This window comes from Mirounga leonina, unplaced genomic scaffold, assembly GCF_011800145.1.
Source record: "Mirounga leonina isolate KUSES-001 unplaced genomic scaffold, KU_Mleo_1.0 Mir_165, whole genome shotgun sequence".
Taxonomy (NCBI): Eukaryota; Metazoa; Chordata; class Mammalia; order Carnivora; family Phocidae; genus Mirounga; species Mirounga leonina.
The window spans coordinates 48,938,477-48,994,673 of NW_023270415.1; the positions used below are offsets into that span (position 1 = coordinate 48,938,477).

The following is a 56,197-nucleotide window of genomic DNA, read 5'->3' on the forward strand; positions in this document are numbered from 1 at the left end:
ACATCATCCCTCCTCTCAGAACAATAAGCTTGCTCTAACTCTGTATACAACAAAAGCAAACTCTGTTTGTCTAACATATGGAAATGAACAGACTTGAAGGTCATGGTGATCCTTCTGTGGTCTAACCAGTCTCCCCCAGCACAGTGTCTTACCCTAGAAGATCACAAATCTGAACACAACTAGACACAGTAAAATCACCTGAGCCCAGTGAAGACTTCTAGAGACCCAGGTCCTGCCATGCTAAGAGGAGTAAGTACAATCGAGAAGAAAGGAGTCCCCAAATTCTCAAACATCTCCCAGGAGATCAACTTCACAGCCATTCCTTTTGATTTTTTGTTTAAGCCTTAAAAAATTCATTCATTATGTAAGGTAGAAAGGAAAAAGAGATGGCAAACATACTCTCAACTACAAGGTCACTAATTTGCTTGCATCAAGCATGGTGGGGGACAAAGTAAATTATGAAATCTCAATGTAGGCAGTCCTTTTTTCCCCCAATTTTTTATTTAAAATTTAGTTAGTTAACATAAAGTGCAACATTGGTTTCAGGTGTAGAATTCAGTGGTTTATCACTTACTTACAACACCCAGTGGTCATCATGACAAGTGCTTAATACCCATCACCTATCTAGCCCATCCCCACCCACCTCCCTCAATCAACCCTCAGTTTGTTCTCTATCATTAAGAATCTCTTATGGTTTGTTTCTCTCTCTCTTTTCTCCCCTCCCATATGTTCATCTGTTTTGTTTCCTAAATTCCTCATATGAGTGAAATCATATGGTACTTGTCTTTTTCTGACTTATTTCACTTTTAGCATAATACACTCTAGCTCCATCCATGTCATTGGAAATGGCAAGATTTCATTCTTTTTGATGGCTGAGTAATATTCCATTATACCACGTCTTCTTTATTCATTCATTAGTTGATGAATATTTGGGCTGTTTCCATAGTTTGGCTATTATTGATAATGCTGCTTTAAACATCGGGGTACATGTACTCCTTTGAATCTGTATTTTTGTATCCTTTGGGTAAATAGTGTGATTGCTAGATCATAGGGCAGTTCTATTTTTAACTTTTTGAGGAGCCTCCATACTGTTCTCCAGAGTGGCTGCACCAGTTTGCATTCCCACCAGTAGTGTAAGAGGGTTCCCCTTTCTTTGCATCCTCGCCAACTCAATGTAGACCGTCCTTAATATTAACTCAAACATGCCAATTAAATCCTTGAAATTGGGTTATGCATATGTACAGACTCAGTACTAGATATTAAAGTTAATACTCCTCCTGATAGGGGCGCCTGGGTGGCTCAGATGGTTAAGCATCTGCCTTCGGCTCAGGTCATGATCCCAGGGTCCTGGGATCGAGTCCCACATCTGGCTCCCTGCTCAGCAGGAAGCCTGCTTCTCCCTCTCCTTCTCCTGCTCCCCCAGCTTGTGTTCCCGCTCTCGCTGTGTCTCTGTCAAATAAATAAATAAAATCTTTAAAAAAAAATACTCCTCCTGATAAAGCAGCACTTCTGCCAAGACCTGGAGAGTGGGTCTGCATGCACTGATAACCCATCACTGCACGTACCAATAGCATTGACAAACGCAGGGAAGTACCGTACATTTTTCTGTTTTATTTTCCAGCTTTATTGAGATATAATTAATACATAATGTTGTGTAAATTCAAGGTGTGCCGTATGGTGATTTGATACACGTGTGTATTGCAAAGTGATTACCTTAATAAGGTTTGTTAACACCTCCATCACCTCACATAATTACCATTTGTGTGTTTCTGTGTGTATAGTGAGAACATTTAAGATCTACTCTTTTAGCAAATTTCAGGTACGTAATACAATATTGGTAACTCCAGCCAGCATGCTCTGTATTAGAACCTGGAAGCAGTGCACATTGCATTAGCCCGATTCTCTTATGCCTTTGCAGACACCTTACACTGCCATCTTTGACTCAGTTTAAAAATCCTTTTCTGACTTGCAAAAGACACTTCGCAAGAGACGTTTTGTGTAAACTTTTGTCCCATTCTAACAAGACAAAAGAATCAACATAATCCTTTTTTTGCCCCTCTCAAAATTTGGCTTCCTATCCCAATAGAAACTCTTTACCCATTGGGTTATTTAAAAGGTATAAAATCATCATATGTTGCAGTTTTTACATTTTTACTTTTGTTTTTCTCTCCTGTTATGCTTGTAATGAACCTATTATAATTATTTCATCCATTTTTTGGAAGGCACTTTATATACAATTCTTCAAGTTACGGGGTAGAACAAAAGGGTAGAATCATTCTTTATCCCGCTTTTTTTTTTTTAATTATTTATTTGACAGAGAGAGACACAGCGAGAGAGGGAACACAAGCAGGGGGAGTGGGAGAGGGAGAAGCAGGCCTCCCGCCAAGCAGGGAGCCCGATGTGGGACTCGATCCCAGGACCCTGGGATCATGACCTGAGCCGAAGGCAGACGCTAACGACTGAGCCACCCAGCTGCCCCTATCCCACTTTTAATAATAGAACAACCAGGCAGAAAATCAGTAAGGAAATAGAATCGAACAATACGATACACCAACCAGACCTAACAGACATGAATGAACCTTGAGAATGCTGTGCTAAGAGAATGTTAACCACAAAATACATACATTGAATGATCCCATTTATAGAAACTGTTCAGAATAGGTGTATCCATAGAGCTAGAAAGTATAGTAGTGGTTTCTAGAAGCTGTGGGGAGGAAACATGACTCTGTCTGGTTGGGAAGGGAGAGGAAAGATAGACATTCCTGTCTGGGACCTTAGTATCAGATAACTCTGTGCCCTTAGAAATGAGTTTTAACCTAAGCATTTCCTTGCAATTTTCTAAGTGAAACCAATATTAACTGCCATTCATGTGTCACTGGAATTTTGCTAAGATTGATGACATATTAGGCCTGAAGTGAAGCTGGGAAGGGCAGCAATGGGGCCCAAGAGGAGGCATGAAGAATGGGAAAGGACAGGAGGAGAGATAGTCTCTTCACCCACTTTATAGGGCATCAAAGGATGCCGTGTCTACGCAAGTGCTTTGCATCCACAGCACACCATGTAAATGAAAGGAATCATTACTGTTTCATGAGCCAGAAGAATAGTTCACTAAATTATTAGTGTCTGAGTGACTGTTCAGTTCTCATGTGTAGGATCATGCCCAAATTTTCCATAGAAAATTTTGGTCTTTGAAAAATTGGTGCGTCATAAATATAAACAGTCATTAGGTGGCATAAATTATCCTGTTACTAGGACTACATGAGATGTCAACAAAAATCTAAAGTTCATAATAAGATTTTCTCAGCACATTGATAGAATCTGAGACAGAATTGAGACAAGGGTATAAAAACACTTTGTTAACTGGAAAATGCTAAATAAAGGCCAGTTATTATTATCATTTGAACTAAGTAAGTTGTGTCCATTTTGCTTTTATTTTTAAATACATGTCGAAAAATATCAACCAATTTCCAATTCAGTCCCATGACAATATTTGTTGGTGCCATCTGCTGGTGCTGGAAGTTCCTGAAAAATTGATGAGCTTAAAATGAACCAAACAGCATGGTACATGGTATTTCAAGTACATCTGTTCCTCACATATTAATGTTAACATAGGTAAAGTTTCTGGCATGCATTTCTCATATTAAAATATTCTATGTAAAATATTTTGATGCTGAATAAATGAATATGTTTCATAAGCTGTAATATTCATTCATTCCAACACTCTATTTTGAACTCTTCGGGTCTACCAAACCCTGGGATAAGAATTAGGGATGCAAGGAGGTGTAACTGTCTCTCCTTGCAAGTGGTCAGGGTCCTCCATTTAGTGGGGAAGAGGACAGATCCATAAACAACTAAATGTGAGCCCTGGGGTAAGCAAAGACCCCAATGGGGGAAACCGAGGAGGGAATCTCCCCAACCCACAAGATGGTGGTCTTTTCCACAGAATATTGAAATCTCCTACCTTTTCAGGGGTGGAGGAGAGAAGGAAGAATTACTGAAGAAAAATCAAACTTGAGGAAGTGACGCTATCAGGCCAATAGAGATAGGAATTAAAAAAAAAAAAGCTTCCTCCAATCACAGGAAACAGGTGTCAAGTGGTCTCCATGAACAATGAGCTCAATTTATTTTATTTTTTAAGATTTTATTTATTTATTTGAGAGAAAGAGAGGAGGGCAGGGGTAGAGGGATAGAGAGAGAGAGAGTCTTAAGCAGATTCTGCAATTAAGTGCGGAGCCCGAGGCGGGGCTCGATCTCAGGGCCCGGAGATCACCACCTGAGCCAAAACCAAGAGTTGGAGGCTTAACTGACTGGGCCACCGAGGCACACTGAGGAACTGAATTTTAAACTTTATTTCATTTTAAATTAATTTGGGGCACCACGTGCAGCTAGTGGTTTCGAACTGGACAGCACAGATTTAGCTCCCCGTGATGTGCAGCAGATCATGGAAGGGCTAGATTGCAGCTGAGAGCAACAAGCAAATGATGGCCAGAGGGTCAAAGCCAGAGAGATGTGGGTTCCCTCCCTGGCTCTCTCACTTCCTTGATGTGTAACCTTGGGCAAGAGACTCAGTCTCCAGAAGTCAGTTATAGAATAGTACCTACCTACTAGGAAGACAGTTTACTGGCAGAACCAGGCAAGATGATGCAACCATTCAGCACATGTCTGACACATGGTAAGTACCCAATAAATGTTCATTATAATTATCATCTAAAATATTTCCAAAACTTGATCTTGGGGAGGCAGGGCAAGATGCAGGATGTCTAACGGAGCGATAGTAGGCCGATTTGGCTCCCAACACTTCTTAGAGCTGTAAATTCCGTGGGTGTATTTGCTAAACAGTTTCTTTCTCCTCTGTGTTATTCTTTGTCTGTTTGATGATTTCATTCTTTCTATTCTTCTTATAGTATGGACTGTTTGTTTTACTCTGTTTTTTACTTGACTGACTTAATTATCATACTGTTAAAGCCATACTAATATGGAAAACTGACTAATGATTACACGCTATAGAAGTCTGCAATTATGTCAAAATAATGTTTGATGGACCTGCCACAGTGATATAAGTTTTCTTGCTAATTATTGTTTTGTTCCCAGGGGTGATTTTTCTGACACCACTATGACATGTCACGGGGCTTTATCCATAATACACTGCATGGTAAGTTTATGTCTGACTGACTTTTCCTTATTATATTCTTTTTTTTAAAGAAGATTTTATTTCTTTATTTATTTGAGAGAAAGAGAGAGAGTGCGCGGGGACGAAGGGGTGGTGGGGACAAGCAGACTCTGAGCTGAGCGTGGAGCCAGACGCAACCCTGAAATCATGACTGAGCTGAAATCAAGAGTTAGACACTTAATCCAGTGAGCCACCCAAGGGCCTCTCCTTATTATATTCTTAAAGATGAGATTTATAAATGTTCGCAAATGTTTTATAATAGCTCTGATACATTGTGGGGCTTGATTTATTACAAAATCTATTATTTTTGCCAAAACTAGCACTGTCTCCCACAATCTCTTCTCTTTCCATGGTTTAAGAGAGCAGACTAGCATCTGGATACTTATTTTTTACACAAATAACATAGATATGCCTATATATTGTCAGCGGCCTGGAGAACAATATTCTGGTTGAAATTGACAGGAATTTCACAAGACATGACTGCCCTTTGCAATGGTTGAAGGAGCATCTTGGTTCAAGTCAGAAACAGCACTAATGAGGTACCCTGGGAGTGGAACATTCTATCATAAGGTAAAAAAAAAAAAAAAAAAAAAAAATATATATATATATACACACACACACATACATTTTTATTGCTCAACTACATTGTTAAATATGGTACATTTCTTAGATAACTTACAAGGGAGCATTTTTGAGGGAAGGGTTAACATAAAAGGAATGTTGAGCCCTAAATGGAACCTAAGCCAACAATAACAAGATTAGCCTGCATGCAGCTATGAGCCTGGATAAGTTGCTCTCAGTATAATGTGATGACCCAAACACAGGCACATCAGACCTTTCACTTAAGCCGGCCAGAGTCGTGGATTGCTCTGAATATTTCCTGTGGATGTGCTTTTAACACTAGTGGGAGCTCTTGACATTAGGGAAAAAATATCACAAGACCCACCGTTGTTCTGCAAACTTCTCCCTCTCATGTTAGATCCAGTCCTTATGTCTAGGAGACTTTAACCTTAAGGACATCATCTGCCAAAACTTAGATAAATTTTTTTTTAAGTGCATGCTTAGCCTTAGCATAAGTCACTAGAACATGGAAGTAAATAATTTGCTACAGTCTTCCTTTCTAACCTCTGAACAAGAGCTAAGCCAGTGCCAGGAAGTTAGTCCCGGGTCCTTCGTTACTGCCATCTTTCACTTTTAGGTTATTTCCACACCTGTTATGTATTTGAGACTGTCACTCGAAGAAAATCACACACAAAAAGCACATGAGAAGATGCAGAGGAAGAGGCAAACAGTTGTTTTTCTATACTTTCGAGGACACGGAAAGGGAAATGTAAGAAAAACAGTAAAGCTTATCAAACATTTACCTGTGACATTTGACAGTGGTGTTTTTGCTTTCCAGAACAGCCTTTGTCCAGTGGCCTGTCCCCTCAGTTTCAGCTGCTGTGACACCTTGTATTCTATCTAGCACTTTCTTAAACTCCTGGCAAAAAGCCTGGACAGAAGAGGGCAATTTCTCCCTAACTTTGGCCTTCCAGACCATGGTACTTGATTGTCAATGAGAGGGTGGCCTGGCATATTCTTGGGAAGCAGAGAAGAAACTCTTACAGTGAGGGATTACTTAATCTTGGAAGGGTTGAATTTCCACTTTCTTGTGCTCTCTACTGTAACTCCGACACTCCTCCATAATTCTATTTCTGATCAAAAGAATGAGAGAACCTGGAAGAAGTGAATCATGAGCTATAAGCTGTCCTGGGGACCTCAGGATCCATCCCCTTCCTTACACATTGAGGTGAAGACTCCGAGAGCTGGAGTAACTTGATTCAAGTTTTCTTCTGATTCTTTCCAGGACACAATGCTACACATCATGAAAATGCATTGAATTAAATTCCTAACTTCCATTAGGTGGAGAGCGGGTAGTGGAGGGACTTATTAAATGTCAGACACCATGCTAAGGGTTTTATGTACATTCTCTCACATAATCCTCATATCAAATCTATGAATTATTATTATGCTAATTTTTCAGATTCATAAACTAAAGCTTGGAGAGTCTAAGTCACAGAATAGTGAATGGCTGAGCCAGGATTCAAACCCAAATATGCAAAGGCCATTTATTCAAACTGCTATGCTACACTATGTTGTCTATGTAAAATATAACTTATTGCTAAGACATGGGGAGTAATTAGAGACCCCAGGAGACAGTGAGATCCCAGGAAACATCCAGGGCGGGGATCATCCCTTAAGAGTAATAATAATGGTGATAGCTACCAATAACTGAGTGCCTGCTAAAGACCAGGCCTTTGTTTTCATTATTTAATTGAATTATTACAACCACTCTGTGAGGTAGGGATAATTACATACCCATTTTTCAGATGAGGACCTGAGAAATGAAGAAATTAAATAACTTCCCAAGTCACAGAGTTGGAAAGTGATAAAATGAGACTGATAGGTAAATCTAAGTGATTTGAAACGTCTGCTCTTACTCATTTTAAGATGAGTGCCTGGCCACAGAATCTATTTAATAGCTGCCAAATGTGTGAATAAATGAATGGAAAAAATGAATGAATGGGGACTGCAATGGAATATGTACCTGTTACGTAATGCCCAAGTAGGCCTGGATAAGAATCTCTTAAAAATAAATGAGTAACAAATATATAATGCTTTGTTTTGCTCCGAAAGGTAGAACTGGGACAAATCCATGGAAATTGCAGACTTCCTGTGGCTTCCTGCCCAGGAATCTGGCTTCAACGTGTTCATTGCCTGGATGACCTTCAATCCTGTGATTCAAAGATTCTATGAGAATCAGTGTCTTTATAGAGGCGTAATAATGAAGAACCTTCCAACATAGAGCTGCCCTGTAAAACAGTGATCTGCCCATCTTTCAAGGGGTCCCATGTGACCACCTGCTGGAAATGCTGTAGAAGAAATTATTCAATTGGGTAGCGTAGAAGACTGTTTACAAAAGTGGCTACACTTTCTTCTCTTTCCCCTTTCCCCTTTGCAAGATGATGTTGAAGCTCCTCCCACTGAGTGATGGCATTCCCCCACCCCTTGTGGCTCACTTTACCTAAGATAATGCATCGGAGGCAATATTTTGCCAGTTCTGAGTCTAGTTCTCAAAAAACCTTGCAGAGTTTTGCTCTCCTTCTAGAAACTCTGAGAACCCTATGAACAAACGCTAGCTAGACAAGCCTGCTGGAAAACACAAGGAGATATGGGGGAGAGAAGTGGCAGAGCCAATAGCCAGCCAATCTCTGGAAGCATAACCACCTTGCTGACCTGTAGCGGACCACAGATGCATGAAGAAGCTTAGCTGAGACCAGAAGACCCACCCAGTTAACCTATAAATTCACAGGCAATAGTAAATGGTTGCTGTGTGATTCTCAGAAACACCTCCTGAGATGGAAAGAGATAGGGAATGCCTGATGTCCTGATCAGAATAGGTCATGTCACCATCAAGTGCCTGTATCCCAGAAGGCCTGCAAGAACTTTCTTCAGTGGACTTAATAGCCAACATTAATTGGACATCTTACCACTTGCCAGATACTAGTTGTAATGCTTTATGTAAATTAATTCTTAAGTCTCACAACACCCAGTGAGAAATATATTATTATCATTGAACTGATTTGACAGGTATAGAAGCCATGAGAGAGAACTGAAGACACTTACCCAGGGTACGGAGTTAGTAAATGTCTAGCACAGGTTTCTAACCCAGGAAGTCTAAAGTTACAGCCCTTTCGACTAACCATCCTACATTGCCTCTTGCTATCCAGTGTAAAGGGGAAGATTGTCAGCAGGGACTATACTTACCTTCACAAAACCTGGTGGTTGTAAGTAGCCCCCAACACCTTTCACCAGGCTCTCTCCAGAGCACCAGATGTCACCAAGTACCTCATTCATTTTCCAGGCTTCTCCAACCTCAAAGTCATTTTTCTTACTTCCTGTTTCTAAGGAATTTCACTGTTACATTTGAAGCTTAGAACCGTGATCGGGAGAAATGTTTAAAAAGGCTCATTACCAAAAGTATGGGAGCAATTAGAAAAAAACACTCCTTTCCCAAAAGAGAATCAATTTTCCATTGTGAGAGTTTCCATCCTACCCAGAAATAGAAGTGTGCATAAATTAGGTTTAGAAAAATGTATGAGATGGGCTTATGCAAAAGGCTTCAGCAGGGAATCAAATGCTAAATCAAATGATAAAAGCAGATCTAATAGTCATGCCTAATGTCCAAGATGTGTCCAGTTTTTTTCTTCCATGATATATTTCTCTGCAGCTCATGATAGTTACAAAATGTCTCAAATGACTATTTTTTTGTTGTTGTCGTTGAGTACAATGGACTGCCAACACTTCAATCATAGTTAAATTAGTCCAGCAGGAAAAAAGCCAAGGAATGTTCCATTCCAACGTTTTCTGCAGTTTGGTAGTGTATAGCTCTCTGCTATAAGATTTCTTAAATGAGAATTCCAGTCGCCAGACTGGATGAAACATGACCAAGACATATACACTTTTCTAGAAATTTCCTCTACCTTATTTAATTTCTCCCTCAGAGCAGGCAGTATTACTCATTTCCCTACTAGTATTTTTTTTCTGACACCTCTTGGGGCCCTGGTACAACACCCCCTCCCCCCGCATTCCACAGATACACACAGTAGGACTTTGTCATTCTTGACTTGATGTGGGACAGTGGGAATCCTCTACTACCTCTCACCTCAATCCCACTGCTAGGGACTTGACTGCTGCCTCTAGGCGGAGTAGTATAAATACTTGTCTATCTGCTTATAGACCTTCTTTTTATTTCACCTATTTGTCTAACTAATTATTTTAGAGCATTCCTATAATCTCATCTCCTTCTTGCCTGTAGTTTTTAAAGACCCTGATAGGAACCCCTCATTTCTCCCACCTCTTGAAATTAACCATCGGGCTCTCAAACCCAAGGTGCCAGTATGCCAGTCTTGTTCAGGGAAGTTTTCATGGAACGCTTTCTTTTTCTTTTTTAATGAACTTTATATTTCAGAACGGTTTTAGGTTCACAGTAAAATTGAGTGGGAAGTACAGAGAGCTCCCACATACCCCTGGTATACCCCTGGTCCTCACAAGCACACAGTCTCCCCCACTATCAGCAACCCATACAGAGTGGTGCATTTGTTACAACTGTTGAACCTACATTGACACACCATTATCAACCAGAGTCTAACTTTTTTAAAAAATATTTTATTTCTTTATTTGAGAGAGAGAAAGAGAGAGCCAGCATGAGCAGGAGGGAGGGGCAGAGGGAGAGGGAGAAGCAGACTCCCCGCTGAGCAGGGAGCCCTACAGGGCTCAATCCCAGAACTCTGAGATCATGACCTGAGCCAAAGGCAGATGCTTAACTGACTGAGCCACCCAGGCGCCCCAGCCAGAGTCCATACTTTATGTTAGGGTTCACTCTTGGTGTTGTATATTCCATGGGTTTTGACGGATGTAAAATGGCTTGGGTCCACAGTTATAGAATCATACGGAATGGTTTCACTGCTCTAAAAAGCCTCTATGCTCTGCCTATTCATCCCACTTCCCCTTCAATCCCTGGCAACCACTGATCTTTTTTACTGTCTCCTTAGTTTTGCCTTTTCCTAAGTGTCATATAGTTGGACTCATCCTATAATTCTTAGCTTTTTTCAAATTGGCTTCTTTAGTTAGTAATATGTTTTTAAGGTTTCTTCATGTCTTTTTATGGCTTGATAGCTCATTTCTTTTTAGCGCTGAATAATAAATATTCCATTGTCTGAATGTACCATAGTTTACTTATTCATTCACCTACTGTCTCAGTCAGCTTATGGTACTACAACAAAATACTGTAGATTGGGTGACTTAAGCAACAAGTATTTATCCCTCACAGCTCTGGAGGCTGAGAAGTCTAAAATCAAGGTGCCAGCAGATCTGGTTCTTTGTACTTTGTGAGGGCTTGCTTCTTGGCTTGCAGGTGCCTACCTTCTGGCTATGTCCTCACATGATGGAAAAAGAAAGCTCTGGTGTCTCTTCTAAGGATACTAATCCCATACTAATCTACCCTCATAGCTCATCAAAACCCAGTTACCTCCCAAAGACCCCCCCTCCTTCCTGCAGTGTCATGTTACTACTGAAATTTTTATTTCCCAGTAATACTGGGGGTAGTAATTAGAAGGTGTATAATTTCTGGGCAACCATAGTGGATACAACTACAGCAAAAAGGTTAATGGCTAGGCTAGAGACGCTGCAGCAATTAGCTTTTGGAGCAGGGAGCGACAGGCCATGCACTTCAAGTGAAAGTTTTTCAATAAAGGCTGTCCTCTACTTGTGTTCATAGACTCCCCCAAATTAAGTCAATAAGCAATCACATTCGCACGTGTCACTTGGAGGGAATACTATATGTCTACACACTTAAAAGCCATAAATCAAGCTAACAGACTGTTAAATAAAATATGTTCTGCCTCCCTACCTTTATCATAAAATTTAAAAAAATTTAATGTATAAAGCTATATTTTAATGAGTATAGGCAAATTACCAAGTTCAAGAAATGTTATAATTATTGTGTGCATCTGCTTAGCCTGGTGACGGGCTGGAGATGTTTGGATAAGTAATAAAATAAAAACTTAGCACAATTTACAAGTGATATGTTTACTCCATAAACTTCATTTTCTTCTCTTCATTTTAGCAAGATCACTTAATTTTGTTATTATAATCATGATTTTCATATAATCAGTGTTCCGTTAACAACAACGTTAAATTACATAACTTTCCTGAGTTGTTATAGCTCTTGGAATGTTTGAACTTAATTTTAATTCAGAGAAACTTTGTTCTGCTAAGGCAGTAGCCACTGAAATATTGAGCCATTTCTTAAAGCAATACTTATTTTAGAAAATGAAGGATTGGAGTTTCTGGTCTGGCATGTAAATAACTGAGAAGTTATCACTCCATCTGAACAAGTGAAAAGCTGAATAAACTGAAGATCACTAACTTTTCTTAGATCTCTCAGAGAACTGAGATCATAAGGCCACTGCTGTTCCTCAAATTGGAGAGACAGACACAGAGAATCACAACCTATCAGAGCAGAAACCTTCCAGGGGAAAGAGTAGGGGATAGGAAAACTTGAATTCTAATTGATGATTTGCTGGAGACTCAGTGTAGACAAGTCTGAGCGTTAAAAACCCCACGGGGACCCAGTCTTCAGGGAACCCCCAAACTTGTGGGTTTGTGCATCTGCAACCCCCGAAGCTCTACCAGCTTCTGACAGTGACTACTGGAGAAAAATCCCCTCATGTTTCTGGCAGGGGAAGGAGCAAAGAAACCATATTAAAATATGCCTGAGCATTCTGTTCTTCTTAATAAGGCCTGACTTCCAGGGAAATTATTTTGTCAAAGCCTAATCTATTGGGATTTTATCAGAGCCTAACTGAGTTGCGGGAAGAAAAATACCGGACCCCACTCAGCCCACTCCAGCGATATTGTCCCACCTGAGAGGAGTATAAACTGATAAACACTTGTAAAGTTCACAAGCTCCCTAAAAAACTGAGACCTGATCATAGGTCTATAGAATGCTTCCCCACCCCACCCCCCACTTTATTTTTTCTTTTTACGATTTTATTTATTTATTTGATAGAGCAGGAGAGAGAGCGAGAGAGGGAACACAAGCAGGGGGAGCAGCAGAGGGAGAGGGAGAAACAGACTCCCCCTGAGCAAGGAGCCCAACGCAGGACTCCATCCCAGGAACCTGGGATCATGACCTGAGCCGAAGGCAGACACTTATTAACTGAACCACCCAGGCGCCCCCTGCCATCCCCACTTTAATACCACATCACTAAAGCCTCATTTACTACAGTTCTTTTTCCTAGTACCTCATGTCTGGCTTTCAACAAAAAGTTACAGGGCATACTTACAATGCAAAAAGACTCAATCTGAAGAAACAGAGCAAGCCCCAGAACTAGACTCAGATATACAGAAATGTTGGAATGATCAGACCAGGAATTTAAAAGAACTATGATTAATATGCTAAGGGATCTAAAGGAAAAAGTAGACACCATGCAAAAACAGATGGGTACTATAAGCAGATACATGCATACCTCAGAGATACTATGGTTTGGTTCCAGACCACTGCAATAAAGCAAATATTGCAATAAAGCAAGTCACATGAATGTTTTGGTTTCCTGGTGCATATAAAAGTTATGTTTACACTATGCTGTAGTATAGTAGGTGTGCAATAGCATTATGTCTAAAGAAACAATGTACGTACCTTAATTATTTTTAATAATTAACCTAAATAGCTAACCGTGGTCTGAACTTTCAGTGAGTCATAATCACTGATCACAGATCAGCATAACAGATATAATAGTAATGAAAAAGTTTGAAATAATTTGAGAGTTACCAAAATATGGCACAGAAACATGAAGTGAGCAAATGCCGTTGCAAAAATGGTACCAATAGACATGCTCAACACAGGGACAGGTGCTGGGGTGTGGGGCGAGTCACCCTGCTCAGTGCTGGAAGCCTGGGCAGGGCGTGTGTGTTGGAGGGTGCAGTTACTTGTGATTCAGGGCCCACAGTCTTCCTCCCCCAGACATTCTGTCACCCTCCTGGTCCAGCTTTGTTCATTAGGAACAGGATAGAGAGCCCAGAAATACACCCATATAAATATAGCAACTCATCCTTGACAAAGGAGGGAAGACAATACATGGAGCAAAGAGAATCTTTTCAACCAATAGGGCTGGAACAACTGGACATTCACATGAGAAACAATGAATCTGGTCACAAATCTTACACAAAATCTTCACAAAAATTAACTCAAAATGGATCATAGACCTAAATATAAAGCAGAGAACTATAAAACTCCTAGAAGATAACATAGGAGAAAGTCTGGAATTCCTTGGGTTTGTTGATGACTTTTTCTGTACAACACCAAAGGCATGATCCATGAAAGAAATAATTGATGAGCTGGACTTCATTAAAATTAAACACTTCTGCTCTGCGAAAGTGTCAAGAGAACTAAGAGATAAGCCACAGACTGGGAGAAAATATTTGCAAAAGATATATCTGATAAAGGATTGTTATCCAAAATATACAAAGGACTCTTAAAACCCAACCAGAAGAAAGCAGACAACCCATTAAAAAATAGGCGAAAGACCTTAACAGAAACCTCATCAGAGAAGATACACAGTGGGTGATTCAGTCATTAAGCGTCTGCGTTAGGCTCAGGTCATGATCCCAGGGTCCTGGGATTGAGCCCCGCATCGGGGTCCCTGCTCAGCGGGGAGTCCAGTTCTCCCTCTCCCTCTGCCCTTGCTTGTCCCCTCTCTTGCTGTGTCTCTCTCTGTCGAATAAAATAAAATCTTTTTAAAAAAAGAAGAAGATACACAGACAGTAAATAGTGCATGAAAAGATGTTCACATCATATGTCATCAGAAAAGTGCAAGTTAAAACAACAATGGGATTCCACTCTGCTCCTATTAGAATAGCCAAAATCTGGAACACTGACAACACCAAATGCTGTTGAGGATGTGGAGCAAGAGGAACTCTCAAACTTTGCTAGTGGTAAGGCAAAATGGTACAGCCAATTTGGAAGACAGTTTGGCAGTTTCTTGTATAACGAAACATGCTCTTACCTTAGGATCCAGCAATTGGGCTCCTTAGTATTTGCCCCAAAGAGTTGAAAACCTAACATCAATACGAAAACCTGCACACGGATGTTTATAGCAGTTTTAGTCTCAATTGCCAAAACCAAGACCTCCTTCCAGAGGTGAATAGATAAATAAATGATGGTACATCCAGACAATGGAATTTTATTCAGCACTAATAAGAAATGAGCTGTCCAGCCATGAGAAGACATTAAAGAATATTACTAAGTGAAAAGAGGCCAATCTGCAAAGGCTACATATACAATTCCAACTATATGACATTCTAGAAAAGACAAAACTATGGAGAGAGGAAAAATATCCCTGGTCGTTGGGTCTTAGGAAGAAAGGAGGGATGAATAATAGGTGAAACACATGAGATGTTGTGTGACATGGTTGGTACTAAAAACCAGGTTGACTTCTAAAGTAGTCCAACTTTTGGGTGGCCTGGGCGGCTCAGTCAGTTAAGCGTCTGCCTTCGGCTCAGGTCATGATCCCAGGGTCCTGGGACCAAGTCCCGCATCGGGCTCCCTGCTCAGCGGGAAGCCTGCTTCTCCCTCTGCCTGCCGCTCCCCCTGCTTGCGCTCTCTGACAGATACATAAATCAAAAATCTTAAAAAAAAAAAAAAAAAAGTAGTTCAACTTTCTATTAGGGTTTTGCCTCAGTAAAACTGTGGGACCTGCCAGGGCTGGAATCCCATTGCCACCTGCGCCTCAGGTTGGTGGCCGGACTCCCAGAATTAACAAAAGGGATTTTTTTTTTTTTAGGATAGTTATCGAGGAAGTTACCCACTCTCCAACTAAGGACCCTTGGACGATTGACTTTACAGAGCACGTCTGCCCCCTTTGAAGAACTCTTGTGTGTCCTGAGATCCGAAATGCAGTGGGTTCTCTTAAAGGAAGTTTTATTCAGGGGATGACCAAGAGCTTCAGGAAAACCCTTCCAGGCCGAACCCCTCTGGACCTGGATAGCGAGCCGCGCGGCCCAGTCGTGCGCTGCGGGTACCAGCACAGACGGCACGGTGGAGGGGACCTGCCGGCCGCACAGCGGGACCCGCAGCGCGACCTCGGCCACTGGGGCGCCGCCCGGGCCGCAGCGCAGGCGGGGCCGGGCGGAGGGCCAGGTCCGCCGCCGCCGCCGCCGCCGCCGCCGCCGCGAGCCCAGACCTGCCCGCCCGACCTGGCGGCGCAGTCTCGCGGGATCGCTCGGCCCTCACTCCGCGGGCCGCTCGGGAGGCAGCTGGAGTTCCGGACGCTTCCCGGAGCCGCCGTCGCAGGTCGCGGTGGGCGGACGGCCGACCGGACGAGGACCGGAGGGAGGTGAGGCTCCTCGGGCCGGCTGGGCGCGCGGCCGCGGCCCGGTGGGTCCCGGGGCGAGCGGGGGGGCCTCGGGGGCGCGCGGCGGGCTGGGAGCCGCAGGTGCGGGGCCGGCGGGGGCGGCGGCGGCGGCGGCGGGACAGGCCGCGCAGGCCGGAGTTTCCGCAGAAGTTGCGGCCAGCTCCTGAAGGACGGGGCCGGGGCCCCGCGCCGCCCAGCCGGGCCGGGACGCTCTGCCCGGCTCTAGGCCCCGGGGCAGGTGCGGGGTGTGGGGCGAGTTACCGTGCCAGGCGCTGGAAGCCTGGCACCGGGCGGGGGTGTTGGGGTGCGGGGTGCGGTTCGTCGCGACTCGGGGCCCACAGCCTTTCCTCCCCCAGACATCCGTCACCCTCCCGGTCCAGCTTTGTTCCTTTTCCCTTTCGGCGGGGTCACTCCTCGCCCCAGCCGGTGAGAGCTAATCTCGCTCCTCCGGGAGGAATCCTGGACGTCTCCCCCTAGTTGGCCCTTTGAAAAGCAGGAAAGTCTATCTCCCAGAGACTGCCCCACAGACTGGCTCTTTGGAGTCCTTAAAGAGTTGAGGAACTCACTAGGTCTTAAGGAATTTCCCCGGGACGCAAGTTTTCTCGTGCGTAATCAGATACCCAACAGGGGCCCTTAGCTTTTACAATTCTATTGATGCTTTTTAACTTATTCCCAAACCTAGCATGATTTTTTTTTCCTGCACCCCACTCATCCTCTGCCCCCCTTTTACCATCTGTTCCAGACAGCACAAACGTTCTATCATCAGTTCCCTAGAGATGAGACTTCCTCAGCAAATTCTGTATTCTGTGCCAAAGCAGGTGGAAGAGTATCTCCAAAGGACGGAATTTTCCGTCCTTTTTCCAGTGCTAGTTACCCAGGGTGAAAATCTTAACTCTGCACTTTGATGTCCGCATTTGAGTTTATGACAAATGTTGCAGATGCCCTCTCTTGGTTGTTTTTACAGTAATTGACCCAGAACTCATTTCAGGAAAAGAGCTTCCTTCAAAATGGCAAAATAATGAAAGAGGAATTTGAACATTTTATTTTTGGATGGAAATCTGAGGATGAAAAGAGCGATTAATCCCAGCCATGTGGTAAAACCAGGAATTTGAAGAAAATGGAAATGTTGACATTTTTGTGGACATGTGTTTTTCTCCCCTTCATAAGAGGGCACAGTCTTTTCACCTGTGAACCAATTACTGTTCCCAGATGTATGAAAATGGCCTACAACATGACATTTTTCCCTAATTTGATGAGGCATTATGACCAGAGTACAGCTGCTGTGAAAATGGAGGTATTTCTTCATACATTGATAGAGAAATAGTTTATGTTCTGCTCTGGAATAAACTATAAATGTGACTTTTTTTTTTTTTTTAAACACAGTAAGGGATTCCTTTAAGTTGTGCACAACTTCATATTTTGAATACATTCTTTTGAAAATTAATTTCCCCTATTAACTTAGGTTTTGTGTGGTTTTGTGGCCCTTGTTAGTGGATTTGCTTAAGGTAGGGTTTATTTTATATGAGACGTAGTGATGATTTTGAAATATTCTTGCACCTAGCAAATATTTTGCTTCCCTGAATCAATTATGGTAGTTCCTCTGGAAATGTGAATTCTGAATTTTTCCTAATCATTGCACATATATCCTATATTGCTTGGACTAGAAGTGCTTGAACTACATCCCTGTATTTTCATAAGTACTTGTAATGTTCACCTGGCCCAGGTTGTCTGAAATAAATCCATTACTGGAAGATTTGGGGGCTGTAGTGTTTCGCTAAAAAGTGACTTTTTTTAAGCGAGGCACTTAAGTACTCTTTCTAAGATACCTGTTAAAAGAAAGCACATGTCTGGGGAGGAGCAGAGTGGCACTAAAGATGGCCTTAGGTACCTCAGTTACCTGCTTCCGGTTTAGAGATATGCAGATTGCCAGGGATGTGTGGGAAGAGTTACCTGTGGAGACGGGAACCTGCCCTCCTGAACAGATCTGTCAGATTGATAAGAAGTCTCATGAAGGGAAGAAGACAAAGATTTTTGTAGTTTTTCTCCAGAAGAAATGTCCAGGGGTGGTAAAGGCTTTTCCCCCCTCAGAACGTTGCTAAGAGATGAAACTCCTACAATTTTAATGTATATACTAATTTAAAAAGTGATTAGATTTGATTTTGTGCATTCAAAAGTCTTCCACTGTTGTTTAGTTGAATAGTTTTTCGACTACCTCATTTGTAGATTCAGGTCTAAAATAGCAGAGCTTTGGGAGGGATGGGGTGGCTGGGTGATGGACATTTTTTTTTTTTTTAAGATTTTATTTATTTGAGAGAGAGAGCACGAGTGTGGGGAGGCTCAGAAGGAGAAGCAGATTCCCCGCTAAGCAGGGATCCTGATGCGGAACTCGATCCTGGGACTCCAGGATCATGACCTGAGCCGAAAGCAGTTGCTTAACCAACTGAGCCACCCAGGCGCCCCATGCAAATTTCATTTCTATAAAATTTCTATAAAAATTAAACTGGGAATTTTGGTACTTTTTTTTTTAACCCCTATTAAGACCTACCTCTCTTTCTCCTTCTCATCTGTGCCATGAATACCAAGTCTCCTCTCAACAGTTTTTACGTGGCTCTCAACAGTTTTCACCAGTTGCTCCTCTCTGGTGATGTCAAAGTGATTTTATTAAAACGAAAATCCAGGGGCGCCTGGGTGGCTTAGATGGTTGAGGGTCTGCCTTTGGCTCAGGTCATGATCCCGGGGTCCTGGGATCAAGCCCTGCATCGGGCTCCCTGGTCAGTGGGGAGTCTCCTTCTCCCTCTCCTTCTCCTGCTCCCCCTGCTTGTGCTTTCTCTCTCGCTCTCTCTGTCAAATAAATAAATAAAATCTTAAAAAAAAAATCCACACAGTCCACTTTGGGGGTAACATTTTTCACCATTTCCCTAGAGCTAGAAGAATAGATCTGACTCTAGCATGACAGCCCAGTCTCTTCATATGGGACCTTGCCTTCCTGTCCAGCTTCCCCACTTGTCCCTTTAGACGTTACACACTCTGCTTCAGCCAAACTGACCTCTTTGTAGCACTCACATGCATATTACTCTCTCTCACTTCTGTACCTTTGTACACATTGTATGCATTGCTTCCTAGGCTCTCTACCTATCGTTCACGTGCTCCGTTTCTGCAGGTCTCAGTTAAAGCAGTAAATCTGCTCATTGAGGCCTTCTTTCACCTTTCTCCCAAGCATATGTAAGCTGCTCACTTTCTGTACTCTGATAGTACTTAAAATATACAATGGTTCTTACACTTATTATGCTGTATTGCAGTTATTTATGTGGTTCTCATTAGATTGCAGGTGTGTTGAGAGTAAGGATGGTGTTTATTCATTTTTTTCCCAGTGCCTAGTACAGTGCCTCGGAGCACTGTAGATGCACAGTAAAAGCTGAATAAAGAAAAGGTGGTGTTTCCTGTTCTAATAAATCAGCAAAGAGAATTTTACCTCCAAATCTTTACTTTCCACCTCTATCATCTGCAGTATTCAAGTGAAAGAAACTCTGATATTTTTAGGTGGTTTGCATATCACCCACTTTGGATCTACCTGAGCCTAGTTCTAATGAAGTGTATTAGTTGACATCCTCTGTATTCTTTCCCATATTAGCATGATACATGTTTCTTAGAATTTATTTAAAGAATCTTATTTTGGGGGCACCTGGGTGGCTCAGTCGGTTAAGCATCCAACTCTTGGTTTCAGCTCAGGTCATGATCTCTGGGTCCTAGAATCTAGCCCCACTGCAGGGCTCCCTGCTCAGCAGGGAGTCTACTTGTCTCCCTTTCTCTCTGCCCCTCCCCCTGCTCACATGTGCTCTCTCTCAAAAAAAAAAAATAAATGTTAAAAGATTTTGGGGGCGGGCACCTGGGTGGCTCAGTTGGTTAAGCGACTGCCTTCGGCTCGGGTCATGATCCTGGAGTCCCTGGATCGAGTCCCGCATCCGGCTCCCTGCTCGGCGGGGAGTCTGCTTCTCCCTCCAACCCTCCCCCCTTTCATGCTCTCTCTCTCTCAGTCTCTCTCTCTCAAATAAATAAATAAAATCTTAAAAAAAAAAAAGATTTTGGGGGCGCCTGGTTGGCTCAGTTGTTAAGCGTCTGTCTTCGGCTCAGGTCATGATCCCAGCGTCCTGGGATTGAGCCCCCACGTTGGGCTCCCTGCTCTGCGGGGATCCTGCTTCTCCCTCTCCCACCCCCCCTGCTTGTGTTCCCTCTCTCGCTGTGTCTCTCTGTCAAATAAATAAAATCTTTTTTTAAAAAAAAAAGATTGTTCTCTTTAACCATTTATATGGAGTGAAAGAATTCATCTTTTGATTGGCTCATTGTATTATAAACCACATGTCTCAGTTTTTTTTCAAACATTGTACTGTAGTCAAATACTAAATCATAACTGCACATAGCCTGGCTTTTACTAAAAAAAAGCGCTTTATAACTTCTCTAAAGAACAGATTGTGTTTTACACTTCCAACCCGCTGCCTTCCGTTCCTGCTGGTCCCTGTTGAATTTCCAGTGTTCACTATGACTTAATGTTAGGATGAGGGGCTGAAGAATTATCAGCTGATTACAGCAACCAGTTTGTTTTCTTAGCTATCAAGAATTCCCTATGTCAACAGATCTGTCTCCTCTTTTACGCCTTAGTTTCCATTTTGTATGAGGGCTATCCTGTTTTATAGTGATAGAATTTATAGCATCTGTTGTCCTTGCTCATCTGTGATTACAGGAGATGGTTTAGAACAGTGGTTCTCAAAGTCGAGTTCATAGACCAGCAGCTTGTGAGCTTGTCAGAAATGCACGTTCATGGACTCCCCCCACCCCCACCCCCAATCCCAACCTAATGAATCATGATCTGTGAAGCTAGAGCCCAGGAGGCTGTGTTTTAACAAGCTGTCTAAGTGTTCTTATGAACGTTAAAGTTTGAGACCCATTGGTTTAGAGCAAGGAATGCAAACTTTATGTAAAGGACCAAATAATAAGTATTTTTGGCTTTGCAGACCATACAGGCTCTGTCACAGCTATTCAACTCTGCAATTGTAGCAAAACAGCCATAAACAATATGTAAACAAATGAGTGTGGATGTGTTTTCAGTAAAACTTTATTTACAAAAACAGGCAGTGGGTCATTTTTTGGCCCACAGGCTGTAGTTTGCTCGACCTGGTTTAAGGTATTTGAAAGTGTTCTTAAGGATTATACACACACAGTATGTAATAAGTAAACATTATTGTTCATTCTTGTTAATATGTTACCTGAGCTGTATGTTATTTACTTTCTACATAAATTTTTCTTAGGCCAAATTTATCACAGACCACTGACTGGGATATTCTGGTTCTTCGGTTTTGTTTCAGAGATTGCTCGAAATGAGGGACTTTAGTTTTTTCTTTTGTTTATTGGAAGCTGAAGTCATTTGTATTTCAAAGGGTGAATTTACAATTCTGAGTAGTAACTCGGCTTGGTAACGAAAAGGGTGTTGTGCTGCCTCACTCTCCCGAGTAGAAAAACAAATGGCTTCTGGGTTTCCATTGTGTTCCTTTTTGTTTCGTATCTAGAGCATTGTTTCCCAGATTGTGAGGTTGATGTCCCTGGAGAGACTGATTTTGTCCAGAAAGAGCTGAGACTGATCTAGGGAAAATGGAAACAGGAATATTGTATTTTTCTTTTTGAATCGCCTTCATGGAGGTCTAGGCAAAAGCAAAGTCAGGTATTGTGTTTGGAACAGCATGTGGCCCTTCCACTTTTGAACAGTCTAAAGGGAAGTAAGCCAAAAAAAACTCTTTTCCTTTCCACCTGTTAATATGCACCACTAAAATGTCTCTCTATCCAATTAAAAATAAAGGAATGGAGAGGAACTGTATAAACAAACTTCTAAGGAAAAAAACCTATTTCTGCCAGGCAGTGATTTTTAAACATTTTCACTTTCCTGCTTTTAGAAGAGTCTAGTGGGCCCCTTCATTTCCTCCTTATTCTCTACTCTTACATCTCCGTATAGAAGGAAAGAAAATATTTAGTGTGATAACTTTTGTTTTTCAGGAAAGACTTTCTGAATATAGCTGTAACTATTCTGAAAGTAAGTTGTTGAGTCTTTCAAAATGAAACAGATATTGAAATGTGTTCCAAGTCCGTGTGTGATTAGTGGCTACCTTTGTATTTTAAATGTAGAACTCACAAACTTAACTTCCTTTGTGATACTGTGTTATAGTAGTGATGTAAGAAAGTTGTTAGGGTTCAGAGCCAAGGGCCAAGAAAGAATTCTTGAGACGTCTTTGATGGAAAAAGGTTGTTTTGTTAAAGCACGGGGACAGGAGTGTAGAAAGAGCTGCATTGGGTCATGAGGAATGGCTCATTTTATACTTTCAAGTTGGGAGGGGGTTAGGGATAGCCTAAGCCTCCCAGGTATTTTGGAAACAAGGATCCAGAGCGGGGCTAGCTATTGTTAGGAAAAGGTCATTTATTACTCTTTGGTAAAAGCTCAGTCATGAGACTCTTCAGATATATTTCAGCAGGTCATATGCTTGGAGGATGATTGCCAACATGTATCTGGGGGGAGGTAGAGAAAAGGAAGTTTCCAAAGAAATTTTTATGTTAAAGTAGACTTACAGGATCCTGGGGGTCGGGCTAAGATTGCCTTTTGCACTTAGCGAAGTATTAACATGAAGGCAGGAGTTCCTAGAGGAATGTCACTCTGCCTGTTTAAGGACTTGTCAGTGGGCTGTAAGTAGTAAGGAAATTTAATTTTTCTTTTACCTTTGTTTCCCACATCCGTAGTAAGAAAGTACCATGACTATTTCTGCGTCTGCAGAATCAGGGTTAGATGTGTATGTGAACAGAGAACAGTACTTCTCCTGGGAGACTGAGCTGATAGGCACAAGGTCCCTACAGGGCCATTCCTTGATATTCCACAATCTAGGACATTACTAGTTATGCCTTCAGGAAAGCCTGTCCACAAAGAGACATGGTTCTTTCAGACCGTGAGAAGACTGTCGTGTTGTGGTTATTTCCTTTCCTTGAGAATGTGACATGTAGATAATGAAGCCTTATTACTCTGGTTTGTATATTTGTCATGTATTCATTCATTAATATTTGTTGAATGTGTACCTGAATGTGTAGTTTCCCTGGAATTAGAGTTTTTCCAAGTTACAAGTTTTAAATTAAAAAGTTGGCTCTTTACTGGACAGATTCTTTTGTAGTATCAACCAGTTATTGTGTATATTTGTCTAATTTCCAAAATAAACAGTCTTTTGGAGAAATAATTTAAGATTTATAATGCTGCCTGTTAAGAACTATTTTAAAAATAACAAGTATTCCATTGTGGAAATAATGCAATTCCTGCTTTTTCTTCTCTTGTATTCGAGGCTCTGGTTTGTATTATTTAAAGAAGCTCACTTGCCTGATATTGGTCACATTCATGAAAATAAGTGACAAAGTTTGCATCACTTTCTTGTGTCTGTTAATAATCTCCTAGAATTTACTTGAGATCTCTGTAGCCACTTTAACGGTATTTACTGTCTGAGGTGTAAACATATAAGGACCCCTTTAGGTGTGCCTGGGTGGCTCAGTCGCTGAAGCGTCTGCCTTCAGCTCAGGTCATGATTCCGGGGTCCTGGGATCGAGCCCCACGTCGGGCTCCCTGCTCGGCGGGCACCTTGCTTCTCCCTCTCCACTGCTTGTGCTCTCTCGTATGCACGCGCGCTCTCTCTCAAATAAATAAAATCTTTTTAAAAAATAAATAAAGACCCCTTTAGATCTTAAGTGACTCTGTTGTCTAGCTAAGGCCTATCACTTTTTTTTCCTCAATTATTTTTTAGACTTCTTCGCTTCACCCTAATTTTCATTACCATCACTAGAAGTTGACTTTGTTTTGGTGCTTTTTTAAAATAAGGAATAAAGCTTTCAGCACTTTTTGAGAATTACTGTGTATGTCCCCATAAGCAGAAAGCACAGATCCCGAGCTGAGAATCCGATATTTTGCGGCACTCAGTCTTGTGCAGTAGTAAAGGGCTTGCTTCCTTGCTTCCATGTGGGATTCATGTTTCAGCAAAGTGACAGATGCTTATATATGCTCTGTCTTTTAGTTTAGTACTGGGGGAGTCAAGGCGTAGCTCGGATACTGGCACAGCACCACTCTGCTCTGGGGTGGGGTAGCTTTGTGTATTTTTAAAAAATCAAAATATCTTTCTTCTTTTGATCGCTCTCTAGAAAATTCTAACCCAGACTTTCTCTTGAGGATCTTACAGCGTCACCAACTCCAGGCTTACATTATGATTCCTTCCATTGTCAAGTCATGGCATGGGCAGCTAGCTGGTGTGTTTTTTTTTTTTAAACAATCTTTTTTTTTTTTAAAGATTTTATTTATTTATTTATTTTGAGAGAGAATGAGAGACAGAGAGCATGAGAGGGAGGAGGGTCAGAGGGAGAAGCAGACTCCCTGCCGAGCAGGGAGCCCGATGCGGGACTCGATCCTGGGACTCCAGGATCATGACCTGAGCCGAAGGCAGTCGCTTAACCAACTGAGCCACCCAGGCGCCCTAGCTGGTGTGTTTTAAGGAAAAAGATGGTAATACGGCAGAAGCAGACCCTCAGAGAGGGTACACAGTTCGCTCGTGCTGCTTTCCCGTGTCTTAAGTATCCGCTAGGGCACTTGAAGGTGGAATGCTGCTGGGTATACCTGAGGTCATGAGTTGGTGAGTTAACTGAGATAATACTCAGTTCGTGAGAGGTAGCGTCCAGTGGTTGTGTGTAGGTGTCCCATAGGTGTATCTGGTCTCTGCCGGGAACTACTGGCAAAACCAAGGTAGAAGGCCCTTTTGTTTATTTAAGGTTAATCTCCTCATCGGACTATATCTGTGGCAGCCTTATGTCCTAGATGTCGTGGGCCAGTGCGATGCCCTGTGAAGCAGCCATACGGTTAGAGCCTTTGACGATGAAGTTGAGGCACAGAGCGGAAGAGCTGATGTTACTCCAAGGTGGTGCTTCTCAAGCTTTGGTGTGCGTGAGGACCATCTGAAGGCCTGTTGAAGCACAGATCGCTGCCCCCACGTGCATCTGTGGGCTGGGGTGGGATGGGGAGTTTGCACTGCCCACACGTTCCCCCGCGATGCCGCCGCTGCTTACTCAGGGGCCACTCTGAGAGCCACTGCGCTAAGGCACGTGGGGGGGATGTGTTGCCGTCCTCCCTAGGTGAAAGTAAATGGCTTTTGGAAGCAAAAAGCATTGGCCGGATTAACACTGGCCTGCGTATGAGGTGCCAAGACTACTGATTTGCTCTCATAGAGAGCACATCTGGAAAAGCATCTTAGCCATTGGATTAAGGTTGCTTGAGACAATCTACTAATAACGTATTTGGTTGTGCTGGAGGGTTCAAGTGGACAGGTGCTAAGAATTACACCCCTAAGTATGTTTTCAGTGGTGTTATTAGTCCCTGAAAGTGCCCCCCCCCCAACTTGTCGTATTGCTTTTGATTTTCTGCCATGGCAGAGGGAGATTTCTAGTGGTTTTCGTTTGGCCTCTTCTACCATAATAATGTTTATCCAGGAAGCCGTATGGTGATTGTGCTGTTGCTAAATACAGCTATTTCAAGTATGCATGCATGGACTTGGGAAATTACAGTGGGTTGCCTTTGGGGTCCCACCAAGCCCCTGTCATGAGCCCATTTGTCATCTGACCTCCAGAAGCCCAATTTCTGAAACTAGCTCATTGAATCGAGAATGAATACACCCGTATCAGTGTATTTTAGCCCTGTCTAAAATTCTGTTCTTTCCGCCTTAATCCAGCACACTCAGAAACCAATATAGTGAACATTGTCTTACAAGTAATGTATAGTCCTCTTTTCCAGATTTGATTTTGACTTGAGCCTCCTAGGGCATGCTGTGGTAGAACTCTGCTTATAGGTTGAGACGCTGAAGAGTGGTTGAGATGTGGTATGAGGCTATTTCTTTTCTTCTGACAAAGCAGATCTTTCAGATGAGGAGCACCTGCCCCAACAGACAAGGGATGAGAGTCTGCTCCGAGGTCTTCAGGTTCAGAGAGCTCTGTGTGAGTACTCTGAACCTTGTCTTGTACCCCCACTTCAGATCTGGGGGTCCCACTGCTTCCAGATCACAATATCTCTCCATCTCTTATTTGAAAGAGAAGCAGATTTAACCAAAATATAATTTGGCAACCTGCGGGATCAGACTGTGCATTTGGTTTTCAACTTCTTAAACCTTAAATCCTTTTCATCTTTGTATTTCATTCCACTCCTTGAACCAAGAATTGAGGGATGCCAGTTTGTCACTCTTTTCCTAAGCTAAACAGTGTCTCTAGAAGCTCACACCTCAGCCCACAGTGCTTGAATACCTCATGCTTTCCATACGATCTTTGGCTTCTCTGGCAGTAGCCACTCAGCCTTACCTTTACTGGGCACATCATCTTAAGACATTCGGGGAATTTAAGTGATTACAAGGAAAATGCAATTAGCTGGTTTCCTACTACATACCATGGGTTGCCAGATTTGCATCTCCCAAGTGCTGGCAGAGTGTTCACTGCTCTTGGCCCCAGTTAGGCCAGAACACCAGTTCTAGGATTCCTCCTGTCTCACCGAGGTCACTTCCAACCCATTCTTTATATAATTGCTGTACCAGTCAGTCTTCTTGGCTGCAAACAATAGAAACCAACTTTGCCTAATTTAAGCAGAAAATGGACGGATATTGGATAGCTTCTTGAATCGCTGGGGAGACTGGAGAACCAGGTTCAGAATAGAGAGGGGAGCAGAGGGAACCAGGACACAGCTAAGATCATACCATAGGATCAGTCTTTCGCCAGTGCCAAGGCCATTGGACACTTACTAGACCATTGTCCCTGGATATTTATTTTGGCACTGTGGGCCTTATCGATGCCTTAAGTAATCTGAGTGGATCTGTTCTTTTGCACAGCCTTCTCCCCAAGAATCACAATCCTTGGAGCACCCAAATGGCCACGCTTAGATTACGTGCCTATGTGTTTATTGTCAGGTCGCACCCCTGCACCTGTCCTTAAGCTTCTGTAGCATCTCACCTACTTTGGGATTCCCAAAATAGGGCTGCTGGGCAGATGGAAATGATAAGCCTTCACTCCAGAGCTCAGCACAAGACAGGATTACCTATCAAGGAGGAAATTTCATTGTAGTGCCTACAGTTGTTTAGAAATTTATGTCCAGCTCTGCTACTCAAGTCTTTGTTACCTTCTTTGTAAACTTTCTGAGTCATAAAATGTCCTTAGACATTTTATCTGGCAATTCATCACTCTCATTTTACTGGTGGATGGTCTGAGACTCCAACACGGAAAATGATCTGCCACAGGTGGGCAGGAGTAGTTAGTTCATGACACGGCTAGAGCCGGAATTGGAACACTGGCATTTTTTCTGACAAAGGATTATATAAAATACTTTGCATATTTTGGTTCTTATTGTCTATTTATCATAGTTTGACTCTGGTTATATTTGAGAATGGAGGCATCAGTTGCCTTCTTAATTGCCCACTTCTTCCTCATCCCTGCTAGTACTAATAGTAACTACCACAGGATTTCTGCCAGGGGCTAACCATTTCCTTAAAGGAGGCTACGTTTAATTTCTCTGAATGTTAAAACTATAATCAGCTGACTATTTTTTTTTATTTTTTTATTTTTTAAGATTTTATTTATTTATTTGACAGAGACACAGCGAGAGAGGAAACACAAGCAGGGGGAGTGGGAGAGGGAGAAGCAGGCTCCCCGCAGAGCAGGGAGCCCAATGGGGGCTCGATCCCAGGACCCTAGGATCATGACCTGAGCCGAAGGCAGACGCTTAATGACTGAGCCACCCAGGCGCCTCTGGACAATTTTATTTTATCTTATTTTATTTTTTAACGATTTTATTTATTTGTCAGAGAGAGGAGAGAGAGAGTGCGAGCTCAAGCCGGGGGAGCTGCAGGCAGAGGGAGAAGCAGGCTCCCTGCCGAGCAAGGAGCCCAATGTGGGGCTCAGGACTGTGAGATCATAGCCTGAGCCGAAGGCAGACGCCTAACCGACTGAGCCACCCAGGCGTCCCAGCTGGACTATTTTAGTTACTATTGAATAGTAGAATCTCAAAAGCATTGATATTTTATGTTGTGGTTGGTTACCTGATGAGTTTCTGAGCCTTCTTTGAGAATGAAATTTGAAAAGGAGAAATTCACAAGTGACAGCATGAAGGTTACTTACTGAGAGACTTGAAGGAAGTATGTTACTAAGGGGGGAAGAAAGGGAGCAGACTGATCAGACTAGGAGCTTTGAATCTTTGCTAAATTCACATATTTACATAGCACTTGTCCTGCTAAATAGAAATACTAGTTTAATAATATGATGGAATTCAGAGTATAAGATTATGGACATAAGAAATGTCACATGAGCCAAGTTAGAAGTTTTTCCATCTCAGGGCTTGGTTTCTGAGAAACACAGGACATTTTGTGGAAAACCATAAGTGATTCCTATCAAGTTTTTTAGTTCAAATGATTGGGGAAATATGCTCGTTCTGTTTGTTGTTTTCACTCGATTGGGATGAGTTCAGTAACAGGCCGACTACCCATTATTTGAAGTGCTCTTATTCTATAATTATTTGTTTTAATAAACCACCTGCATCAGGAGGTACATGTGTCATCTGAAATGTGATAAACAGAGTTTGAGGTGTTATACTCTTGGATTATGTGTACTGTGAACATCTATTTTTCAAACTGAAGACTTTCGTTTCATGTAGAAGTTTACCAGCCCTCTTTGGATATCTGTTTTCCCCTTCATCCTTATTGGCCTTCTTGCCCATCTTGTGGTTTGGGGAAGGGTAGTTTTCAGGGAGAGTTGGGTGGTAGGGTAGTGTCAGAGTTAAAGAGGACATACTCTGGAGTCGTATAGACGCACGTTCACATCCTGGTTGCCACTTACTACTTAGGACGCTCGATGAAAGTTGCTCATAGAGCCTCGGTGTCCTCATCTGCAGGGTGAAGATAAGAACATCTCTCACAGAGGATTGTTGTAAAAGAATTGGCACATGAAAAACCACAGTGCCTAGTTTATGGCAAGTGCAACTCTGATTTGTTATCAGTAGCTCTAGTGTTGGTAAAAGGAGCATTAAACAGGAGTAAGGGCACTGAAATTCTAATTCAGGTTAGATTTGGGGACTTCAGGAACAACTTCAAAAAGCAGTTGGATTCTGTTTTCTCACTTTTAACCTGAAGGTCTGGATTAGGTCAGTGGTTTTCAGACTGTGATCTCTGGAAATGCTTTGAGGTCAGTGGCAGGGGAGGGGAGCAGTGAGAGGTCTCTCCGGGGGAGGGCTTCCTTTTCAGCCGGAGCAGCTGTGCTTTTATTTATTTAATATATCGGGCTTCTTTGTAATCTCTTATTTAAAGAAAATCTTCTTTGGCAAAATACACATACACACACACACACACAAACACATTTAGAAAATAATAGACTTAAAAGTCCACTCAAGTCCCTTCCAAATCTAAAATTCTTCATGTCTGTTAGTTTGCAGCAGAACTTGAAAGTGGTCCACACTGGATCTGACCCGAAGACATGTTTTATTTGTCCTGTACGGTATCTTAAATGTTTATATTAAAGTGCCAAAATTTAATATTTGGAGATTTTACATAAAAATCTAGATTCTGTTTCCTTCTGAAAGATTGATATCTCTGACAAGTCTGTGCCCCCATGGCAGCCGCCCCCAGCTGCTCCCGCTCTCTTCTGCCCTCTGAATTTACCTGCCTGGCCTCTGAAGGTATTTGAGGGTTCAACATCTGATTTATTGTCTGCTCATTGCATAAACCCCAGCATTATTGGATTAACCCGTGCTGGCATTCTAGAAGAATTAAGCAAAGGATGGGACTTGCCATATTTGCCCTGTAAGGAAATGATTTTAACATAGCAAAAGGACGTGTCACTTTCATTCCGCCTGCCCTTAAACTGGACAGTAAAGAGTTCTTAAATGCTGACTAGCTATTACAGAATGACTCCTGAGTTAGAATTAAACACAGTGTATTTTCATTCTTTCCACTATAGGTGTGATTAACAGACACTCAAAAATTTTAGGAACGAGGCTTATTTGGGAATAAGGAAATAAATGCTACTAGTTGCCCATGGTTCTCCTTCTTCCACCTCAGCTCCAGAACGGGTACTCGCACAGTCTGGGCATTCTCCCCCTTGCAGTAGAGAAAACTGAGAGAAGTATTCTGCTGTTTGTTCTCTAACAAGCTCCTGTTAGGCAGCAAAGGGTCGGACTTAGATCATTCGTATAAGGGCGATATGGTACACCACCTGTGGAGGGCCTCTCTTTGCCTGGTCACTTTGCCCCATCAGCACACGGTGAACTCTCCACTGGTCCAACGTCCTTGAAAGCTCTTGTTCTCTAATTGTTGGGTGTGGGTTCTGTAGGTGCCCTTTACATCACACTTGTTAACTGTAGTGTTGTAATCACATCTCATATTTACTTATTTTTTCTATGTTTGTCCTTTCATTTACCGGGAAAATGCATTGAAATTTCTCATGAAGATCATGGAATTCTCCATTTCTCCTTGTAGTTTCGTTGCTTTTTACTTTATACATTTTATGCTATTTTATTAGGTGTATACAGTGCTCAGCAATGTGTTTTAAAGTATATCTGTTGCAATTTATCCAGAATCTAAATGTTTTTTGGTAGGAGATATTTAGTTGGTCACACTCCTAGAAAGTAGAAGTCCTCATTCTTTTTTCTTTCATTTCCTACATTCTTTCAGTTGCTCAGCATCATGTCACATTTTTATTTTATTTTTTAAATTTTAATTCCAGTGTAGTTACCCTGTAGTGTTATATTGGTTTCAGGTGTACAATGTAGTGATTCAGCAGTTCAGTGTATTACTCAGTGCTCATCAAGATAAGTGCACTCTTTAATCCTCATCACCTGTCTCACCCATCCCCAACCCACCTCCCTTCTAATAAACATCTATTTGTTTTCTGTAGTTAAGAGTTTGTTTTTAGGGGGGCGGGATTGTCTTTTTTTGTTGTTGTTCCTTTGTTTTGTTTCTTAAATTCCATTTATGAGTAAAATCATATGGTATTTGTCTTTCACTGACTGGCTTATTTCATTTAGCATTATACTCTCTAGCTCCATCCATGTTGTTGGAAATGGCAAGATTTCATTTATTTTTATGGCTGAATAATATTCCATTATATATCTACCACATCTTCTTTATCCATTCATCTATCGATGGACACTTAGGCTGTTTCCATAATTTGGCTATTGTAAATAATGCTGCAGTAAACAAAGGGGTGCATATATCCCTTCAAATTAGTGTTTTTGTATTCTGTGGGTAAATACCCAGTAGTGCAATTACTGGATCATAGTGTAGTTCCGTTTTTTATTCTTTGAGGAACATCCATACTGTCTTCCACCATGACGGCACCAGTTTGCATTCCCATCAACGGTGCAAGAAGGTTCCATTTTCTCCACATCTCCACCAACACTTGTTCTTTCTTGAGTTTTTAATTTTAGCCATTCTGACAAGTATGAGTTGATACCTCGTTGTGGTTTTGATTTGCGTTTCCCTGATGATGAGTGATGTTGAGCATCTTTTCATGGGTCTGTTGGCCATCTGTATGTCTTCTTTGGAGAAATGTCTGTCCATGTCTTCTGCCCATTTCTTACTTGGATTATTTGGTTTTCTGGTGTTGAGTTCTTTTATATATTTTGGATACTAACCCTTTATTGGATACATCATTTGTAAACATATTCTCCCACTCAGTAGGTTATCTTTTAGTTTTGTTGATTATTTCCTTTGCTGTGTAGAAGCTTTTTATTTTGATGTAGTCCCAGTAGTTTATCTTTGCCTTTATTTCTTTTGCCTCAGGAGACATATCTAGAAAGATGTTGTTATGGCTGATGTCAGAGAAATTACTGCCTGTGCTCCCTTCTAGGATTTTTATGGTTTCAGGTCTCACATTTAGTTCTTTCATTCATTTTGACTTTATTTTTGTGTTTGGTGTAAAGAAGTTATTCAGTTTCATTCTTTTGCATGTAGCTGTCCAGTTTTGCTAACACATTTGTTAAAGAGACTGTCTTTTCCCCATTGTGTATTCTTGCCTCCTTTGTTAAAGATTAATTGACCATATAATTATGGGTTTAATTCTGAACTTTTCTGTTCCATTGATCTTTGTGTCTATTTTTGTGCCAGTACCATACTGTTTTGATTACTACAGCTTTGTAATATAGCTTGAAGTCTGGAATTGTGATACCTCCAGTTTTGTTTTTCTTTTTCAAGATTGCTTTGGCTATTCAGGGTCTTCTGTGGTTCCATACAAATTTTAGAGTTGTTTTTTTAGGAGTGTGAAAAATGCTGTTTCATAGGGATTGCATTAAATGTGTACATTGCTTTGGGTAGTATAGACATTTTAACAACATTTGTTCTTCCAATCCACAAACGTGGAATATCTTTCCATTTGTTTGTGTCATCTTCAGTTTCTTTCATCAGTGTTTTACAGGTTTCAGAGTACAGGTCTTTCATCTCTTTGGTTAAGTTTATTCCAAGGTATTTTATTATTTTTGGTAAAATTGTAAATGGGATTCTTTTCTTAATTTCTCTTTCTACTGCGTCATTATTATTGTGTAGAAACGCAATGAAATTTCCCTACACTGATTTTGTATCCTGCGACCTTGCTGAATTCATTTATCAGTTCTAGTAGTTTTTTGGTGGAGTGTTTAGGGTTTCCTATCCTATATATAAAGTCATGTCATCTGCAAATAGTGAAAATTTTACTTCTTCCTTACCAGTTTGAATGCCTTTCATTTCTTTTTGTTTTCTGAGTGCTGTGGCTAGGATTTCCAGTACTATGTTGAATAAAAGTGCAGAGTGGACATCCTTGTCTTGTTCCTGACCTTAGGGGAAAAGTTCTCAGTTTTTCCCCATTGAGTATGATGTTGGCTGTGAGTTTTTGATATAAGACCTTTTTTATATTATTGTATGTTCCCTCTAAACCTACTTTGTTGAAGACTTTTATCGTGAGTGGATGTTGTATTTTGTCAAATGCTTTTTTCTGCATTTATTGAAATGATCGTATGGTTTTTATTGTTTCTCTTATTGATGTGATGCATCTTGTTGATTGATTTGTGAATATTGAACCGCCCTTGCATCCAGGAATAAATCCCACTTGATTGTGGTGAATGATCTTTTTAATGTATTGTTGGATTCGATTCACTAATATTTTGTTGAGGATTTTTGTGTCTATGTTCATTAAAAATATTGGCCTGTAGTTCTCCTTTTTGTGTTCTGTCTTTATCTGGTTTTGGTATCAGGGATGCTGGCCTCATAGAATGAATATGGAAGTTTTCCTTCCTCTTCTATATTTTTAGAAAAGTTTGAGAAGAATAGGTATTAACTCTTCTTTAAATGTTGTTAGAATTCACCTGTGAAGCTGTCTGGTCCTGGACTTTTGTTTGTTGGGAGTTTTTAAATTACCCATTCAATTTCATTGCTGGTAATTGGTCTGTTCAAATTTTCTATTTTTTCCTGATTCAATATTGCGAGGCTATATGTTTCTAGGAATTTATCCATTTCTTCTAGGTTGTCCAATTTGTTGACATATAATTTTTCATATTCTCTTACAATCCTTTGTATTTCTATGGTGTTGGTTGTTATTTCTTCTCTTTCATTTCTGATTTGGTTATTTGAGTCCTCTCTCTCTCTCTCTTTGTTTGTTTGTTGTTGATCTTTTCAAAGAACCAGCTCCTGGTTTCATTGATCTGTTCTATTGTTTTTTTTAGTTTCTATGTCATCTATATCTGCTCTAATTTTTATTATTTTCTGTCTTCTGTTGGCTTTCGGTTTTGTTTGTTATTCTTTTTCTAGTTCTTTTAGGTGTAAGGTTAGGTTGTTTATTTGAGATTTTTCTTGCTTCTTCGGGTAGACCTGTATTGCTATAAACTTCCCTCTTAGAACCAGTTTTGCTGCATCTCAAAGATTTTAGACCATTGTGTTTTCATTTTCATTTCTGTCCATGTAATTTTTTATTTCTTCTTTGATTTCTTGGTTGATCCATTTATTTTTAGTAACTTGTTATTTAACCTGAATATATATGTGTTCTTTCCAGATTTTTTCTTGTGGTTGACTTCTAGGTTCATAGCATTGTGGTCAGAAAAGATGCTTTGTATGACTTTGATCTTTTTGAATTGGTTGAGACTTGTTTTGTGGCCTGATATGTGATCTGTTCTGGAGAATGTTTCATATGCACTTGAAAAGAATATATGTTCTGCTGTCTTAGGAAGGAATGTTCTGAATATATCTGTGTCATTCAAAGTCACTGTTTCCTTGTTGATTTTCTGTTTGGGTGATCTGTCCATTGATGTAAGTGGGGTGTTAAAGTCTCCTACTGTTATTGTATTACTATCAGTAGTTCCTTTATGTTTGTTATTAACTGTTTTATGTATTTGAGTGCTCCCATGTTGGGTGCATAAATATTTACAATTGTTATATCTTCTTGTTGGATTGTGCCCTTTATGATAATATAGTGTCCTTTTTTGTCTCTTGTTACAGTCTTTGTTTTAAAGTCTATTTTGTCCAATATAAGTATGTTATGCCACAGCTTTCTTTTCACATCTATTTGCATGATAAATGCTTTTCCATCCCTTCACTTTCAATCTGCTTGTGTCTTTAGGTCAGAAATAAGTCTCTTGTGGGTAGCATATAGACGGGTCTTGTTTTTTTATCCATTCCATCACCCTATGTCTTTTGACTGGAGTGTTTTGTCCATTTACATTCAGAGTAATTAATGATAGATATGTATGTATTGCTATTTTGTTACTTGTTGTGTGGTTATTTTTATAGTTCTTCTCTGTTCCTTTCTTCTCTTGCTCTCTCCTCTCATGGTTTGCTGGCTTTCTTTAGTGATATACTTGGATTCCTTTTCTTTATTTTTTTTTATATCTATTACTGTTTTTTGATTGTGGTTACCATCAGGTTTGTATATAACATCTTCTGTATATATCAGTTTACATTAAGTTGATGGTTGCCCAAGTTTGAAACTTCTTTACTCTCCCCCTGCTGTGTTTTACATATATGGAGTCATACTTTATATTCTTTTAATTTGTGAGTCACTTGGCCGATTTTTACAGATATACTTAAATTTTACTGCTTTTATGCTTCCTACTTTTCTTACTCTTACTTATGGTCTTTCCTTTCCACGCAGAAGAGTCCCCTTTACCATTGCTTGCTGGCTTGCTATAGTAGTCATGAACTCCCTTAACCTTTGTTGTCTGGGAAACTCTCTCTCTCTCCTTCTATTCTGAATGATAACCTTGCTGGATAGATTATTCTTGGCTGCAGATTTTTTTTTCCTTTCAGCACTTTGAATATATCATGCCACTTTCTTCTGCCTGCAAAGTTTCTGCTGAAAAGTCTGCTGATGGCCTCATGGGGCTTCCCCCTGTATGTAACTGTCTTCTTTTCTCTTGATTGCTTTTAAAATTTTCTCTCTATTACTACTTTTTGCCATTTTAATTACTATGTGTGTTGGTTTGGCTTCCTAGGGTTGATCTTGTTGGAGGATTTCTGTGCCTCCTGGATCTGGTTATCTATTTCCTTCTGCAGATTAGGGAAGTTTTCAGCTGTTATTTATTCAAATAAATTTTCTGCCCCCATTCCCCTCTCTTCTTCTTCTGGGATTCCCGTAATGAGAATGTTATGCTTGATAAAGTTGCTGAGTTTCCTAAGTCTGTTCTCATTTTGCATAATTTTTTTTTTCTCTCACCTGCCAAACTTGATTGCTTTCCATTACTCTGTCCTCCAGGTTGCTAATTCATTTTTTTGCTTCCTCTGGCTTGCTATCTATTCCATCTAGTGTATTTTTTTAAGCAGGCTCCATGCCCAGCCAGAAGCCCAGTGTGTGACTTGAACTTCACAACCCCAAGATGGAGACCTGAGCTGAAATCAAGTTGGACACTTAACCGACTGAGCCACTCAGGCACCCCTCCCTCTAGTGTATTTTTTAATTTCATTTATTGTGTTCTTCATCTTTAATTAGCTCTTTTTATCTCTCTTTTTTAAGAGTCTCACTAATGTCCTCCACTCTTTACTCAAGTCCAGTGAGTATCTTTATGATCATTACTTTAACTTCTCTGTCAGACACATTACTTATCTCTGTTTTCCTGAGGTTTCTTGTTATGGTGTTGTCCTGTTCTTTTATTTGGTACATATTCCTCTGTCTCCTCATTTTGTCTAACTCTCTGTGTCTGTTTCTGTGTGTTAGGAAAGTCAGCTACATCTCCTGCTCTTGAAAGTAATGGCCTTATGAATAAGAGATCCTGTAGAGCCCTGTGGTGCAGTGTCCCCTGTTCCCCAGAATCTGGTGCTTTAGGGGTATGTCCTCTGTGTATTGCATGTGCCCCACTGCTGTGTGTTGGCCACTTTTGCCTTTAGTCCAGTCTTCTGTAATGGCTCTCTTTGCCTGTTGTGGGCAGTGTTTCATCCCTGTGTTGTTCGTGGGCCAGTCTGGGGCCACCTTGGGCTTGAGTTTCGTCAGACCAGGCATTTGCCTGAGTTGCTATAGCACCAAACTGAAGGGTGCTTTCCCTGTGTTGTCTCTTGAGAAGCTTTTATTGGTTGGTGGGCCTGCAAGCAGACCAACTGTCTGCCCCCAGCCCACTGCTGGGACTGTCCGACTGGGGTGTGTGGTTATCTTCCCCTCACCCAAGGGCAGGAGTCACTTTGGAGTGGTGCTGTGACCCCTGTCACGGCTCCTTGCATACTGCCTGGCTTGTGGCTCCAGTTGGAATAGGCTCCAACCAAGAGCTGTTGGAGGAGGCAGGGCCTACAGTGTCTACAAGGTTTGTGTTGGCAGAGGGAGCTGCCAGTGCAGGGTGTGGCCATGCAGCCGCTGGTATGGTGCCTGCAGTTTTAACAAGGCATGCTGGTCTGTAGTGGGACCCACCACCACTGGAGGATTGAGGCTTCACAAAGCACAGGGGTTGGGAGACAAGGTGTTGGCAAGGTGCACCAGTATTCTGGGGAGGAGACCCTCAGTGCTGGGACTGAGGCAAGCTTGGCTGGGGGAGGGGGGCAGATCCCTTAACAGGGCAGGTGGTGGTATAAGCAAGTTAGGTAATGAATGTCAGCTCTGGGCTAGTTCCCAAAGGTGGCCATGTGTTTGTGCTGGGGGTGGGGAAGGGAAATGGTGCCTGCCAGCTCCTTTGTTCCTGGGGGAGTCTCCCAGGGATCTCTAACCCCTGGGGACACACTCTGAAATTAGTAAATAATCCTCCTGTATGCCCCAGACTGCTGTGTCTAGGCTGTATCCCCACAGGTTGTTTGTAGTGCTGTCTCTTTAAGGTTGGGGACTCAGCTGGCTCTCCCAGAAACCAGCCTGCTGATTTTTAAAATCCGAGGCTTTAAGTTCCACTGATTGTGAGAACTCACAAAATTCAGCCCCTCTAGTTTTGAAAGCCAAATGTTATGGCACTTCATTTTCCCCATGCAGGCTCCCCTGTGTGATAGTCTTGCTCTGCCCTCTCCGTGTCCATGGTTCCCTCCTTTCTAAGGACTGCCAGGGTTCATTTAGCTCTGATCACATCTCCACCCTTCCTACCCTCTTCAGTGTGGCCTCTTCTCTACCTTTAGTTGTGGAGTTGGTTCCACCAGTCTTTGGGTGGTTTTCTGGGTTTTTTACACTGATGTGAGCGTTATCTAGTTGTATCTGTGGGCCAAGGTGAGCTTAGGGTCCTCCCATTCCTCCATCTTACCAGATGGTCCACCTCCATTCCTTTTTATCTTTCAGAAATGTCTCAATGTTTATAGTTCATTGATAAGATCTTTTCCTAGTTTTTTGTAGAGCTATAGATTTTCTTTTTTATCCTTAGACTTTTTTTCCCATTTCAGTGGCATTTGGAGAGGAAGAGGATGTTAATATGTAAGTCCAGTGCATTCCTCTTGAATCAGAATTTTCATCTCTTACTCTATATGTTCTCTTTGGGCAATTTCATTCACATAATTCAATTACCATTTTTATAGTGATGGCTTCCAAATCTATGTCCTTTACCTGAAGTCTCTCGCTTGCAGAGCTCTATTTATTTAACTGTCTGTTAGTAGGTATCCACACTCACATGTCCCATGGGCACGTCAAACTGTCCATCAGCAGGTGAATGGATAAACAAATTATGGTGTAGCCACACAATGGAATATTACTTAGCAATTAAAAAAAAACTGTTGATGTATGGAACAATATGGATGAATCTCAAAATAATGATGCCAAGTGAAAGAAGCCAGACAAAAAAGAATATATGCTGTATGATTCCATTTCTGTAAAACTCTGGAAAACACCACTCTATAATGACAGAAAGCATATCAGTGGTTGCCAGGGGAGGTTATTGGCTTGGGGTGGGGGTAGGAGGTGAGAGGGGAGATAGGAGGGAAGGATTACAAAGAGGCAAGAGGAAACTTTTCGTGGTGATGGATCTATTTATTTCCTTGGTTGTGGTAATGGTTTCAAAACCCATCAAAGTTTACACTTTATACATGTTCAATTTATCATATGCCAATTATACCTAAATAAAGCTGGAAGAAAACCCTCAGTATTAAAGGCTTTTAACAGAAAAATGGCAGTTCCTGCCCACTCTTCTCTATCCCCATCCCAATCCTCCTCCCCAAAGGCAGACACTTTGAACTCTTCCAGAGCTCTTCTGATACATAGGCCATGTTCTTTTTTTTTTTTTTTAATTTATTTGAGAGAGAGAGAATGAGAGAGAGAGAACACATGAGAGGGGATAGGGTCAGAGGACGAAGCAGACTCCCTGCCGAGCAGGGAGCCCGATGTGGGACTCGATCCAGGGACTCTAGGATCATGACCTGAGCCGAAGGCAGTCGCTTAACCAACTGAGCCACCCAGGCGCCCCCTTTTTTTTTTTTTTTAAAGATTTTATTTATTTATTTGACAGAGAGAGACACAGCAAAAGAGGGAACACAAGCAGGGGGAGTGGGAGAGGGAGAAGCAGGCTTCCCGCTGAGCAGGGAGCCCGATGCGGGGCTCGATCCCAGGACCCTGGGATCATGACCTGAGCCAAAGGCAGACGCCCAACGACTGAGCCACCCAGGGGCCCCTGATACATAGGCCATGTTCTAATATGCTTAGTCTGTTACTTATTGATTCTTCCATTTAGAACTTCAGGCAGTCTCTGTTTATTCTTTCCTATTACAGTAGTTGATAATTTATTTGTCTCACTCTACTATTTTTACTTCTCTTCCCAATATTCTAATACAGTTCTTGGTCAAAACACGGGGGCGCCTGGGTGGTTCAGTTGGTTGAACCAACTTGACCTGAGACCTTCGGCTCAGGTCATGATCCTGGAGACCTGGGATCGAGTCCCACATCGGGCTCCTTGCTCAGCAGGGAGTCTGCTTCTCCCTCTGACCCTCTTCTCTACTCATGCTCTCTCTCTATCATTCTCTCTCTCTCTCTCAATAAATAAATAAAAATCTTAAAAAAAATCAGTGCTAGCATTACTAGGAACATTAAATATTGTACATTACTGAGTCAAGTAATATGCTTTGATTGCATGTCTTTCTTTAATACCTTCCCTCTTGGTTAATACAGTAACTGCGTTTTCCCTTATTTGCTTTGTTTTTTATGTACCTATAGCTAATTTTTTTCCCCTGATGTCCCAACAGACTTTTAGACATCTAACAGCAATTTTTTCAGATGCTCAAAATATGATATAATCTCTCAGTTCCAGTCCCCCATTCCCATTCCCTTGAGACAGTCCTCCTACAGCTGTCTGTTCTCCTATATATGCCCTGATTGCTTTCTGGACTAGATACATAGCCGTCATGCTAAGGCTTCCTCTTGCCATTCTCCATTGTTGGCAACTAATTCCTGAGTCCCATGTCATTTTCCTTCATGGTTTATTCATATATTCCTTCAATTGGTTTTATGAATACTACATCCTCTAGTTGCTTCCTAAAAAGGAATACTTGTAAGTTAATATTTTTTATTCCTTACAGAGCTTAAAATGTCATTATTTTACTGTCACCTAAATGGTTAGGTATAGAATTCTAGCTTAAAAGTAATATTCCTTCAGAATATTAGAGTTATTTTTGCATTGTCTTCTAGTATCTGATATTATTAGATATTCAGAATTTAATTCCTTTGTGTGTGACCTGTTTTTTTCTATTTGGAAGCATTTATGATCTCTTGATGCTCTGAAATTTTTTATTGATGTGCCTAGTTCATTCATTGCTCTGGATTGTTCATTTATTTGACAAATATTTATAGAAAAAATCATTCTATACACACACACACACGTTCTAGGCAGTAGGGATATAACAGTGAAAAAAATAGACAAAATCCCTTTCCCTCATGGAATTTACATTCTAGTGGTAAAGGCAGAAATTAAGAAATAAACTAATATATAATGAAATGTCAGATAGTGGTAAGGACTATAAAGAAATACAAAGCAGAATAACGGAACAGAATGGAAGGACAATTTTTTACATAGGGTGGGTAGGGAATGCTTCTCTGAAGTGACAGTTATGCAGAGACCCAAATGAATGAGGACATAAGCTATGTGACTCTGTGGAGGAAGAGTGTTCTAGGTTAAGGGAACAGCAAATACAAAGACTCTGAAGCAGAAATACACATGGAATGATGAGAAGCAAAAGGCCAATTTGGTGGCACTGGAGTGAATAAGAGAAAGCATGGTAGGAAATGAGGAAAAGGGTGGTAAGAAAGTGGATTTGTAGCCAGGGGCCAGGAAATTTAAGGCCTCATAGGACTTGATAAGGACTCTGGAATTTATTCTAATGGAGTCTTTTGAACAAGGACAAACTTACATTTTAAAGAATCACATTGGTTGGAGGGTGGATCTGAATGGAAATTGACTGTCAAATTTGCAAGAATGTTAAGTAGTGAGACCATTAGGAAGCTATTTCAGTAGTCTAGGTGAAAGATTTAGTGGCTTAGACATAGTAACTTAGTAATAGTGAGAAATGGTCAGATTTGAAATACATCCTACAGGGAGAACCAACAGGATTTGCTGCTGGGTTGGATATGGGGTAAGAGAAAGAGAGGAGTAAAAGATGAATCTTTGGATTCTTGGCCAGAGCAACTTGGTGAATGGTGGCACCACCTAACTGAGATGAGGAAGACTGAGGGATTGTTTGGGAGATAGGGTGCAGGGGATTGAGTTGTGTTTTGGACATACTGGGTTTGAGATGCATGTTGACAGCTTATTGGAATTCTCCTTGGAGGCAGGTGGTCATCAAGTAGAGGGTTCACAGGAGAGATGGGGCCAGAGATAACTTTGGGAATCCTTCGTGTACAGTTGGTATTTAATACCATGGTTCTGGATGAGTTCCCCTGGGGAGTGAGAATAGATAAGATAGCGATCTGAGGATGGAACTCTCGAGCACTCCAATATTTAGAATTGGGAAATGGAAGAGAATCAAAAAAAGAACAGCAGTGAGATAGGTAGAAATCCAGGAGAATTCATATTCTAGAAGCCAGTTGAAAAAAATGTTCCATGAGGAGGGCAGGATCCACTGTGTAAAATGGTGTTAAGAGTTTAGTAGGATGAGGACTTAGAATTGACTATTGGATTTGACAATGTGGAGTTTATTGGTGGCACTGACAAGCAGTTTCACTGAAGTATGAGTATGATTGGAGGGAGGCTCAAGAGGGAATGGGAAGAGCAGAATTAGAGAAAGAAAGTAAAGACAACTATTTTGAGGAGTTTTTCTATAAAGGGGAACAGAAAAATGGGATAATGGCTGGATGGGGATTGGGATGTGGAGTCAAGGAAAGATATTATTGTTTTGTTTTGTTTGTGGTGGGAGATAATAGAACAAGTTTGTCTGGTGGGATAATCACTGTAGCATAGGGTTTGGAATTAGGGGGTTGGAAGAGAGGAGAATATGAGAGAGATCTCTGTAAAATAAAATTGACTGGGGGCAACTGGGTGGCACAGTTGGTTAAGCATCCAACTTTTGATTTCAGCTCAGCTCATGATCTCAGAGTCATGAGATTGAGCCCCACGTCGGGCTCCGTGCTCAGCATGGAATCTGCTTAAGGCTCTCTCTCTCCCTCTGCCTCTCCCCCTGCTCGCGTTCTCTCTTTCAAATAAATAAATCTTAAAAAAGAAAAGAAAATTGAAGTTTTAGCCCAGAAATGTTTTAGTAATAAGATTGCAGTGTGATACCAGCTTTTTCAGTTTGTAAACTAGTACCCTTCTGTTCTGAAAAATGTTCTTATATTCTGTATTTGATTATCATCCATACCCCAGTCTCCCTGTTCTTTCTGGAACTCCTTTAGTCATGTGTTGGACACTTGGACTGATCCTCTGATTGGGAGGATTTTCTCTCCGATTGTCCATCTCTTCCCTGAGCCTTATCTTCTAATCCTTCTGTAGAGTTTTGTTTTTTTTTTTAATTTGAGCTATCTTACTATTTTAATTTTTCATAGCATCCTATCCCTTTTAAATGAATGCAGTAACTTCTCATTTAAGATATTAAGGTTTTTATTTGTTCTGTGACTTGCTTTCTTCTGTTCTCTGCATAGTCTCTGTTTCCTCCAAATATTCAATTATCTGCTTGCTTGCTTTGGTCTCTCTTTGATGTGGGAGGCTTTCTTCAAATGTCTGATGATCCTTGGCTGCCCATTTTTATTTGTGTGGGGCACTAAAAAGCTCCGTGTGCAAAAACGGGGCTTGTTACTGGTGGGCTTCATAGTAGGGTGAGCTCAAGGTCAGCTGGCTTTTTCATTGTCAGTGTGTAGAGCTCTTCAAGACTGTTGAGTTTTTTCAAAGAATGGGGATGGTAGGTATGTGCCTGAACAGAACAGGAGGAGGAAGATGAGGGCTTTATGTTCCTATAGGTAGACTGTTACTCAGTCCCCCTCTTTTCATTTTGTGCATTATCCCTGCCCTGTGCTTGATGCCTCAAGTGCAGAACATCTCCATCTCCATTTCTCCCGGAAACAACCCTGGTAGAATGCAGTAGTTATCTGGGCTGGGGTAGGGGTGAGGGTAGCCTTTTGTGCTATTTGGTACCTCAAAGAACTGAGACTCTTGGATTATTTAGAGCACATCAGCTCATTGTCATCTGAATCCCTCCACTCCTACTTCATAATCCACCCCATGTCCCATTAAGTCACTTTCCACTCCTCTGATAGCTTTCCATCATGGAAAGGCTGGGGCTTTCTCCTTTTTTTGTCATTGGAAAAGTCAGATATGCTAATGTAGTCTCTTCTGTTCACTTACTAATGGGTTAGTGCCTTTTTTTTCTTTATTATAATTTTAGTAAGGAAGCATGAGGAGGAAAAGAGGGTAAACATATGTGGTTAATGTGCCAGGTTTATCCAGAACCCATCTGCCTCTCTGAAGTGTAATCATTGCAATAATGTTTATTGAGTGCTTATTACTACATGTCAGACACTGTTTGAAGTGCTTTACATTTATTAATTCCATACTCATAACAATCTTATGCAATAGGTACTATTATTATTGCCATTTTACAGATGAAGAAACTAAGGCACAGAAAAGTTAACTTGACAAAGTTACACAGCCAGTAAGTAGGGGACTAGCATTCCAACTCAGCCGTCAGACTCTAGAGATACTTCCTGCTTTTAAAACTCTCCAATAGTATTTTATTCCTTGATTTCTAAAATCCAGACAACTTAGCATGCCATTCCCGTTCTTCAGGGATCAGGCCCAGCATACCTCTCCAATCTCACCTCTCTCTGCTCTGCCCTTAACACCACCTCTTTGACCTTATATTCTAGCCACACTAAGCTTGCCCTGCATGGACAAGGTTCTAATGATCCTCATGCCTTTTTCATGCTGTTCCTCTGCCCCAAACATTCCTTCATTCTCTAGAATGCTCAGTACAATGTTAGGGTATTCCATTTTATTAAACTGAATATTTGCATAATTTATTTTATCTAGCAATCAACTCATGCTTTTGATTTGATTTAGCATGTCTTCTTGAAAAATGTATAATTGAATAAAATAATAATATTCCATTATGTGTGAAGGGTTCATAAGTCTAACAGACTAACTGAAATTATCTCCTTTAAATTTGATTGTGTGAGGGGCACCTGGCTGGCTCAGTCAGTAGAGCTTATGACTCTTGATCTCAGGGTCATGAGTTCGAACCCCATGTTGGGCATAGAGATTAGTTTAAAAATAAAGAAATGAATAAAAGTGAAAGAAATTAACTGTATTGAGAGTGAAATATTCTTTTGGAGTGTAAGTGAAAAGGTATATACCTTAAATAGTAAGTAAGTTCCATTCATTTGTTATTAAAATGTTTTCTAACCTTATCTTGCTGTTTTTAATAGCCTTTTCTTCCTCTTGCAAATTTGGAGTGTTCACCAAACATCGAAACTTTCCTTTGCAAAGCTTTTGTACCAGCCTGCACAGAACAAATTAACGTGGTTCCACCTTGTCGTAACTTTTGTGAGAAAGTATATTCTGATTGCAAAAAATTAATCGACACTTTTGGTATGCGATGGCCTGAGGAACTTGAATGTGACAGGTAAATTATGTTTTCAACTGAAAGCTACCAGTGATCTTCTAATGTTGATAGTAGTTTTCCAGAATGTTCGTGACAGGCTTTCATTATTTAACACATGTTTATTGCACACTTAACATGTGCCAGCTACTGTGGCGACAGTGTTTTGGACACAATGGTGAGCAAAAACAGATTTGTGGTGGGAACGTACAGTGGGGTGGGAGGAACAGATGGTAATCAAATGATTATAATAATAAATGTAAAATTATAACCATGCTAGATACAACAGGGAGAAGTACACAGTTCTCTGAGAAGATGTAAGGGTGCCTTTGACCCAAACTGGGGGGAAATGAACTTATTATCAATTCACTGACCTTTTTGCACATTGACCTTGGCTTATTACTTTCATCTCCTATTCTCTAGACATTGGTGGATTGTAATTTGAAATATTCTACTGATATAATGAGACTTCACATGATAAAGCTGGGAAGGAAGCTGTGTCTATCTTTTTGTGTCTTTATTTATAGACTAAAGTATAGAGGCTTTGTAGAAGTCATATACTTCTGGGGGATAATTGTTTTCAGGAACAATTGGTAATATATAGTAAAGATGAGGATGCTCATACCTTACACTCTGGACAATCCCCTTCTATAGCAACTTTTACACAAATAAGGAATCATGCTAAGAATACTGATTGCCACATTATTTCTAATTTTTTTTAAAAAGGGAAAAAGTGAAACTCCAGTGTAGAAGAATGACTAGTAAACTGTGATGTACTTACACACTAGAATACCATGATATAGTTGATAAAATTAATGTAGTTGATCCACCTCTGTAAACATGGATAAATCTAAAAATTATAGTGTTAAGTTAAAAAAGGATGCTACAGGATAATATATATAGTATGTCATTTATATAAAATTCAAAACCTTCATAAAACAGTATTATATATAACATTATGGTTAGAAAGTCACATAGTAAAAATTTTTTTAAATGCATAAGGAGAATAAAAACTGAACTTGTACTAATGAGTATTTCTGGGGTGAGAGCAAAGAGAATAGGACCAGAAAGGGGTCCCAACTGATCTCTACTGTTATATTAGTTATTTTAAAAGATATAAAGCAAAACTGACATAATATTACATTTTAAAAATGCTGGTAGATACATAGTGTTCTTTTTATGGGCATACATTTTAATATTTGCTACTCTTATCTATATCTAAAGCATATTTTAAACGTTTTCTGCTTGGGGTGCTTGGCTGGCTCAGCTAGTGGTGCATGAGACTCTTTTTTTAAAAAGATTTTATTTATTTATTTGATAGCGAGAGAGGGAACACAAGCAGGGGGAGTGGGAGAGGGAGAAGCAGGCTTCCCGCTGAGCAGGGAGCCCGATGCGGGGCTCGATCCCAGGGCCATGGGATCATGACCTAAGCCAAAGGCAGACGCTTAATGACTGAGCCACCCAGGCGCCCCGGAGCATGAGACTCTTGACCTTGGGGTTATGAGTTTGAGTCCCTACTTTGGGTGTGTAGAGACTACTTAAAAATAAAATCTGAAAAAAACACAAAAATAAACAAGTAAATAAATAAATAAAATGTTTTCTTGTTAGAAACTCCCACTAATTTTTATTTTTTTAAAAGATTTTATTTATTTATTTATTTTTTATTTGAGAGAGAGAGAATGAGAGACAGAGAGCATGAGAGGGAGGAGGGTCAGAGGGGGAAGCAGGCTCCCTGCTGAGCAGGGAGCCCGATGCGGGACTCAATCCCGGGACTCCAGGATCATGACCTGAGCCGAAGGCAGTCGCTTAACCAACTGAGCCACCCAGGCGCCCAAAGATTTTATTTATTTATTTAAGAGAGAGAGCACAAGTGGGGGTAGGGACAGAGGAAGAGGGAGAGGGACAAGCAGACTCCCACATGAGTAGGGAGCCCAATGTGGGGCTCAATCCCAGGACCCGAAGATCATGACCTGAGCCAAAATCAGATGCTTAACTGACTGAGCCACCCAGGTGCCCCAAAACTCCCACTAATTTTTAAACTATATAGATCCTCCAAATTAATACTGGTGTGTAGAACTCAACTGAGTAATGAAGTTTTTCACAAAATAGAAATATACCTGTGTATATCACTCTGGTCTCCCATAAACAAGGGAGGCAAGGAGTACAGACTTCCAGTTATAAAATAAGTATGTCATGGGGATATAATGTACAGCCTGGGGAATATAGCCAATAACATCGTATTAATTTTGTGACAGATGGTGATTAGGTTTACTATGGTGACCATTTCTCAATGTATATAAATGTCGAATCACTATGTTGTACACCTAAAACTCATATAATAGTGTATGTCAGTTATACCTCAATTAAAAAAACCCAGCCAAACTGAAACAGAATAGTGATGTGAATTAAGCTGGTCCCAGTCTACCTCTTGGTGATCTTCTTGCCTTTAAGAATGTAGAGATCACCTGAACTCAATCCAGGAAGGGGAAGGGTCTCATTTCAGTCAATTTTAACTGTCAAAACCTTAGTCATATGGTTGAGCTACTTTGCTTGTGGGCATTAAAAAACAGTGAACGGGGTGCCTGGGTGGCTCAGTCGTTAAGCGCCTGCCTTCGGCTCAGGTCATGATTCCAGGGTCCTGGGATCGAGCCCCGCATCAGGCTCCCTGCTCGGCCGGAAGCCTGCTTCTCCCTCTCCCACTCCCCCTGCTTGTGTTCCCTCTCTAGCTCTCTCTCTCTCTGTCAAATTAAAAAAAATCTTTAAAAAAAAAAAAAACAAACAACAAGTGAACTTCCCCAAGTTTTATATTTCTAATGCTGTAAACAGATAAGCCAGCACTTTTTTGTCTGGAGACTACTAATTAAGATAAATTCTTTCTTTTTTTTTTAGGATAAATTCTTTCTTAAGTAGTTAGTCTTGGAAGCAGAAATTATTTAAAAATTAATTGGGGCACCTGGCTGGCTCAGTCAGTGGAGCATGCAACTCTTGATCTCGGGGTTCTGAGTTCAAGCCCCACCTAGGGTGTAGAGCTTACTTAAAAAAAAGTTTACAAAATAAAAATAATTGATCATTTTCTGAGTAAGGGAATTTTCATATTCACTTGCCTCGTATTAAATATATGTTAGCGTGTTGGGGCCTCACTAACAACTACAAGTTTTTGGTTAACTTCAAAGCTCTAGCCTCTATCCAGGTTGTGTGTCTTCCCTTCAATTATGAATGCATAAGGTAATACTTTATAGTTGGAAAGCATAGCATTAAAATAGTGAATCAGTAAAAATGTTACCTTCAATTTTTATAATCTCTACAGATTGCAATACTGTGATGAGACCGTTCCTGTAACTTTTGATCCACACACACAGTTTCTTGGTCCTCAGAAGAAAACAGAGGAAGTTCAAAGAGACATTGGATTTTGGTGTCCAAGGCACCTTAAGACTTCCGGGGGACAAGGCTATAAGTTTCTGGGAATTGACCAGTGCGCACCTCCATGCCCTAACATGTATTTTAAAAGTGATGAGCTAGAGTTTGCAAAAAGTTTTATCGGGATAGTTTCAATATTTTGTCTTTGTGCAACTCTGTTCACATTCCTTACTTTCTTAATTGATGTTAAAAGATTCAGATACCCAGAGAGACCAATTATATATTACTCTGTCTGCTACAGCATCGTGTCCCTGATGTACTTTATCGGATTCTTGTTAGGCGACCGCACAGCGTGCAACAAAGCAGATGAGAAGCTAGAACTCGGGGACACCGTCGTTCTGGGCTCTCAGAATAAGGCTTGCACTGTTCTGTTTATGTTTTTGTATTTTTTCACAATGGCCGGCACAGTGTGGTGGGTGATTCTTACCATCACGTGGTTCCTGGCGGCAGGAAGAAAATGGAGTTGTGAAGCCATTGAACAAAAAGCGGTTTGGTTTCATGCTGTTGCGTGGGGAATACCGGGTTTTCTGACCGTTATGCTTCTTGCTATGAACAAAGTTGAAGGAGACAACATTAGTGGCGTTTGCTTCGTCGGTCTTTATGACCTGGATGCTTCCCGCTACTTTGTGCTCCTGCCACTTTGCCTTTGTGTGTTTGTCGGACTGTCTCTTCTTTTAGCTGGCATTATTTCCTTAAATCACGTTCGGCAAGTTATCCAGCATGATGGCCGGAACCAAGAGAAACTAAAGAAATTTATGATTCGAATTGGGGTCTTTAGTGGCCTGTATCTTGTGCCCCTGGTGACACTTCTAGGATGTTACGTCTATGAGCAAGTGAACAGGATCACCTGGGAGATAACCTGGGTCTCCGACCACTGTCGTCAGTACCACATCCCGTGTCCTTATCAGGTAAAGAGCATTTGATTTAGTTTGCTATCTTTTTTAAAGATTTTATTTATTTATTTGAGAGAGAGAGCGCGCACAAGCCAGTGGGGATGGGCAGAGGGAGAGGGAGAAGCAGACTCCCCGCTGAGCAGGGAGCCCGAGACACGGGGCTCGATCCCAAAGCCCTGAGATCATCACCTGAGCTGAAGGCAGACGCTTAACCAACTGAGCCACTCAGGGACCCCTGTATTAGTTCACTATTTAACTTTAACATAGAGGATGTTCCCTGGAAGCACACTTGAACTAGTCATGAACATGACCTTAGATTTCCCGTAAGAAAATCCAATAGACAGAGGGAATGATTCCTTGGGCATCAGAAGAAACTGGGGTCGGGGCGCCTGGGTGGCTCAGTCGTTAAAGCATCTGCCCTTGGCTCAGGTCATGATCCCAGTCCTGGAATCGAGCCCTGCATTGGGCGGGCTCCCTGCTCGGCGGGAAGCCTGCTTCTCCCTCTCCCGCTCCCCTGCTTGTGATCCCTCTCTCACTGTGTCTCTCTGTCAAATAAATAAATAATCTTTAATTAACAAAAAAAAAGAAGAAACTGGGGTCAGTGCCTCAAGAGTTCTTTCCTCAAGTTTAGGCTTTGGTTACAATAGTTAAAATGCTTCCTAAAGTTAAATTTGGTTGCAAAGGCAGATAAATAATAATGAGGAACAGAAACAGAAGAACAGATCTGTCAATTTCAGCTGAATTGGGAGTTGTTTTTAATTCTTCAGTTAGTGGGGGGAAAACTTACTTGGGTATATTGAATGTGATCGTATCATAATTTTTGTTTCATATATATGCTTATAAAAACAGAACTTATTTTACTGTATTGTATTAATACTTATTTCACTCTGACCAACCAAATTTTTTTAAAACATAAACAACAATGCATAAAGACTCTAAAATAGTATGTTGTTCCAGTGAATTTAAATGTAATTTTTTGGTAGATTCTCATGAAGCAAAGTAGATGAATACTTAAAGCAGGATATTTTGGCAATTACAAGAGGCTGCTACACTTACAGGGAAAAAATGCTGAGAAATCAGGCCAAGATTTAGGATGTGCTTCCTAAATATATTTAAGTGTTTTCCTTTTCTAGCTATATATTTTGATACACAGATAAGTTCTTCATTCACAACTTTAGTGAAGAATATACTTAATGCAGCACTAGTCATTATATTATGCTATGTCAAACATTTTATAATAAAACAGACTGAAGATTTATACTTTTTGTTCAAGTTTTACATTGACTATATAGACTTCTTTCCACTGAAAATGTATCACTGAAATTTTTATTATTCACTTTTCTTTGTAGGCAAAAACAGAAACTCGACCAGAACTGGCTTTATTTATGATAAAATATCTGATGACATTAATTGTTGGCATCTCTGCCGTCTTCTGGGTTGGAAGCAAAAAGACATGCACGGAATGGGCTGGGTTTTTTAAACGAAATCGTAAGAGAGAGTAAGAAGCTATTGAATTATCTGATGTTGTTTTAAATTAAATAGAACAAAAACCAAGGAACTATTCAAGTCATTATTGTACTTTCGTATGTCAACTGTTAGGACAAATTTGGAAATCTTTTTCCTGGGGAAATATACTTTATTTTGTTTGGCATTCATTAAAATAGTCTTTGACCTATACTATTCTATTGAAATATGAATGAAAGTTTTGTAAAGTGTTTATTTTCTTTACACAGCTTATATTTAATATTATCACTGCTATCACTGGATTCATTATTTTGGGTGCAGCATTTTAAATTTTAATTATCAGTGATAAAAGATTAAATGGGATCAAATATATGTAAGGAAATCTATAGAGTATGATTCAAATATATTGTATGGTCATTGTTTACTACCTTTAAATTTTATTACACATAGTGCTGGCTTAAAAATGTCACTTATTGGGGCGCCTGGGTGGCTCAGTCATTAAGCGTCTGCCTTCGGCTCAGGTCATGATCCCAGGGTCCTGGGATCGAGCCCCACATCGGGCTCCCTGCTCATGGGAAGCCTGCTTCTTCCTCTCCCACTCCCCCTGCTTGTGTTCCCTCTCTTACTGTGTCTCTGTCAAATAAATAAAATCTTTAAAAAAAAAAAAAAGTCACTTATTTGCCTTGCTTAAGATGGTAAAATTTTAAACTTACGTAGTATTTTGTAACAATATAGTAGATTTACAAGTAAATAGTTCATTTTGGTTATTTATGTACATTGTACGCTCTATACAATCAACAGTGTAGTATAGGTTTTTAAACTATTCCCCACTGGTTTGATTAATAAACTTTTTTGGGGTAAAAACTTCAGAACTATAGATCTTTTCTAAGTTTTTGAAGTCTGAAGAATTGCATTTTTTTTTTTAAAGATTTTTCTTTATTTGACAGAGAGAGCACACAAGCAGGGGGAGAGGGAGCTGAGCAGGGAGCCCGATTGAAGAATTGCATTTAACTGGACTTGAATTATTTTGCACTATTATTACATATCTATCCTGTATTTATATACTCACACTGAAGTATAACTTGCAAACTTTAATGTTAGAAAGCAAACAAATTTAACAACAACCATTCTATCTCCTTTCTCTTCTAGTTTACTTTTATATTTGATGTATTTACGTGTGATACACAGATTGTGCCCTACTCTGTGCTGCTTTGAGTTTCCTTGTCCTCATCCTTTGGTTTAGCTTCTTTCATTTCTTACCAATCTACTTATGCTGACAAAGGCAACTAACAGTGATGCAAAAAAGACTTCATTTCATGACCATCTACTTATAGCTCGTGATATCTATAATCCCAGATTTCGTAACTATAGATCATTTAGAATTTTTGACTGGGTTGACTCAGGATTTTTGGCATAAGAGATGTGGTGTGCTTTTTGGCTTCTCGATAGCACTTAACATTTACCGAGTAAGCCCTGTCCTTGGTTTCTCTTGCAGTCCAATCAGTGAAAGCCGCAGAGTTCTACAGGAGTCATGTGAGTTCTTCTTAAAGCACAATTCCAAAGTTAAACACAAAAAGAAGCACTGCAAACCCAGTTCGCACAAGCTGAAGGTCATTTCCAAATCCATGGGAACCAGCACAGGCACCACAGGAAATCACGGCACATCCTCGGTGGCAATCACTAACCACGATTACTTAGGACAAGAAGCTTCGACAGAAATACCAACCTCCCCAGAGACGTCCGTGAGAGAGGTGAGAGCAGATGGAGCGAGCACCCCCAGATCCAGAGAAGAGGACTGTGGGGAGCCGGCCTCCCCAGCAGCATCCAGCTCCAAACTCTGTGGAGAACAGGCCGACAGGAAAGGCCGGGCAGGCAATGGGAATGATAAGATCAGCGTGTCTGAAAGTACGCGGAGTGAAGGAAGGTGAGCTTGGATTTTGTTACCTTAAATCGGGACTACTTTGAATACTGCATTATCCGTTTTTTATTAAAGCATAGCACATCTGCAAAGAAAATGTTCTAGGACAGGACATGTCCATACACTTCATCCAAGGAAGTTTGGCTTTAAGAAGTTTGGGTTCAGCCTATAAATGTGCTATTCGGTAGTTTGATTCTTAGCTTGGAAGAGAGCCTTCGTGAATGTTGTTCAAGTAGGAAAGTGATGTTCATTTCAATGGCAGTTGTTAAGTGTTGCATGTATATTTGGGTAAATGTTTAAGATCCTTCTGAAATACAGGCTATTAAGTTGTAATTAGCACTGTATCATAGTACTAAAAGGCAGTTGTCATTTCATATGAAGATGATTATAAAATGTTTTTTATTTTCTGAACATGAAAGGATATTGACATTATCTTTAATGAATTTTCCCAAATGGTCATAGGTGATCCAAACACAGGTAAACATCGAATTAGCCAGAATGCCGACAGCTAAGTACTTTTGGGTCTCAAGGTTGTCTCACTTCCCTCCTCCCAGACTAAACCAGATGCACCTTCTTTGTGTTCCCATAACCGCTTTTGCAGACTGGATTCTAAGTAGATTTGTGCCTTTGAAATAGATATGTGCTCTGATAAGGGTGGATGCTGCTTGGGAGTAAAACTCATGAGAAGGGGATGGCAGTGGGTGAGGACATTTGGCCTCACGTGTGTGCTTTGGTCTGTAGTATGTCACCTTTCGTCTTTTTACCTAGGGTGACTGCAAAAAGTGACGTCACCGAAGCCGGCCCAGGGCAGAGCTACAGCTTGCAGGCCCCAGGTTCCTCGGAGCCGGGCAGCCCGGGAGGCTCCACGTCACTGCTCGTTCACTCGGCTTCTGGGGGCAGAAAAGAACAGGGCCCCGGCAGTCACTCTGATACCTGAGGGACAGGTTCGCCCGCCGCTGAGAAGTGGATTCGTGTTACACTGGAGGGGACAGCGCGCTGTCTCATCAGTATCCCTGTTCTGTTCTTTTGCACCGACAGCTACACTGCGGGCTGTTACACTGGAAACAGTAGATTCCGAGAATAAAAGGATTCATTTCGCACAGAGGTTAACGATGACCGTGTACCCAGAAAGCAGAAATGTGCTGGTTAATAATATTTTTTTAAGTTGTGTGGGAGGAGGCAGTGAGAGGAATCTTCCTTTTCTATTTATGAAGATTCTACTCTTGTTAAAAGTATTTTAAGATGTACTATATGCTATTTCACTTTTATGGTATAAAATCAAGATATTTCTTTGCTAAAGTATTTAAAGCTTATCTTTGTATCTTTTTTATATATTTGAAAATAAGTTTATATGTATTTGAACTTTTTTTAGGAATCCTGGAAAAGCTATCCAACTATTTTTGTTATGTTCTTCTCAGATTTTAGCACTACTTTGGTAGCTTTGACACTGAGTTTCTAAGAAAATTGAAAAATAGTATTCTTTTATAGTATAAAAAATATTTGACACACCAGAAGGTGTTGTAATGGAATCCACTTATTCCACTTTATCATCTTCCCTGTGTGAATTTTAAAAAGACTTATTGTTTTAGGAATTTCATACATCTGTTATGCCACTAAAATAAGGTGCTTGATGTCCAGTGTTGATTGTATTATGCTGCTCGCTGATCCTTCGACATTTTTAAATAGTACGTCCTGAAGGATTAGATGAAATTTACTCTTTAGAAATTAAACCAAGGGCAATTGATTTCCTTTTTAAAAAAATGTTTTATGACCACTCAAGATTGTATTTTTATGACCATTTATAGTTGCTTATACTTTTGTTTTAACTTTTGCTTTTTAACATTTAGAATTCTAAAGTTTGTACAGTATCTTTGTCAGACATTATGTAGAATTCATTTCTGTACTTAAATAGGATTTTGCTGAACATTTAAAAGTGTTAAAAAAAATGTTAGCATTAGTGCCAATCAAATGGGAAAAAAATGTGTCTTGATAAAATGTATTTTATATAACGTACTTTAAAATATTAAAGAATTTTCTTAATTTTATTTCCAACTAAGTGTTATACCTTGAACAATGTTTTCTGATGGTTTTGGTTTTTTCCTCTATTTAGCATTCTATTAGGCATAAGAGAAAGATTATCATGTACTGTATGGAAAATGTAAATATTAACTTTTCCACATTTTGAACTTTGTATACAAAAACATTGTGTGATCTCTCCAGTAATAAAATTTTCTCTGTGTAAGAGATTGTGGAGTATTCTGTGCTTATTCTTAGTGGTCCTGACCCAGGAAGTGGTAGAATTTTTCAGAGCAGTGGCTCCATGACTAATAAGCCAGAAGTTTGTTTGTTTTAAAGATTTTATTTATCTGACAGAGACACAGCAAGAGAGGGAACACAAGCAGAGGGAGAGGGAGAAGCAGTGACTTTATTAACGTATCCTAGTCACTCTAATAATTTTATAGTTGGTTTTTCCTGGATTTTCAATGTAGATGATCTTTTCATGTCAAATAATGGTAATTTTATTTCTCAGCTATTAGCCTGAACTGGGAACCCATCACTGTTAATAGCGGTGTCAGCGGGCATCCTGGTCTTGTTTATTTGAATGAGAATGTCTCTAGTATTTCATCATTAAAAACAACGTTGGCATTTGATAGAAGATAGATCTTTTTTCACTAGTTAATAACGAATCCTATTCTGACAATTTTTTTCAAATTAGCAGTAGGTGCCGAATTTTATTGAATGCCTTGTTGCTGTATTAGTCAAGGTAGGCTAACTGCTGTAACCATCCTCAAGATGGTAGCAGCTGAAGGAACAGGTGCAAATGTTCTTGAGGTAGCCCTCCAACGGATTCTTCAAGGACCCACCACTTCCAGCTTCCGATGCAGCCATCCACAGCCATCCCTTAGAGCTGCAGATTCTTTGCAGGATTCTCTGCACCCAGCCAGTAGATGGAGGAAGAGAGAGTAACCGATTGCACAGGAAGATTGTTATGGGTCCGAGTGGGAAGTGGCACACATCATTTCCAGCTACATTCCACTTGCCAGAACCCAGGCACAGAATCACACCTAACTGCAAGGCAGGCTGGGAAATACAGTCTACGTGTGTGCCTGGGCTGGGGGGGCGGAAGGGGGGGGGGAAGGAGGAACCACCTTACTCAGTCATCGGCCAGCAATGTTGCAATCTACAAATCTAATGTCGTAAAATAAATTTCCCAGTATAATGCCATTCTCTCCTTCTTTGAATAATTCAAAGTCATCATGGTGTATCATTTAATATCCTGCTGGATTTGATTTGTTAGCAATTTAAGATAAAAATGTACATCCATACCTACCTGTATTCTAAATGATTCCTCAACCAGGAACATAGCATTTGTAATCAGTAAGCTTAAATTTTTAAAAATATTCTATTTCTAAGAGCAGACTTCAAGACTATCATCTAATTCAAAAGAAAACAGCAGTTTCTCTTTTTCATGAGACCAGAGTCTGTGATGCAAAAAGAGCCAACTGTTTCAGAAGTGGTGACTTCAATTTTTATAAGAATTACAGAGCATTTTTTGACCAAGAAAGTGGACCTAAATTACAGATTTACATTTTCAATAATATTGGCATGAGCATTGTGCAGCTCAACTCCACAGCAGAAAAAATACGATAAAGCATTTCACCTTGAAAATCAGCCACAAATCAACCAAATTTTATGGAATGCCATCTTTCAAAAAGTACATCCATTAGGATCCATCTGCTAGGTTATTTATGGTAGTGAAGGAATCTTTCCTAGACTTCCCTCGAAGAACTAGACCAAAAACAGCTTGTAATTACCATCGATCATCAAAATCACAGCTTTAGTGCTTCCTTCTCAGAAATATGCCACTGGTGGGCTCTTCCAGTTAC

General features: G+C 40.7%; 1 protein-coding gene across 2 annotated transcripts; it reads left to right on the top strand.

The window, feature by feature from the left end:
• The first annotated feature begins 15,919 nt into the window (after positions 1–15,919).
• On the top strand, positions 15,920–54,556 carry FZD6 (frizzled class receptor 6). Of its 2 annotated transcripts, none has more exons than XM_035011681.1 (7): positions 15,920–16,107; positions 17,090–17,419; positions 44,446–44,642; positions 47,926–48,943; positions 50,278–50,426; positions 51,888–52,316; positions 53,079–54,556. In XM_035011681.1, exons 2-7 carry the CDS (start codon positions 17,243–17,245, stop codon positions 53,245–53,247), a joined length of 2,139 nt encoding a protein of 712 aa, XP_034867572.1. In that variant the 5' UTR covers positions 15,920–16,107; positions 17,090–17,242; the 3' UTR covers positions 53,248–54,556. The 2 variants fall into 2 exon arrangements, with proteins under 2 accessions (XP_034867572.1, XP_034867573.1); XM_035011682.1 differs by having other exon boundaries at positions 17,114–17,419.
• Positions 54,557–56,197: the final 1,641 nt, after the last annotated feature.

Bases quoted from the DNA above. Each gene is read 5' to 3' on its own strand.
- FZD6 (XM_035011681.1), top strand. From the start codon at position 17,243: ATGGAAATGTTGACATTTTTGTGGACATGTGTTTTTCTCCCCTTCATA. The intron at 17,420-44,445 runs GTATTTCTTCAT...TGTTTTTAATAG, and splicing joins CAGCTGCTGTGAAAATGGAG to CCTTTTCTTCCTCTTGCAAA. The intron at 52,317-53,078 runs GTGAGCTTGGAT...CTTTTTACCTAG, and splicing joins AGTACGCGGAGTGAAGGAAG to GGTGACTGCAAAAAGTGACG.